Genomic DNA, 72,089 nt, shown 5'->3' with positions numbered 1-72,089 from the left:
ACTCTTGTGCACCTTCACCTGGTCTGTTCCTTGCTGGTGGAACGATCTGCCCGTTGCCACTAGGGCAGCAGAGTCACTAGCAATCTTCAAAAACCAAATCAAAACTCATCTTTTTCGTTTACACTTGACCCAACATTGATAGCACTTTCTTCTTCTCCTGCTCTTTCCTATCCTTTTCTTGTTTAAAATAAAAAAAAAATGCCTTGTGTTTGCGTTAGGAAAGACAAGTCCCCACTCAGAGCACTTATGCACTACTGCCCTTTTGCTGATATTAACTTGCTTCTATATGCCTACCTCATTTGTACGTCGCTTTGGATAAAAGCGTCTGCTAAATGACTAAATGTAAACGTAAATGATTCTTTTGAAGCAGAACATGTCAGGGCAGACGAGCAGACCCAATTGCAGAAGAAAAATTTATTTGAACAAATAAAGGTCTTTGTACAATAGTCCAACAAAAGGGGTGAAACAGCTGGCAGTTAACTCCAGCCACAATCCCAGCTGCAGAGGAGGCACAGGATCTAACAAACACAGTTCGATGGGACAAAGGGTGAACCAGACCCAACCGGTGGGGCAGGAAAAGGTGGCCGGCCAAAGCGGTCACTGAGAAGCCTCCCACTGTAGCCACGTCCAGCATCCGCCCACTAGAGGACCGAGACAGGCACTGGCACCCGAAGGTCGTCGGCGAGAAGAGAATCCTGAGCTGGGCAAAAAGTGAACTGGAGAGATGGGGGCAGAAGACGGGGGAAAACGAGAACTTAACAAAATAAGAAAAAAAAAGCAAAAGGCAAAAAAGCAATAACTAGACTGAGAACAGGACTGGACTGAGGACTGGACTGAGGACTGGACTGAGGACTGGACTGAGGACTGGACTGGACTGGACTGGACAAACAAAAAACTGATCAAACTAGTCAACTAAGGTTCAGCATCAAAATGAACTAACATCAAACGACGGACTAATAAAGGACAGAAAACACAAGGAGATTAAGTAGGGAGGATAATTGACAGAAATGGGGTGCAGGAGTGTGAAACAATTAGGGTTAACAAGAGGGGAGGAGTTAACAGCAAAGCACATGGCAAGCTGTCAAAACAAAGGCCATGTGCTTCAGGACAACAAAACACAAGACAAACACAACAGGCCACTGCCAACCCCTGACAGAACAATGGGTTTTATTTTTAAAATATTTAATTATAAACTCCAGTCAGTGACTTCCACTGTGTACACCCCATTTTTGGGTGAACTATTCCTGTAAACTCCATGCCTTGCATACGTGACACTTACCCAGCAGTTTCAGTCGTGGACTGGCAAGAAGGTCAGAGTCCAGATGCCTTCATCTGCTGCGGTGGAAAGATATATGTATATGTATGCAAATAAAGAATGAAATTGTGTGTACAATCATAGCAGACACAAAGCAAATAATACTAAACATATAAGATAAAACTAAATAAAACTTACATCAGCTCTGAGTATTAGTCCTATTCCTGCCGTTTATTTGCCATGTTGGCTTGAGTGAGAAGATGAAGGCAGTGGGCTAAAGAGCAAAGACTTTCTGAAACATAGGACAATAAAATCAACAAGAATGAATGTAGACTTTTTTTATGTAGACATTTGCAAATATGTTGCTGCAGGTCTTAAAACAAAAGTTGCAAGTTATAATTTTCTGCTCTCAAATGGATCAAGTATTATGTATACCATGTAGCCTTAACTTTAATTAACTTCTCAAAAAACCCTAAAACAATTTTTAAATATAGCCCAGTCCCTCAAAAATTCAAGAACCGTCACAAGTACATTTAATTTAATGTCGCAACATGTCAAGCCACCTATAACTTTAACGTTAGGCTATTGCTCTTTGCTGATTTGTTTGCCGTCCTATCAAGTAGACACAGAAGTAATAATAATAAAAAAAGTTGCTATTAGTAATGTGATTTGAACATATAAACAGAATAAAACAAATTTTGATCACTTACTTTGATAAACCAACGAGGATAAAAAGAGCGTCCAGTTCATTCTGCTCACTTTACACCTAATAAAATGATGGCGATCTGATGTTAAAACTGATGCTAAAAGTTTTCTTCCTGTGTGTGAGGACACTCAATGGCGTTGTACGTGTGACTAGACCAAAAAATACTGCATCATCTTGTGAAACTGAACAATAGTTTGCATCACGTGACATGCTTCGCAATTTACAGTATTCAACTGTATAAATGAAGAACGGTAAATTGCTGTGCAAAATTTCGCCGTATTTTTACAGGTTTTTTTGTTACAGTGTACTCTCAAGTGACTCTCATTTGTGTGATAGCTAAACATTTTCTAAATAAACTATAAATAAGAAAATATTTTTTATCCTCACATTCTTTCTTGTAATTCATTAACCTCAGTCATTTACCTGACCTTGCTTTCTGAAGAAACTCAATCATGTACAAACATGTTGCTTACATATTATAGCCCAGTTTGTTCTGATTACAGTGTCCTTATATTTCATCCAGTCTTATAAACAACTGTACACTTCAATCGTTACAAGACAGTACACATGGTTACTTGCTGGGGGACAGAGGATACCCTTGTCTGCCCTATTTAATGACACCCTGAACCTGAACCTGAGCCTGGACCACAGACACGCTTTAACCTGGCTCACAGCCGAACACGGGCCAAGGTGGAGATGACTATAGGATCCTCAAATCTCGGTTTCAGTGTCTGCGTGGGCTCCGGGTTAGTCCAGAGAGGGCATGCGACATTATAGTGGCTTGTGTTGTGCTTCACAATATTGCCACTATAAGAGGAGAGAGCCACCCTCCTTGTATTGAGGACGATGGCCCAGAGGAACATCTACAGACTCTACAGGCCAACAGAGATGGAAGACTTTTGAGAGACAGGATCTGTCAAAATAACTTTTATTAGTTTTTTTGCACTGGTCTGCCAGGCAGTTTATTTCTTTTTTCCTGAAAAAAAGTAAAATTCAATAAAATGTTTTTGTTTTTTTTATGTTGCTTTATACATACACACAGATATATACATATATACATACACCCAATACTTTTATCATGCAACAGATTGTTCTGACAGAATATTCAGACAAGTTCTCACCTTAAGGCGATGCTCCAGTAATTCAATTTCAAGTGCTGCTTTTTTAACGAGGAGCCTTTTCTCTTCCATTTGAAGCTGTATAAGGTCCATGTCACTTTTCCTTATTTGTTTTTGAAGATGGACCTTATATAGCTCCTTTGCTGGCAACTTGGAAAAAAAATAAATTAGATTGTTTGTTCAGACAATATAATTAAAATATGGAAATATGGAAAAACGGACGAAGGTAGAGGGTGGACCAACCCTGCAGCGTTGCAGATGTCCGATACAGTAACACCTGCCAAATTGGCCTTTGAGGAATGTACATGTCCAGTGCGCACACAGAACACAGCTCAGCTTCTTCTGGTTGGGTCTCAAAACGGAGGAGGATGAAATGCCTGTAGCACAATGGCGCATGGTGCAGAAGTAGTAAGGAGGTTTGCTGTGTAACCTGCTCGAGGATACAAGAAATCTTTTGCCGGATCGAGTGCAAAGTCTAGATAAGATAGGGCCACTGAAAGATGAGAATCAGAAATCTCCTCTATGGGCTCAAAAGGGTTCTGCCCAGAGCGTCTAGCACCACTACCAGATCCCACGTGGTGACAGGAGATTGTACTGGTGGTCTCAACCTCAGCGCACCACGGAGGAAGCGTATTACTAGGGGTGTCGCCCACAGTCACATAGTCATGCCATCGAATGATTGGGGCAAAAAAGTGTACAGACAGAGCCTCGGCCAGGTCTGTACCATAGCATTCAGTCCCAGATGGCGACTGGTCCACAGACAGTGGCCAGTCATGACTGCTCCCAACCATCGAGGGATGTATCCATAACTAGCATCACGTGGCAACAAGGATCCCCAAACACTGGGTCCTGATTCAGAAACCAAGGTTTTTTTCCATATATCTAAGGATCGCACACATCGTCAGGAGATCTTGATGATGCAAAGACGATTTCCCGTTTGATCCCTGTCATTAACTAAGGATATATAACAAAGTATTGAGATGAAATTTTGTTAACAGAGGACAGAAAGTAGGGCACAGAGAGAAAATGGGGTGTGGAAAACAACAAGACAGTTCTAGTACCTGACATATATATTCAAACACAGAAACCGGTCAGCTTTCAATTAGCTACTGGACAAGTCCTAAAAATAATTCACTGTTTTGTGTCATTCTGTAACAGAAGATTAGACCAATACCATAGGACAAGGTAAGCAGACCGGATTCCATCCAGGAGCTGGGCGGACGTTTTACAGAGAGTTACTTTCCTGCCATCACCTCCAGTCACCTCTCCTTCACCTGCCGTCACTGCCAGTCCCATGACCCATCCAGTGTCCTTCCTGGTCTGATGGATGAGTGCAATGGCTTCATTCTTCAGTGCACACTGGCTTTGAAAATGCAACCACATGTCTTTTCACTGAACGTGCTGAGATAGCTTATGTCCTCTCTTTTCTTACCGCCCCCACACTGCAGTTTGCAGAGTTTATCTAGGAGCAAATGGGTACCATGGTTCAACTATCCAGCTTTTTCTCGTCTATTTTAGAGAGGTTTTTGGCAGATCAGTGGGTGAATCGTTGGTTGGTGAGCAACTATATAATTTGCGGCCGGGCAATTTGTCTATAACTTAATATGCTTGTAAAAGCTCCTTTTGTCTTCCAGGACTTCATGCATGAGGTGCTCCGGGACTTCCTGCACATATTTGTCATTGTCTATATCGATGACATTCTAATTTACTTCTGGTGCCTGGCAGAACACCGCCTGCAGAAGTCCTAAATCATTATGTGAACACCAGCTGTAATTCAAGGCAGACAAGTGTACCTTCCATTGACCTACCTTTCAGTTTCTCGAGTATAACATCGATCACTGTGGTGGAAAGCAATTTTTTTAGCACTGAAATATTAGCCATTATAAAAGAGACTATAAACTCGCACTTATATTAAAGGTCCAATAATTTGTTTTAGATCTGACTTCTTTGATTGCACATTTCGTTATTAACATAAATAAAAAAAAAAATATGGCGGGGCGCTCTAAAGGAGCTCTAAAGATCTGCAGCCATCACGTTACAAAAGTTTGAAGGCTGTGTTGTAAACGTTATTGACTCAACAGGAGATTGCTGTTATTTTTCAACATGCAAAAATTTTGGATCTCAGAAAAAACTTCGGATTCAGTGTGCAAAGATATTTACTGTAAAGTGAGCTGAAATTTCTTTAGTAGAATAATGCCTGATGCCTGATGCCTGACTTTTACTTTTTTACTTTCTGCTTTGTTTTTCTTCCTTTCTTTAGGTCATTTTGGTAGTAAACCAATGGTTTTCTAAGGTTATCTAGCTGTGCTCCAAAACTATAACAAAATCTGCATCTAGAAAATGTAAGCAATTAAAACTTTCAAATCAAACTTTCTGTCCAATCAAATGCTCTCTAGAATCTAAAGTCTCAAAAGGTTCATCGGGCATATTCATACATGCAGATGTGAGCTCAATGACCTCATGACCAATCACTGTTAGATAAAGTAAATAAAACAAAAATTGCACCCTAAAGAACTGTACATTTAAAAAAATATTGCCGTCTTTGGGGGTTGGATACTTTTGTTTGCTGCTATGGGTGGTGATTTCTGTGTGATGTTGTCATGTCAGGTGTCGTCCTCTCAGTCCAGCAGTTCAATGATCTGAGGAACCTAATTGGTTATAAATGACAAGCCAATAAAACAGTAAAACTGAAAAATAAAACACTGAAACTTGCATGGAACAACAAGTAGTTACAGAAATAAGCGTATTAAAACTTGTGCAAACCAGTCGTCTGACATACAATCTAGCCATGGCCAAATAGAAATGTCTTGCTCAAATGTTTGGCTTGACATACATAGAATTGGTGACTGAGTGATCTTTATCGGTTGCTGCATACAGCGGACACACAAAATGGCTGAAAGTACGGGCATATAAACGCCAGAAAATGTAACGCATAACACTCTATCACGTGTGACGTCTTTCCCAGTAACCCAGATTGATAAATATTACAAACTTTAAGTGCATCTTTGTCCCTTCATACACAAAGCCGAATCCTCCTTCAACCAGCTTGTGACTTGTTTTATAATGCCTGCGAACATGGCTTATTGAAAGATAAGATATTGTGGTTAATATAAAAGTATCTACCAGGATATGTGTAGGCCGTTGTCTGTGGGATAACTACCACACACCATTACAAAGAAGAGTATCCCTTGTGACCACATGGCCATTAGATTTCCATTACTTCTGATGGACAGTACGCTCTTGTGCCTGCAGTAAAGACGGTTGACACATTTTGCTTGATTTTACATATAGGATGTTTCTGTGAGATAATTAATAAAATATCACAAAACACTGAAAAGTTAACGAACTCCCTGCACTCAGAGTCAATCAGTTTGACCTCCAGGGTGTTCTGGTCCACCAGCAGGGTCTCCGGTTTGATATCTTCAATTCTGCAGATCATCTGGAGCATCATGAAGCTATTCAAGTCCGTGCAGGGCATGTGCAGCTCCATGACCATGATTCAGTGGTCTGTGTCGTCCTCCCAGTCCAGCAGTTTAATCATCTGAGGGATATGGGACCCTTGTTGGTTATGAATGACAGGCCAGTCTCCATGAGGAGGCTTTGGGATGACCACGACACAGCTGCTGCTCCAACTAAGCAAAATATAATTTGTTCCACCCAAGCAAAAGAATGAAAATGTACTGCTTCCTTTCAGCCATCCAACAAAATAAAAAAATGATAAGGACTTGCCTTTAACTGAAGGACTTTTATTTTGGCGTGGCGTTGTGACGTCATTTGTTTGCGCCGCACTGCGTCTGTAGAAAGACGAAGGTTTGAGTTTTAAGCGTGTAAACCGTTTAAATCAAGACGTATTGAACGTGACATGAATATTTAAATTGACATTTTAACGGACGTTGTTTTGTGTGAGAAAAGCGCGCCCACGCGTGAATAACAGAAAGTGTTCGTCTTATTTCTCCCTCTGTATCGTGAATCGGTTCAGCTCCAAACCTAATAAAACTCACCTGTCTCCAAGTAACCGCTTGTTAACGTGACCCTGTGCTTCATAGTAAACACGAGCTTGTTCACTAGCTAGTAGTGATGAGAGAAGAGATGCTTAAAGCGGTTCACCTTCTTCTCAAATCAAGAAAAGTACGTCCTGACGTTTTCACTACAGTGTAATGAATATAATTTATATAGTAAATACACAAATAACGAACTTTCTGTATTTATGTTTCTTTCCGCTATTTTTTCCTATCGAGCGTCCGAGCAAAGAGGAGAAGCTTGTGGTAAAGCAGCCGAGATCAGAATAATTCACTATTAAAGAGATGTCTTTTATTAAAGAGGAGAGGGAAGACGTGAGGATCGAAGAAGCATTCGAGTCAAGCATGAAGATGTTGAGACCCAAACAGGTTGGTTTTCATTCAAGCTGAACTCAATCATTTCCCAGGTAAAAAAAAAAAAAAAAAAAAAGTGTTCTATTTTATATAACTTGTTTTTTTTTTTTAAGATAACTTATGCGATATTATATTTAACTGTTATTTTGAGACGGTGTGAATATGAACTAATGCACATTTAACACGCATCTCTGCATTCGAAAAAATGTATTAAGCGCAAAAGAGAGCATTTCAATTTCATTATGGAAGTGTTTAGAAAATGGACATTTTGGAAGTTTTCTGTAGTGGAAGGAAGTAGAGATTTAATTAGTTTGATCTGCAGTCCAGTCCTCATTAGAAGCGCTATCTTGACACCTAATACCATATGCAATAAAATGAATGAAATAAAGAAGTAATATAATTACACTGAATATTACATACATTTATGAAAATATCCATAAAAACAAGCGGCTTAAAATATTTAACTCTTTAAACCTGTTGTAAACCTGTTTTTTGGTGCATCCTTAGCGTGCACATTATGATAATTGTTCTCTATAAAAACATTCCTTGTAACATGATCTGCAGTTTAGCTTAAAAAAGTTATTGTTCACCTATAGAACTCCTCACTATCATTAAAACACAGAATACCACATAAAAAATGATCAAACGCATTCACTATGTGTCTGAAGTTAATGGAATTTCAATACTTATCTCCATTAATGAGTGGAACATTTATTGTAAATGAATCAAATCGAAATGAAGAATGAAAATGGTTTACACTACTTCTCACTTCAAAAGAGTTTGAACGCATGATCTAGAACGTCTGTGCAGTGCCTACGTATTTATGCCAAGTTGCTTATGCTTATTACGCTGGGGTAAACTTGTATTTGTCTTTATTCACACTAGACCAGATGGTGCTGAAAGAGGAGAGTCAAGAACTCAATGGAAAACAGCACAAAGATCAGCATGAAGAATTTTGTGACTTAAAAACTGAAGAAGAACCTATTTGTTGCTCACAGAGCGAAAAGGCTCTGTCCAAAAAAGAGCTCGAAAGAAAGCAACCGGAAGTATTTTCATCTGCTTTCACTGCGGAAAGAGATTTGATCAACAAGAAAACCTTAAAATCCACATGAGAATTCACACCGGAGAGAAGCCCTACACCTGCCAACACTGCGGAAAAAGGTTTTATCAGCAAGGAAACCTTAAAGTCCACATAAGAACTCACACCGGAGAGAAGCCCTACGCCTGCCAACAGTGTGGGAAAAGTTTCAACAAGAAAGGAAACCTAACAGTCCACATGAGAATCCACACCGGAGAGAACCCTTTCACCTGCCAGCAGTGTGGAGTTAGTTTCAATCAGAAAGGAAGCCTCAAAATCCACACGAGAATTCACACGGGAGAGAGTCCTTTCACATGCCAAGAGTGTGGAAAATGCTTTATTGGAAAAGGAAACCTCAGAAGCCATGTAAGAGTTCACAACGGAGAGAAGCCTTACCCCTGCCCACAGTGTGGAAGGAGATTTACACACAAACCAACCCTGAATGTCCACATGAGAACTCACACTGGAGAGAAGCCGTTTGTGTGTGCTCAGTGTGGAAAGAGTTTCCGATATCATTTAAGCCTCAACAACCACGTGAAGACTCACTCCAGAGACAGCTGTTTGAGATGTCTGCAGTGTGGAGAGAGTTTCACAGACAGGAAGCAACTTAAGGACCATGTAATAACCCACACTGGAGAGAAACCTCACATATGCCTTCACTGTAGCAGAACCTTCAAAAACAAGGCGGCTCTTGAAAGCCACGTAAGAGTTCACACCGGGGAGAAGCCTTTCATCTGCCCTCAGTGTGGAAAGGGTTTCACGCTTAAAGGGAACCTTAACATTCACATTAGGATTCACACCGGAGAGAAGCGTTTCGCGTGTCTTCGGTGTGAGAAGAGTTTCATGTATAAAAGAGACCTGAGGCGTCATGTTCAAGCTCATTCTGCAGAGGACTTATAGTGTTTTTCAGTGCGGTAAAAGGTTTAGAAAAAGAAGCAATTTCTAAACTGTTTAAGTATTCACTTTGGAAGAAAATTCTGAATCAGAAAGAGATTGCGAGGGAATTTGCATGTGCGAACAAATAATATTTATTTGCTCAGTGCAATAAAAAACATTTAAAGTCCTGCAAAGGAGTGTATGCGTGTTTTTTCTATTAAACTCATTTCTGAACATAAAAATGGTCATTTTATTTTTTATCTGGAAAAAGACGTCCTTCGTGCCTTTTTAAAATTGCTTGACTGCAGCTCTATACTAGGGTGGAGCTAGGGAGGGCCACTGTCCTGCAGAGTTTAGCTCCAACACGCCTGCCAGGAGGTGTCCAGTATGCCTGGTAAGACCTTGATTTAGCTGGTTAAGGTATGTTTAATTGGAGTTGGTGCTAAATTATAGCAATATCAGCAATATATTATGGTTTGCTTTTATTAAATTATGCCCAGTTTGGGAATTTCCTAAAGAAGATTTTTGAGCAAGGACGGGAGGATTTATGCCTGATGTTGTTATAGTTGCATAGCCTCTACTGCCATGACTCCTGGAAAATGCTTTTATTCTGCATCACCCCACCTCTTGCTTGATCCGCTACGCTGTTATCAATGAGAGGAACGTCTGTACTTTTTTTTTATCAATGACATGAGCCAATTAGGTAATGTGGTCATAAACGCCCCCCGTTTTGGCCTCGCCCACCAATCTGGTAGCTGTTTATAACATACATGCTTCCCAAATTTTAATCCCATATCTGGATTACTTGGCATGTACTCTTTAAAGGCACGGTGTCCTCCAAAAGGTACACAGCATTCATCAATTGGGACAGCTGGGCTATATAAGAGGCAGATATTTGACCCGTTTGTCCCAGATATTTCTTATTGCAGTCATGCATGTCCAGTGGATAAGTCTGGTATCTTTGCTGTCAAACACAATGACCTTTTTGAAGGTGCTGAGGTTGCCCAGAGACCAAATCTGTATGCTGGAAGAGGGAAAATATACGTTAACCATAAAAAGTGGTTCGTACGGTCGGTGAGCTCAATCTCGCGGCAGTCATCTCAGAAAGTTGCCGGTATCTGCTTGATCTCCTTAAATTTAGGAAGATGTGAGCATAAATCTCTTTGTTCTGACACTTTGCCATGAAGGAAATATGTTGATTCATCAGTGTGTAGTGTTGCTACAGCTAACTCAACAATATCTTTAAGGAGCATCCAAATGCTCCATGCATTGTCTTCTTTATGGAAAAATGAGAAGTGGGAGGAATCTGATTAAAGCCCTGTTTTCGTGGCCATTTCCACTTATGGTATACCCTCCATACCAGCTGGTGGTGGAAATACACCATTTTGTTGGTTGTCAACCGCCAATAAATTCGACAAAGAAGAGGGAGGGAGAAGCGAGAAACGACTTCACCTGAGCTTTTATTACCCTCTTCCTGCATTTGCATGTGAATGGAAGAAATGCAAAATGAGATGCCATTTCAGACTGCTGTGAACCAAAGCTTACCAGTTGTATCATACTTATTGGTGAGTCCGTGTTCTTCATATATCCTGAGATGATTCCACAAATGTGCAATCATCTAGAAGTTAGAATAAGGTTGATGTTTGAATTTTTACATAAATATTGTGTTACACTGATTGAAAATGTAACATTATTTCAACCAAATTTCCGCATTTTATTTATAAAAAACTTATCTAAACTCTGAAAGTAGAGACTCTCTATGGACAAATCACGTCTATAATTTTATTTTTATTTTTTTATGCCGATGTCCATGCGCATGCATCTTAAAAAGCATTTTACTGGTATAATGTTGATAACATGTTTAAATGCCACAATATTTATTTAATCTCTAAAAATGAAACAGAAATATCTCGGTACGTGTAACCTGGATAAAAAAGCAAATATTTTGAGGGTGTATCCAAAATGCAACTGGTGTAATCTCTGGTAGCCTTGGGATGGGTGTGCCCACATAGAAACAAGAAAACAATAGGAGAAGGATTAGCATAGCTGCTGTTTATATTATTTCAGACAGAAGATGATTTATTTCTTTGCATGGAACTGCCTTTAGTACACTTTCATGACCTCATTACAGGCCAAGCACCAGATCCCTTGATAAATGTTTTATTTGCTTTTAGCATTCGCTTGAACAGTCTTTATAGAGTCTTTATAGACTACATATTCCATAGTATCATGTAAGCGAGAGGAACACAGGCCATAATACCTGTAATTTGAACAAATTTTTGGGGTCTGTAAAATTTGTACATATTATAAAGAAGTCTCTTCTGTTGATGTTAACACCTCTCCACATTGATTCTGTCACACTCTGCTGTTGCTTAGGAATGAGGAAACACTGAATAAACTTCAAAGGTCTTTAACGTAATCGGATTTCTATATATAAACTATGCATAATATAAAATGATAATATATATAGTTTATAGTGCACTGTGACATTCAGACGTGAATCACAATGATTTGTGTGTACATGATAAACGTCTCCAGGTTATGAATATAACCACGGTTCCTTGAGGGAATGAGACTTTGTGTCTTTGGAAATGTCTATGCGTGACCACTCTCTGAATCTGCTGTTGAGTGAAAGGGCATGACATCATAGGCAGGCGATGTCAGAAACCATGAAGCAAAAAGCCAGCGTCAGCCTCTTGTCATGTAACTTGTTATGAACTGTGCTGACAGGGATGCTGGGAGAATGTCAGCGTTTAGTTCCCTATTCATAACCTGGAGACGTTCCTTTCGGGAACTTGAGCTGCGCTCATACAAGCATTGGTCAACGAGATGCCCACACCACCAGAATTCCAAATGCCTGGAGACTGGAACCAGAGGACCAAGGAACCTGGGGTAAAACCAATGTCTAGGCCAGACAAAGGTAGAAGGGATTGACCAGTCCGCAGCATTGCAGAGGTCCGAAACTAGGACACCTGCAGGGAAGGCCTTAGATGCCGCCATACTCCTTGTGGAGTAAGCTCACACCTAAATAAGTGGTCCTCTGTGATGTACAAAGCACACTTTTCTTGGCGTTTAGTCATCTCAGTTGTGTCATGTGAGCGAGGATGACATCTCGATGTCTTGCCACTGAGCTAAAATCAACTATTCATCGATGTAGTTTAGTACGCGGGATGCCTTGAAGCCACAACAGAGGTGTGCTGGTGCAAGTGCGAAGAACCCAATATTGGTACGCCTCATCCCCAAAAGCAAAACTTTGTCATATGGAAGGATGGAGACGTGGAAGTAAGCGTCCTTTAAATCTATTATGACAAACCAGTCCTTGGACCTGATTTGTGAAATTGCTTTAGCGTGAGCATCTTGAACTGGATTCGTACACTAAAATCGTATGTGATAGCTCGCCGCCAGAAAGCCCCAAGCCAACCGCTGATGGAATTCCCTCAGGGTGACAAGCTTCTCAGCCCCACAGAGATATTTCTTGGTGTATGGGGCTGAGTGCTGTAGCCGATGGCACTGGCGAGAGACATGTAATATACTTATATCTTATATCAATTTGCAGTTTTCTTATTTCAGCTTCCAATTTCTGTATTTGTGAAGCATCCTGTGCACCCAGACAAATTAAGAGATTAAAATAATGAAAACATAATGATTACTTATTTAAATAAACAAATAATACACATTTCACAACTCAGCCCTGTGTACATTAAGGCAACAGCATTATGTCAACTATGCTTATATAATGACAACATTGCTGTTGTGACCAGAAATTGCTTTTACAAAACTAATGGTTCTTCTGCATTTAAAAACCTGGAAGTGCGAAAAAGCTGTTGCTGTTTTTGTATTTTAATCAATTGTAGCCATGGATGTTATGTATATTGCCTGTGTTCCCCTGTCATGTGTTTAGGACTCTTGTTTTGTAATGTTTTCTTATCCTATTTTTTCTGTGTTCACATTCTTTTGCTTCCTGTTACATCCTTTAGTACTCATACTGTAAAAGAAGAGCCACTGTAGTGAAAGTAGTCTTATAGGATCTTGATGTGCTCATCAGTCGAGAGTTCATTCTGCTGAAGGAACAGGAACTGGTTAAGCTGGTCCATAACTTGTCTGGATCTCATTTTTCTGCTGGATCTGTGAATGGAGAAGTCTTTTGTTACAAATTACTCAGAAGCTTAGACGGAGGATCCAATGCAGTGTTTATTGAGAGAAATCTACAAAAGCAGTCAAAAACACATGGCGGTCAGAGTCCAGGAAGTAGGTAATCAGAATTGCAAGCTATCCATAATGCAGAGATAACAAACAAGATTACAACAATAAAACTCAATCATTAACTCACATAGTACAAACAAAACAAGCAAATGACTGAAGTGATCAAACAATGGCTCCAGGCAGTGGTTTATGGGAAATGTAGTTTATTATGATGGAGCTAAAAAGTTGGAAAGAGTGTCCCTAATGTTATGTAGGCTAATTGATATTAAAAAAATTGGTTTGGGCATTACAGGTAATGTGTTACATTCTCAGTGTTTGCAATTGTAGGATTGAAAAGCACAGGAGAATGAGTCACTATGGGAAAAGAGAGGAAGGGTTGTTGATCACAACCAAAACCAGGGAGCAGCAGAGGCCAGCTGTGTGTCTGTGAAGATTGACAGATCCACAGAAAACACCCTTAACTTTAGGGATGGAACGGTGGCCCTTAACTCCAGGTAATAACCAGTTTTCTTAATATCAAGGCAGAATCATGTCCTGCATCCGGCTGTGACAGTGACTCAAGTCTTTTAAATCCTTTCACCTTTTCACAATGCTTAAATTTGCCCAGTGACTGTTCAAAAAAAAAAAAAAATTGTTACTGATGACAATACATTGCAGTGGTACATTTCTATATGTGTATAGGGGGTGCTCGAAATGTCAGCCACCGAAATTATCGTGGCGAAAAGAGAAAAATAGCTGAAAATATGAGCCAAAAAATGCTTTATAATACATGGCTAGCCCGCCTTTCATTCTGCAATTTGACGTGCATCTGCTTGTATGGTACCCATGAATGCCTAATATAACACATTTGATTTGAACATTTTTTTATTTATTTTTTTAGCTGTTTGAATATTTAAAGTTACCCTTTAGACAGCTGTTGATAAGTAACTCTGCAACAAACATGTCAACTAGCCTTCATTAGAGTATTACTAGAGTATTCCTTAAAAAAACATGAACAATCTTTTCTTATTTCTAGATTTAACAGACATTTCATTTTACTGTTGTACAATAACCAGTATGATTTGATTATATAAAATACTACAAATACTTTGAATTACTTTTTTATAAGGCAGAATAGTTCCTATACTGCAATAAATGTTATTTCAGTTAGCACTGCATTGTACTTTTAATTATTATTTATTACCTAGATGACTTTAACAAAAGCACAAACCATATTGTCCCTAGCTTTGAGTATGAATGAAATACACTGCTCTGTGATATTCAACTCGCCTTATTTTGGGTCTGAATACAACATCATGTCATGCACAGATTAGGATTATTTAAATTTAACGTCTCTTTGAATTTAAATCTATAGTTATTCACACAAGCTTTTGAAAACTTCTATACTAACATGCAGATAAAAAAAAAAAAAAAATAAGTCTGTAGTTTTTGTGAAGTTTAGGCTTACAATCAGTGTTTGGTGCTTGTACATCAGTGTCATTCATTTATCATTTCCTTTGATTTTAGGCATTAGGTTAGGTTTAGGTGTAGAGATATGCTCAAGACTAAATTTTTGGATTAAAATTTTGTTCCAGGATCAACAAAATATGTTAACCCAGGACCTAATCGAACTCAGCAAAATTATATCAAATAGTTTACGGTGAAATATTTTATCAAAATACTGTGTCTCGGCTGGTGGTCACATGGGTTCACTAGAAGATTGTACTGCTCATACTAATTCATTATTTGTGTTCTTCTTGTTTCAACTGTGTGGATAGGGATGATCAAACTATCCTGCAGCAGGATACTGACCAAAAAGCAGATTATGAACTACAGAGAGCCAAAGATCAACACAAAATTAGCGTGAAGAACAAGTATGACAGCGTTTATGAGAGGAACAGGATCTATGCACAACTCTGTATCATACATGGAGAAAATGAAGGGGTGAATGAAGAACATGAAGTGTTGTGCATGGAGAAAAAAGCAAGATTAGAAGATACTTCAATCAACTGCAACAACATCTTTAAAGACCCACCTGGACCAGGATGTAAGAAAGGCAAAATAAAGGTAGTTCTTACCAAAGGCATGGCTGGAATTGGAAAAACAGTCTCTGTGCAGAAGTTCATACTGGACTGGGCCGAGGGGAAAGCCAATCAGGATGTAGATTTCATGTTTGTGCTTCCATTTCGAGAGATGAACTTGATTCAGCATCATCAGTACAGTCTTCATAGACTTGTGCTGGAGTTTCATCCTGAGCTTCAGGATCTGGACTCAAAGTTCTATGAGCAGTGTAAAGTTGTGTTCATCTTTGATGGTCTGGATGAAAGCAGAACTAAGCTTACATTTTCAGACAGTGAGAAAATTTCTGATGTTACTGAGACTTCATCAGTGGGCATGTTAATTTCAAATGTCATGAAAGGAGATCTGCTTCCCTCTGCTTACATCTGGATCACCTCAAGACCAGCAGCAGCCAATCAGATTCCCTCCAAAAATATTGACCGTGTGACTGAGATTCAGGGATTTAATGAGCATCAGAAGGAGGAATATTTCAGGAAGAGGGTCAGTGATGAATATCAAGCAAGCAGAATAATTTCACACATTACAAGAATAAGAAGCCTCCAAATCATGTGCCACATCCCTGTCTTCTGCTGGATCTCATCCACTGTGCTGCAGAAGCTCCTGAAAGATGATCTGAATGCAGAAATCCCGCAAACTCTGACTGAAATATACATTCACTTCTTACTCTCTCAGATAAATGTGGGAAATCAAAAACATGAAGAGAGAGATCCAGAGAAACTCCAACAGCAGTACAACAAAGAAGTGATCGTTAAACTTGCTGAACTGGCTTTTAAACAACTGATGAAGGGCAATGTCATGTTCTCTGAGGAGGATCTAATTGAGAGCGGTATAGGCATCACTGATGGCTCAGTGTATTCTGGGATTTGCACTGAGATCTTTAAAGAGGAATCTGTGATTCATCAAAGGAAAGTCTACAGCTTCATCCATCTGAGCTTTCAGGAGTTTCTAGCTGCTTTGTATGTATCTCACTGTCATGTGATGAACAACATGGAGCCGTTACAGTTGTTTCTGGATGATAAAAATGAGAAGGACAGACCAAAGAGTAACAGGCGCAGATCTAAGAAAATTCCTTTGTTTCAGCTACTAAAATTAGCAGCTGATAAGACTAATCAGACTGAAAATGGCAACCTGGATCTTTTTCTGCGGTTCTTGCTGGGCATCTCACTAGACTCCAACCAGGAACTCTTAAAGGATCTACTGTCACAGACAGAGGACAACTCAAAGAACATCAAAGGATTCAAGCGGTACATTCAGAACACAATCAAGACAAATGACAATCTTTCAGTCAACAAATGCATCAATCTGTTCCTCTGTTTGCTGGAAATGAATGATCAGACTCTGTATCAAGAAATTCAGGAGTTTGTGAAATCAGACAAAAAGTCAGATATGTATCTCTCTTCTGCTCACTGTTCAGTGATAGCCTTTGTGCTTCAGATATCAGAGGAGGTGCTGGATGAGTTTAACCCTATGGAATACAAAACAACAGAGGAGGGGAGATGGAGATTGATCCCAGCTGTGATAAACAGCACAAAAGCTCTGTGAGTATTAATTTGTATCATTACAGGCAGAAACATATTAACTAACTTTTGAATCTGGATTTTTCTTTTCAATAAACTCCTAATTTGCTGCATACCCATAGCCAGTAAGGTAGTTAAGATCAAGTATATGGTGGATTAGGGTTGTAGAATGTGGTCATGCAGAATATGGCATTCATACTTGCTTTACAAGTACTAATGAACAACCAGTATGCTAGCAATATGCATGCTAGTTAATAGTGAGAATTGGCCCCTAAACTAAAATATTACCTATATCAGTTTATTTTTCATACTCAAACTAATGCATTAAGAAATTCATAATTATCATGATCATCAGCTGGACTGCCCATGAACTCCTTTAGAGTAGTACCTAGTTCTGTGTTTCATAGTTTTTGTTTTTATTGTTTTGCCACCTACCCTGACCCTCGCTTGTTTACTGGATATACCCTTTGCTGGTGTTTGACCCTGCCGGTTTTGACTCTGTAATAAAGCCTGCATTTGGTTTCCTCAACTCCGTTGTCATGATCACCACGTTACAATAACCCTGCAGTTGAAAGCATGCTGAACAGCAGACAGTAGAAACACAGCTGTGAGATAAGGTGTTTAAAATCAATTACATTTCAACTAATCGCCATATATAGATTGTACCTCAAGTTCCTTTTTCAGAATTTATAAAATTTAACATTGTTATGCAGTGAATATAGGAAACATCACTTTTAAACATTCATTTCTTCTCATTGTCCTTTTGTATTATAGACTTGGTAGAATGCGTATTTCTATTCAGCAGTGTGACAGTTTGTCTTTAGCTCTACGCTCATCAAACTCTTGCCTGAAACAGCTGGACTTGAGTAACAATAACCTACAGGACTCATCAGTGAAGCTGCTTGCTGCTGGACTGAAGAGTTCACACTGTCAGCTAAACATACTGAGGTTTGACTTCCACATTAACCACTTTTATTCTTGAAACCCATTACATTACCATTTTGGCATGACATAATGTCTCAGTTGGTAGCACTGTTGCCTCACAGCCAGAAATCACTGAATGAAAGAGAAACACAACAACTACAGCTGCCTTCAGGCACAGATTAAATCAATTGAAATAAAGACATTATATCATTCAGCAAGATCCGATTAAACAACTCCTAAATCAGCATTACCAGCTTCACACATTACTAACCAGACTGGTGTTATTTTTGTCAGATGTCTACAGAAATGCTTAATGAGAATTAATAGAGATTTAAATGTTGTTGATATTGTTTTTTATTGTTGGGCACTACCATGATGGAGATGAGTGTTAGCTTTAGTTTGACTCTTAAACCTTGACTTGTTCTTTGGTTGCTGTAAATGTGTTTTAAGACACATTTGTTATGGCAAAAAAAATTGTGATATTGTTAATTCTCTTTTACTAGTGATATGTCCATCATTATCTACCATATTCACAGATTTTACCTTCTTGTTGACTTTTTTTACAACGTGATGTTGTAATAATGAACTGTCTGTTATACATGATGTTAAACATCGCTGACAATTGGGGAAAAAAAACCCACAAGAATTAAAATATGAATATCAACAACGATGACAATCAACCACTACTAAAACTCAACACAATAAAGCTTTGCTCCAGAAACTGAGTTTGATTTCAGAATCCCTGCACTAAACTATCTCTTTTTTTTTATTTTTTTTTTAAGCCAGGATGATTAACAAACTTTTCTTATGTGATCCCATTCTCATCTTACCAAAATTATCATGCACACAGAAAATATTAACCATCCCTCTCCTCCATAAAGCACTGTCATTCTCTATTCTCTGTCATTCTTTAGACTTGCTAGATGTCATCTGTCCCATCAGTGCTGTGAAAGTTTGTCTTCAGCTCTTCTGTCATCAAACTCTCTAACAGAGTTGGACCTGAGTAATAATGCCCTGCAGGATTTAGGAGTGAATCTGCTTTCCGCTGGACTGAAGAATTCAAACTGTAAACTGAATATACTAAGGTTTGACTTTCACAATCACATATTTACTAATGTTGTTAAACCTCAGCCTTAATGATTATAATGGGAGAAATGTAGTAAGGTTGTCCCAGAATAGAAATTGTTTAGTTGTTTACTTTAGCCACTTTAACCTAAACTTAAACCTACCCATACCAGCATTTTTTTTCCCAAACCTGTCCCTAACCTTACCTGTATCCCACCTCAATAGCACCAAGAATGTTTTGCTGTACAAAATATGTACATTGTACTTATTTGTTGTATACATTTTGTATGACAGTATGCATAATTGGAACAGAGCTGATCTATGTGGTGGTAATGGGTATGTTTAGAGTGGACATGGGATTCAGGGGGTGAAAAGGGATAGGTTTAGGGATATGTAAAGTGGGATGAGATAGATCTGGAGTTGGAGTTGGTGCACCACTCTAATACCAGTGTACTTAAATGGTAACTCCTCAGGAACTGTCCACTTATTTGTTTATATTTATATTTAATGCCTAACTTACTGGCCACTGCTGTGTAACGTCAGAGATATTGCATGGCAAATCCAGAGGAATCGTGAAAATACTTTGTTGCTGTCTAACACTGCAACTCAATTAAAACAATCATAACATAAGTCATCTATTTTGATGTTGCTTTGTTTTTCTTTTCAGACTGGTCTTCTGCACTCTCACTGATCAGTGCTGTGAAAGTTTGTCTTCAGCTTTACAATCATCAGACTCTCAGCTCAGAGAGTTGGACCTGAGCAACAATGACTTACAGGATTCAGGAGTTAAGCTGCTCTCTATTGGCCTGAAGAATCTAAACTGTCAACTGAACATACTGAGGTATTTGAGAACATAGAAAAGATATATAATACAGAAAAATAATTACTGTAATCAAACGAAAAAATTTCACTTTAGTTCTGCAGTGCCTCAGAAGATCTGTTGCTGTATATGGTCCAGTTTTTCATTATAATTACATTTTTTGGGGCTAATATTGACACTTTCCTAATGGTCAACAATACTGATACCAGTGTTTTTGGCACTGATCACTATTGCACAAGTAATAAAAATTCACTTTTAATGTTTCTCAAATACTACCAGCAACAAGGAAGTGTCTTTCTGATGTCAGTGTAATACAAGAAAAAGAAAATAATTGTTTTGCAAAAACTGAAATGAAATGGTCAATATGAAAATCAAACTTGACTTTAAAAGTTGTTAAAGAATTTACAATAATAAAATAATACATTTTTAAAAATGTGTTTATGGTGACTAATTTTGTACATTTGAGCTGCTTGAGCCGCAAACAATTTCACACAGTTACGTCTGATTTGGTGAACTGGTTATGTCACTGTGTATGAAAAAGACTGATTCATTCATGAACCAAATATCGCTTTGTATTATATGTCTATGGATTACAGGTAATATTGTTGTAAGTGTCTAGTTTCCTGCACAGGTTTTTTTCACTTCATAAGACCTCAGTATATATAATAATTGTGTGTTCTTTGATATGGGTAGTTGACGTATCTGTGTGTTCTATGGTGTGACAGTAAAAAATATATATATACCTCTCTCATGTCTTTGCAATTCAACTTATTTGTATGTCCCATGGTGTACATAGCAACAAAATTTGAAACACAGTCCAGTTTTTTGTCAACCCAATCATTTATTTATTTTGTTTAATTGGGTAGCTATTTTTTTAACTGATTGGCCGTTCTTTAATAGTCTACTATTACTTACCAAGGCGAGTAAATTTTGTTTGAAAATTATGTCTGATTGCCAAACTAATGTGATGTGGACTGTTGCTGTGTGTTTTAGGTTATCTGGCTGTATGTTGACAGAGAAAGGCTGTGATTATGTGTCTTCAGCTCTGAGTTCAAACCCCTCACACCTGAGAGAGCTGGATCTGAGCTACAATCACCCAGGAGATTCAGGAGTCAATCTGCTCTCTGAAAAACTGGAGGATGCAAAATACAGACTGGATAAACTCAAGTATGTTGACCAGGAAGAGTCTCAGTATGAAAGCTATTTATTGGCTATTTGCCTCTCTTTTTTGCATCACGCTCAGTGTGGAAAGATTTTCAACTGCTGTGTATATGTATACGCAGATTTAACTTGCATTGTGAGGTCTAAATGTTCCCACCAGGACAGGAAAACTTTAAAACTAGCTACAGTGTGGAAAGTAGACAATAGTCTCACCAAGGAAAATTAGTAAACATACTAAATAATGCATTAATTAAAATGTATGGAAAGCACAATTTACCGAAACAAATCTGTGTATGTTTTGTAGTATGGATCATGGAGGGGAGTTCAGGATTAAAGCAGGACTACACAAATGTATTTCTACACACACACACATACACACACACACGAATACACAAACCCACATTTTGTAAAATGTCTTGTTATAAATGTAGTCTCTTCTCGTGTTCAGATTTCTGTGATCTCACACTGGATCCAATCACAGCCAACAAAGACCTCATTCTGTCTGAAGATAACAAAAGGTGACATATGTGGAAGAGACACAGGCATATCCTGAACATCCAGAGAGATTTGAAAGGCTTCCTCAAGTTCTGAGTAGAGAGAGTCTGTCTGGACGCTGTTACTGGGAGGTTGAATGGAGTGGACACACAGATATCGCTGTGGCATATAAAGGCATCGGCAGGAGAGGAAAGCGTGCCGACTGCTGGTTTGGATTCAATAATAACTCCTGGTGTCTGGCCTGCATGTATGACACGTTCTGTGCCTGGTACAATTATCATGCCACTGACACGCATGTCTCTTTAAGCTCTTCTAATAGAATAGGAGTATATGTGGATGTGTCAGCCGGCATTCTGTCCTTCTACGATGTTTCTAAAGCACACAAACTCATACACATACACACATTCAACAACACATTCACAGAACCTCTCTATGCTGGATTCGGGCTTATAGCTTATGCATTTAACTCCACATTATCTCTGTGTCAGTCTGATAACCCTGCGGGTAATAATACAGATGACTGACATTTTGTAAGTAACATGCCGAGGTCAACGACCTATACTTATTTGTTCTTGTTTCTGGTACCAGCACAGTAAACAATGGCATAATAGGATAGTTCTGTGAAAACGGCATGTCCCACAAATTATTGAGCTTGTGACGCATGTAAAGAAATGATGGCTATGTTCTGATGGCTGGTTCTGCAGCCAAACATTTTGGATAGTGATTAAAGTCTATTAGTCATTGTGGGGCTGATGGGTCAATTTGAGTATCTCGAGTACATATTCACAATGTTTAAATAGTGCTGCTCAACTATCATTTTATTGCATTTTTTGTTGTAATTCAGTCATTTTCTTGTTCTGAAGTACTCTGGGGTTGGGTTTATTGTAATCTGTGTGGAGTCAGAATGCAATAAAGATGCAGATTTTTCTTAAACTTTTATACTTGGGCTGTTTGTTTGAATTTGAATTTATTCAATAGATAGAAACCCCTTTGAGATGTAACATCAAATTTTTAACAGGGTCCATAAAACATAAACTAAAAGATTACAACAAAAACAAAGCGTAACCTATATACAACAGTACACTCAATTGCCCATGCTTGAAATAAAGCAAACAATTTAAATAAAGTATATGTAAAAAACAAAACAAAAAAAACTATAAAATAACTATTATTACGAATTACGCTTTCTCAACATGAACGTAATGGATCCGAAACCAACCTGATCAAATTAAATAAACTATACCTAATGTGTTGCAGGAGATTATACAAGGTAAGATATTTTCTTCATTCATAATTGATGCATACTTAAACATAAACTATTTTTATGATTTGATTCTTTGATGTAATTGATATTGATTCACTGTAACTGCACTTTTGGTGAATGAACTAAGTTAACGTTAGATATTTTCCGCCCTTGCTAACATGTAACGTTACTATCGTTTGAGTATGTATCATTTTTCAAATATGATGAATAGTTGTACAAACACACACTAGAAACTGACACGTAAACGTTTGTAGGATCATGTCATGTTAAACTCGTGTCCAGGAAGTCTTTTCATGTAACGTCATGTAATTTTTGTCGTTTGTAATTTTACAGAAACATCGTAGTGACATCATTTCACATAGAGGTCAATCATAAAGGTCAATCAGTTACTAACAGTATGTGTGTGTATATATATATATATATATATATATATATATATATATATATATATATATTTTTTTTTTTTTTTTTTTTTTTTTTTTGTAATATAACTAAACTCGTTTAATTTCCTTCATGTACAGTGTTCATCTTGTCTCTCTGATGACATTTAGTTATATGAGTATACAAAAGGTTGCAAAGTTGTGATTTCATTATAAAAACTCAAATTATATGTCATCTTGTCACGGGTGTGATAAGCAGGAGAGCACACGACTAATATAAATGAAAATAAAGCATTTTAATCCACATTTAGAAATGAAAATTACAGACAGACAGGCAGGCAGGCAGGCAGGACAATATCACACGTAAATACGGACGAGATCGGACCAACTGAACTGAAAACACAGGACTTAAGTACACAGGGTAAATTAACAAGACGCAGCTGAAGACAATGATATAATTAACATGGAGGGAAGGCAGGGCACAGGGAGCACATGGCACGAGACAAAAACCATAACAAAGTCCAGAGACGTGACACATCTTTACTATTTCAGAGACCTCATCATTGTGACTTTCCACATTGTCTCAGTTTGGGGCACTCACTTACAGTAAGTGTTGTTTTATTTAACTAAATATAGTGTGTTCATACACACAAAAGTTTACTTGTTCACTTACTTGGTAAAAGTGTTAATGTTCTTGCATTCTTTTTTTACTTTTAGGTATGTGAGTCTTGGAAATGTGGCAATGTAAAGTGTGTGGTACAGAAGTATCCAGGTAGTTATTGAAACTAATTCTAAGCTCAAACATGGACATTCTGGAGCTAGGTTCAGGCATCCTTGTGTATACAGTAATTGTCCTTGCTCTTTTAAATCCTAAGTCATATATACCGTGCCCACGGCGATCAGTCATCTTCAAAACAACATCAGTTAGCCACATTTTCATGTCAGCTGTGCACATGCGTTGAGTCAAATGAAAGAGATTACTTCAGTCATCTAAATGAACATTTGCATAAACATGAAATTGTGCCCTTTGTATTTTTAAAAGTACATTTAAAAGTAACATTTATAACACATTTCATACACACAGAAATAGGAAGCACAATCCACATGTTCTAACTGACTTTAAATTGAATGTTATCACAATCACTGCAGACTGTCAGGAGTCGGCCAGTTCTCCCATTGATTTTCCCACATGTTCAACTGAATCTGTGTTAGAGTCATGCAGTGATGCTGGCAATGATGAAGATATTTCTAGGGCAAGTGTTCTTAATATTGCCCTTGTTTTATTTAACATTTTGCATGTCCCAGCCACCGCAGTTGATTAATTACTTCACACTTTTACAAGGAACATGTAAATGTTGTAGAGCCAATTGAGTTTATCCTTGATCAAAAGAGTCAAAAGACCAGTTTATACCAATTTTGCCTTCTCTTCAGCTGTTGTTTAGTTGCAGTGATATTTTACAGTGTGTTACTGGTGAACATGAGAGACAGAAAACTGATTCAGGGGTAGAGAAAGAACAGCTATATAAGTCTATCAGAGATTGTCTTTACTGCAAGGAAAACCCATTTTTTTTGAGGATTGTACATTGACGATTTTGAGCTCAGCAACCCTTTAGGCACCTCACGTAAAAGGCATAAACTTTGTGGGGTCTATTGGATTATGAATAATTTGGATGCAGCTCCACACTTTCATCTATCTAGCAGTTTTATGCAAGACCAAACATGTAAAATCATTTGGATATGATACAATTTTGGAGCCCCTTTTACAGGAATTGGCTAATTTAGAGAGTCATGGTGTCTACATTCCAGAGCTTGGACGATTTGTGAAAGGCACAGTCCAGTCTGTCATTACAGATAATTTAGGGGCCCACAGTTTAGCAAGTTTCATAGAAAGCTTCTCTGGTGAGTACTTCTGCAGGTTTTGCATAGGAAAGAGATTGGAGATCCAGGCTGAATCTGTTCAGACTGGGGACTTTGCCCTTTCATGATGAATTCATGGTTCACATGTTGCATCTGCAAAAGAAAACTCTGCTGCATTTTGTGGATTAAAAAGAGGTTGTGTGTTAACAGAGAATTTTCATTTCATGTTACTAGAGGCTATCCATCTGACATTGCACGTGACTTGTTTGAGGGCATTGTCCCATTTGAGGTTGCACTAAGCTTGAAAGACTTTGTTTCCAAGAAGTATCTGTCTCTTGATACTCTAAACAACTTGGCTTATACTTCTTGATTTGAAAGAAATAGTTGAACTTGCAGTCGCCCCTAACCATAATGAAGAATCAATAGCCTTCTTAAACTGCAAAATTGTTGAGCACAGACACAGATTTGTTGAACCTTTTCCAGCACAACTGTTACCTAAACATCATGTGGAGCATTATCCGCAAATGATTCAGTTGTTTGGACCTCTAGAAGGGCAGTGGACTATAAGGTTTGAGGCGAAACATAGTTTCTTTAAGAAAGTTGCTCGCCACACAAATTGTTTTAAAAATATAACACTCACACTGGCTGCTAAACACCAGCAAATGATTGCTTACCAAATCCATTCCAGGAGCTTCACACTAGAAGTTACAAGTGTCTCCACACTTCCAGTGGATGTTTTAAATGAGGAAGTGGTTGCAGGTTTAAGACAGAAATATCCAAGAATTAATGAAGTTCATCTGGCAAAAAATGTGACAAACAATGGGATAAATTATAGAACTGGTATGCTGATTTCATTTGGGTCTGTGGGTGGGCTCCCAGAGTTTGCTGAAATTCTTCAAATCTGTATTGTCAAAAGCAGTCTGCATTTTGTTGTGATGGTACTGTGCGCATGGTATCAAGAACATTTTAGAGCTTTTCAGTTGACTGTCTCTCCTGACAGAGAGGTTGCCCTGGTTGATCTAGGTCAGCTAACTGATGCTTATCCACTGTATGATTATATGGTAGGAGGCAGATGAATGGTGACCCTGAAGAGGCACATCCTCATTTAAGGTAATGTATTTATAAACATTTAAAATAAGTTACAGAGCAAAATTGTATTACTGATGTATGTCATTTTCTGCTTCCTTCCCTGTTTTAGAAAAGAAAAGAAAGATATCGAGTCCGTTCATTCTGAGGATTGTTTTTGGTGGGAATGACGATGCAAGAAAGCTTACGCTTAAGACAGGAATCCCAAAGTCTGTGGATGACCTTGTCCTTGAAATAACGACTGTTTTTGGGGTGAAGCAAAAGTTCAGGCTCCAGTACAAAGATAATGACTTTGGAAATTAATACATAAACCATGTGTCAACCAGTCAAATTGAAGATAGGGAGACCCTGAAAGTGATTTTTCTATCAACTGATGACTGTCCCTCTTGGACGCAGGAGACTGAACCTGATGCACCTTCCTGCTCCAGCATTTATGTTTCTTCACCCAGATCAACTTGTAGCTCTGACACTCCTAATACAAGAGATCCAGGAAGTCAGCTTGTCTGAGGACTCATTTTCCAGCAGCACTGAGACTGTCATAGTTACATCTTCGGAGTCGAGAACCAGTTCTTGGTCTTTTTGTTTTTGTAGTTCCTCGTTTTTCATGTTCTGCTAAAATTCAGCTTCAGAGAGCTAACACAGAGTTCAACAAAAGTGGAATGCTGCTTATTCCACCACCCAAATTAAGATCTGACATTCTTGAAGGCATGGCTGAGGAGATCTTTAAGTATGCAGCATACCCCACTGATAGTCAGCTTGATCAGGCAGCTGAAGCCTTGATAAATGGCCACCCTTGCTTGAGCGAAAAAGGAACTCGCACTGGACACGGAGGATGGAAACACTACCTGAAGATAAAGATGGCTAATTATCGCTCATAACTCAGCAAGATTGGACACCCTGAAATCACTGTGAATTCTCTTAGAAACAAGCGTAAAGGTCAGGGTAAAGCAGCGTCAAAAAGCCAAAGAAAGCTGAGGTGAATTTCCTTCCTTGCCTTCCAAAAGGAGCAAGTTGGAGAAGGAAAGAATTGTTCTCTTAACTGAAGTCAAAAAGAAAAACAATGAGGCAGTAGTAAAGGAAAAGATGCACTTGACCTTCTCCTACAGATGCCAAGAGTTGGTTGAGGACATGACAATGGTTTCTTATTTACAACGCAGGTGACCTGCGCTGTTCACAGTAAATGAAGTAAGTGGTATTGATATTTACACAAGAAAAAAAATAACATTTCAATGAATTCCTCAACACTACGTCTATATTTCATCTTCTGCATTTCCTTTCATTCTCTCAGATAAACGCAGAATTCATGCAGAATTCTTGGCGCAGCTGGACAAATACACTACTAATCTACAGAAAGTTTTCAGTAGCAAAGGAGGTGCTTCAGGACAGAAGATATCATGCATCATGGCAGTTGCAGACAAGGTGTGGTTAATTGCATTTGATGTCTTTAGAAGTAATAACAATCAGTTTTTATTATTGTGCCATTTCTTGTATTGTAAATTTTTTTTCAAATTTTCAGTGTGGTGACATACACATCAAGTGCGATTGTGTCGTACAGAGTCGGTGCTCAATGAGGACATGACAACTGTCATCAAAGAATTCCAGGTTTGTATGCATATTCCCTTTTTTAAGGACTTAAAGTACATTAAAAGCCTGCATGCCACCACCATTTCATTAAAACTGAAAATGTGTTAATGTTTTATATGTGTTAATATATATTTTTAAACTTTATTTGACCTTAGGACTGCAACCCTGAAGAAGCAGACAGAGGAGACAACTCTGGGGCTTTTTGTGATTCTCAAGTAAGGTGCTGGTTCTGAGGATGATCCAGGTGATGTTGGAGTTGTGATAGAGGGTATAAAGCTGCTACGACAATTAAAGAGCATTTCTTTTGGTTTAGTAATCCTCTTCGGCCTGATCTACACTTTCAACTTAACCTACCCTCAAAGTCTCAAGTTTCAGTGAATAGGACATTCACTGTTTGCCTACATCTTTCAAACAACTGGAGGGACATTGAAAAATTTTGAGACATGAATAGCTTAAAAGACATATTTCTACAAACTGACGACACTAATTGCACAAAACAAGAGACTTTCCTGCTCTTAAACTTTTGATAAAGGAGATGTTACCCATATTTCTGTTAAGTCCAGGAAGTTAACTTATGTGATTACTCATTTTTTCAGTAGCGTTGTGACTGTCCTGGTTAGCTTTCCAGCTCTTGGCCTTTGTTACAGTAGTTTCTAATTTTTCATGTTCCACTTCTATTTTTTGGTCAGATTGTGTTACTTTTGGCTGACAGAGCAATTACAATAAATGTTTGAAAATGCAATTAGTTTTGACTATTTATTTAATACAATTAAGAACTATATAAAGCAAGTAACAATAGCTTATTAAAAATAAATAAAGTTTATGTATTAAACAAGCATAAATCACAGTTCAACAGTTCTATCAAATTTATTTTTATTCATTTACATTAACTGAACATGAAGGGGTAAAGCTTAAACAATTGTTATTTTTTACATTAAATTCATGTGATTTAATTGGATGGAAAATTGACATAAATTTTAACATTTGGGGTTAAATATTTTTTTGAGTGTATGCGTCTGCAGGATATTTTCAAATAAGATTTAAGATTATAGCCCTATAACCTGCGTGATGTTCACTGAAATATTTGACTTCTAACCCTCACAAAGACTGTTGTTGACTGAATCTCACGCGAATATAAAATTTGCCTCGCGTATAAAATATAAGTTCTTTTCATTTATTTGCGCGGGTTATCGTTTTAAAAGAAATCAAAACAGCTCACCAAGTAATTTTCTCCTTCCTTCTGTCGAAGGTGTCCACTCCAGTCCAGCGGATGGCGGTAAAACACATACATTTGTTTACCGAACGCCATTACACCTCAGAGAAAGAAGTTCAGTTTCATTGCGCTCCGTTGTTTGTCGAGATGCTGCCTTCATACAAACGGTTAGGAACGGTTTCTGTAAATACAATGAATAAACACAGCTTTTAAAGCAGGTAAAGTAAATACCTGAAATAGTCTCATCCTCACATAAGTGACAGAATTTTGAGGTAAATAGGATTATCTGGAGGATCTGCTGCTGTTGAGATGATGTTCGTTAAAGAGGAGACCGAGGAGGACACCAGTGAACCAGAAGCATGGAGAATAAAACAAGAGGAACCAGAAACCTGGGGAATAAAACAAGAGGAGCAAGAAGGTTTGTGTTTATTAATGCATTAATCTTTAATGACTCTTTGTGGTACACAGAGTGATTGATCTAAATTACATTTGATCACATTAAACACTTATCACAGTAGTTACTTCTTCATTGATTATATATTATTCAGACAGTAATCCTTAATTCTTTCTTTATAAATGCATTCAAATAATGTTTTAATTATTATTAACAATTAGACGTAATAATGATATTTTGCTTCTTTTATCTTAAAACTGCATGCAAATGTTACAGAGCAGTTGACAAGCAACACTTTCAGTCCAGCTTTGGTCCAGAGAACCCTGGCTAAAAGCAGATACATCGTTTAGGTGAAGATGCTTTATTTTATTTTAAAATGATTTCGAAATAATTTTAACTAATTATTTGATGTCATATCATTTAAAAACACTCTTTAAATTAATGTGACAAACTAATTCGGTCAAAAGTAATCAAAAAGCAAGGATACTGCGATTTATGATGTTTAGATTCTATTTGTTAATAAATATTAGAATCTTAAACTACAAGGGTCTAAGAGGATCTCGTGTCCAAATAGTTGAATATTACCCATTTTCAGTGTCGGATACCAAATTGGTCCCTTTGCAAGCAGCGGATACTTATTTTATTTGATGTACAATGTCTGTAGTCCTGAAGAAGAAACAAAATGTTAAAATTACAAGTGTGTCTTGGATATGTCAAAATAATTGTGTAGAAAATAGACATTTGAGTGTCATAAATGATCTTTTTCTAAATTTGTGTGCCTGTAACGCAATGAATATTATAGTTATCCTAATATAATTAAAGTTTCTAGTTCATTTTTTTAACGCCCGTCCAGCTCCATTTCTGCGTATTTTTAATGGTCAAAAATGAAAAGCGGTGTTGGTTTTTATCTAGTCATGACTGTTGTCAATGCAAATATGCTAATAATAACAGTAACCAAGGGACTGTGATTGTGAAACGTCAAATTATGAAGACTAGGATTAACGGTTAACTCTGTATAATATGAACACTATGAAATGTAAAATAAAATTACCCATGCTTCAGAAATACCCAATGTTCATTTCAAGCACGAGAGAAATGTTCAGGTACTATATTTCAGAATTTGACATTTAAAGATAAGAATATGACCCTAAATTTGTGCGGAGGACCAACTCTGACAGGGCAAGCCATTACGCTAATGCATTAGCTTGAAGTTTGGGCAGTTTAATCACGAACTTCTCCCACAGCATCTCGTTCTGTTTCCTCCACTATTGTAGATTAATTTTGTCAATAGAAAAGCATTATTCAATGCTCTAATTTGACGTGGCCGGCTGAAGTTGGGCGTTAAGTGTGGGCAGACCCAACTAATCGATAATGACAATCATTGTCGATTATTTTCATTTCATTTTCATCGATTTTATCGATTAGTTGTTGCAGCCCTGATATTTAGGTTTCGTATACAGACTACAGTTTTGGAGTACAGTATTTTGTGTATTATGTATTTAGTTTTTAGGCTTATAGTGTTTTTTTACAAAGTGACAAAGTGACATCGCCCACTATTGGCCTGACAGCATTAAGTGTTTTTAGTTGTTTTTGTGGATTGTGAACAGGGGCCATTTTGACAATTTGTTTATATGTGCTATGTTCCAATTGTTTTTCATCTTTTTAATAATTTCTTTTAGGCCTGATAAAAGTCAAAGAAGAAAGTCCAGATCTAAATGAAGTGGAGAAGAAGCATCAGGAACAGAAAGACCTTGACATCAACGGAGAAAAATCAGCGAGTGGCAGAATTCGAATAACGGGAGTCAAAGGCCCTTTCAGCTGCTCTCAGTGCGGAAACACTTACAAACAGAAAGGAAGACTTATGAAACACATGAGAATCCATAGCGTGGAAAAGGCTTTTAGCTGTTTTCAGTGCGGAAACACTTTCAAGCGTAATGAAAACCTTAAGAATCACTTGCTAATTCATGCTGGAATAAAGCCTTTTGCCTGCTCTCAGTGTGAGAAGACTTTCACACAAAAAGGACAACTTAAGAATCATTTAGTAACGCACTCTTCAGAAAAGCCTTTCGTCTGCTCTCAGTGCGGAAACAGTTTCACGCGTAAAACGCACCTTAAGAATCACATGTTAATTCATACCGGCATAAAGTCTTTCAGCTGCTCTCGGTGTGGAAAGAGTTTTACGCAGAAAGGACACCTTAATGACCACTTGATAACTCACTCTTCAGAAAAACCATTCATCTGCTCTCAGTGTGGAAAGAGCTTCACGCGTAAAACCCACCTTGAGAATCACTTGTTGATTCATAATGCAATAAAGTCTTTCAGCTGCTCTCAGTGTGGAAAGAGTTTCATACAGAAAGGACAACTTAAGAATCATTTGGTAACTCACACTTCGGAAAAGCCCTTCAGCTGCTCTCAGTGCGGAAAGAGCTTCACGCGTAAAACGCACCTTAAGAACCACATGTTAAATCATGCTGGAATAAAGCCTTTCAGCTGCTCTCGGTGTGGAAAGAGTTTTACGCAGAAAGGACACCTTAACGACCACTTGGTAACTCACTCTTCAGAAAAGCCCTTCGCCTGCTCTCAGTGCGGAAAGTCTTTCACACGTAAAAGATACCTTAACACTCACGTGTTAATGCACGCTGGAATAAAGCCTTTTACCTGCTCTCAGTGTGGAAAGAGTTTCATATGTAAAGGAATCCTGAGGAATCACATGCTAATTCATGCTGGAATAAAGCCTTTCAGCTGCTCTCACTGTGGGAAGAGTTTCACGCAGAAAGGACACCTTAAGAATCATTTGGTAACTCACTCTTCAGAAAAGCCTTTTACCTGCTCTCAGTGTGGAAAGGGTTTTATATGTAAAGGAATCCTGAAGAAGCACATGTTAAGTCATGCTGAGAAAAAGTAAGGTAGCCAATCAATCCTTCCTTATAATATGGTATCGTTACATATTTAAGGAATAAAAGTCACCATGTGCCCCCTATTTAATACATATGGCATATGACCACCTAGATCATACAAATGAACTCTTAATTCATTATGTTTGGATTTGTGAACCTAGCCCATTGAGGAAAGTTTTAAGACCAAGCGCAATCCTCTGCTAACTGCTAACTTTTTCATTATGTGAGTCTTAACATGCAAAATGATCCAAAATCTGCAAAATGTACTTGTATGCTTGAGTATATACAAATGCCCGCCAAGAAGATGGAAACTTAACATTGCATGCAACATGCAAATTTTCTGTTTGCATACAACAATGTACCACACAAATAAACGTAGTGTATACATTTAAATGTGTATTCTCTTTCTGTGTACTACAATATTGACTTTTCCTAGTACTCTTTTATCTACCATTGCAATTAACTAGTGAACACGTCCTCCCTTTTTCCACCAAGGCAGTTTTAAGTGCCAAATCTCAAATCTTTCGACACCCAAAGCACTAGCTCTGGACCAGGAAAAGTGGTTTGTAAGTAGCATCAAAACTGGGCTTAGAAGTAAGAACTGCTTATGTGAAAGGCTGGGGGCAAGGTTACAAGGTTACTGTGGCCAACAAGATGGTTTTTTGGATGCAGATGCAGATTTTGTCCCATAAAAGGTTTTGTGCAGTTTTGTCCCATAAAAGACATGCTAAAAATTAATCAAAGACAGTATTAGGTAGCCATTATTTCTTTATGCTCATGGTACCTACTGTTAGTCAATAGTCCTATCTTCTTGAAAATAGTTGACACATTATTAAAGTCCGCATGAAATCAAGATTAACTATATTTGTTTTGTTAGCTTACATTACACATTTGTAACACCCTTGTCACTTTTCTTAATCGTGTTCAATGATGACGGTAATCTCTTGTGTGGGCTTCTGGGATAGAAAGTGTCCATTTATAAACACTTCAGAATCTGGGCAGAAGCAGAAAGGGTGTCTTTCGCCTACTTGCATTTGAATACTGAGGTTTCTCCTCACATGCTGTTTTCTCCTGCTATATAGTAGGTAAGTAGGCATGTTAGAACTTAAGAATTAAGTATATGTATTAGTAAATTTGTGTACTTTTTGTCCTGTGTTTTATGAATACTCAAGATTCCAACGTACTTACTATATAGTAGAGAAGTATGCCATTTCGCACACAGCCAGCGTGTCTGTAGTGTATCTAGGAAACTCGATTGGCTTCTGCAGGCTGATTGCAGCTGTCTCCGCGTTAAGGTCACGGTCCCAGGAGAAGACAACATATTATCTTCATTAAACCCAGCACTCTCTATGTAATGCACTCTCTGTGCGTGGAGATGAGCCCGACTATCTCTAGTCGGTACCTCTCAACCCCCCACAGCAACTCAGGCTCCTCCCCAGAGAGTGAAATTCCATGTCCCTAAAACCAGATTCTGTGTCTGGGTTGCTGAGGTCACCGCCTTCTGCCGCCACCCGAACCACAAAGCACCGGCCCCTTACGGTCCCTCTTGCAGGTGGTGGCTCACATTTCTCTGGCTTGTCACCTGTTTGCCTTGGGAGACACCAGGGGCATATAGCCCTGGACAACATAGCTCCTAGGGTCATTCAGGCACTCAAACGCCTCCACCATGTTAAGGTGGCAATCCCAGGAGGATCCCGTGCTTGCATTTTCACACAACTGGGCCCAATGCTGCATAGATCCCAAGCTTCAGCATCTAAAGACACAACTGGGTCATTTTGGAAAAGATTGCTGCATTCCCACAAGCGAGTGACTTGTGCACTGGCGCCACACTCTTATTTTGTCTGATTTTGTTTAAAGTAAAATATTTTAAGCAGTCATTATTCAGTCACTTATTATTTATTGCTTTCGGGATTTTATTTCAAAAAGGTTGTCACTGCTAAAAAATACTAGTTGTTTGCACTATTCAGATGAATAATTGACTGCACTGATCAAGTTAAGTAGTCATCCTTCAGTATTTAAATTTTTTTCAGAGGAGCTTATTGAAGCAGGTCTCTGGAGTGAGCAGAAAACAGCTGCTTCCCTGAAGAGATGAGCTGATGTTTGAAAGCAACGTGAATCTGTAAGTTTATAAAGAGTATTATCTGTAGATATCTTTCTGAAAAAAGTGCTAACCTAAAATCTGGACCGATGTTAAACTCTAAAAACTAACTTTTTACAAAAATTTGCTTATGCTCTTTTCACAGATTCATGCGAAGATGCAGTGGAAGTGGAACTTTTGTGAATTTTATATGTGACAAACAGGATTACCTATTAAAACATTATAGGCTAAAACATGGAAGCTACTGCAGAACTGCTCCTTACCTACACCAAGATTGTTTGTGTACAATAATGCACTTTAGGTCCAATTGTGTAAGATTCACTCATAAGCCCATAATGCTCAACTGTGTGAAACTGGCCAAATAAATGTTCATGGAGTTCAACAGGACTGTTGGAAAGAACCTCAAGCAGGAATTTTATGAAAGCATTGATCAACAAAGTCTTCATCTAATTGAGATCTTTCAATCTAACCAAGGTCAGTCCATTGTATCCATTGTACACTTGATGCAATGGTTTTTTTTCTTCTATAAGTAATGAAAACATGTCACAGTAAGTTATACTGTAATGGTTGTCCAGTACAATCAAAATTGTAATTTACTGATCATGCTTTCTTGTAGATCATTTCTTAGTATTCTATTGTTTTTATTTTACTACCCAACAGATTCAAAACTTTTACATGTCAGTTAAAATATAAGTTACTATTTTAAGCTTGAGTCATTTCTTTTCCTACACTAATTCTCTAGGTAACCTCAACAAAGGATTATAAAGGTCATTAGCGTAACATAAAATAAATTCACATGAATAAAAAGAAAGAATGGGTTTGGGGGTAAATAATGAAGAGTTGATAAAGCAGTCATAATCAATTTGTACATTACTTTGTGTCAGACTATTTGTTTAGCATAATTGATAGTTATTTAGTGAGTAATTTATTGAATGTGTTCTGTTGTTAGGTGTCACCGATCACCCAGAGGTAAGGGCTCCCTCTGCTGGCTTGGTGACATTAGGACTCTGCTGATGATCATTTGTTCCACCACCTTGACCTTGACCTTGAATCCTCCTTGTTGAGCACGAAGGTGCTATCTTCTCTGCATCTCAATCCAGCCCCATTTAAGATCGTCACCGAAGGAGACGTTGAGATGGAAAGCATTAACAACTTGTCAAAAGCTATGTGCATTCTCTTTGATCCTACGTATGTGATGCATCTCAACTACCCCAAATCGATGAACAACAAATTCCAATTCATCCAACAAGTGCGTCTTATGTTGGGCCAAGCTGACTTAAAGCCCAAGTTACAAACATTAAAAAAATCGTCTTGTAATTTAATTTTGACAGGAATGGCTGTTTATTGTTCTTGAGTTGCACAATTAATCTCTGAAGAGATTCTTTAGTTCAAAATGTCCTGTCATCGATGTAAGTGATGTACAGTTTACCAGTCTTCTGTGGTAAAAGTGTTTAAAATTTACAGTGGTCATCTTTAAGTTTTAGAGACTTGACTCAAGTTTTAATGCTTCAACATGTTCATGTTATTGTAAGCAATGTCAAAAGCCTATCAAAAAATGTTGCTTTTCTTTACTATGACAAGTTCATACATTGATGAAATTGTGCTGCCTGTTTTCAAATGCTGTTATTGTTTGTTTCTTAAATGAACTAGTTTAATTTCTTAATTATAAGGCATTACGTAGATATAAAATGTATTAATACCTAAAGTCACCTAAAAGCACAAAACCTTTGATTTTTAAAATTCACACTTCTTGTTATGAAAATGTTTATATGTTTCCTGGTGACACCCCTCTAATCAGCTGAGCTCTATAAAGAGCAAAGTACGATTACACAATAAAGTGATTCTGAGAAAATCTACAGAGCAAACTGAACACAGTTTTTTTTTCTGGTAAGAAAAGTTTACTATTGGTAAATTTAAATTGACTTTATAAAAATATCTATTTAGCATTTTGTTGTTGAAAATGTTTTATAACTAAATGGTATTAATGAATGGGTTTCTTTATGATAAAAATCTGTAATGGCTGGTGGGAAACTTTTGTAACTGTCTTTTGAAAGAGCATCCGCTAAATGCCTTGGATATAAATGTAGATTAATTTAAACATCCACTGGCTTTATATAATATATTCACTGTTTTCAAGGTCTAATACAGTAATTCTGGTGGATAACAATAATTCTACCAATGATGGTAACATAAATAGTGCTGGGTAGAATACTTACAAAATGTAGTCTGTAACTGATTACATATTACATGATGAAAACTGTATTTAGTAATGGAATGTATGATACTTGTTTTAGGTAATGAATTCACAATGCTTTTAAAATGACTTGTTTTAAATATATTTAAACATTATATTAATATACAACTGAATATTTTCCTTTTATATAATATAAGCATCTTGAAATATATTACATATTACATTCAATGGTTTTCACAAATCAGGTGTATGTAAACTTTTGAATGTGGTAATTTTTATAGTTTATGGAAACTTTTGACCACAACTGTAGATATAAAGTCTTTTTTTTAAGTCATATAATTTACATGTTTTGATGTGCTATGATTTTCGTACGGGCCAATTTCAGATTCTGAAACGAGAATGTCCCAAACAGTCTTACCCGTGAACTCTTCAACACTCATCATCCAGATTCAACCACCGACACAAACAGCACCAGCCGGGACTGTGACCAATGCTCCTGTGCCTATTTATGTCCAACAGGTAACAGGAGTTTCTCCTCTTAATGGACTTCGAGCATTTCTGAAAGGCCAACCGAAAGCCCTTGGGGTAAGCCATTTTTTCTTAAAACTAAATGGACTTTTATGTGTGTATGTCAGTGTGAAGTAGGGAAATTTTGTAAATAAATTGTTTAAAAAAAAAGTGTACATGTTTTATTGCATAACGTGAATCATTTCCTTTATGAAAATGCTATATAAGTTACAGTTTAAAAGTTATGACGTACCAGTCTCATAGATTGTTTTACGAGTTGAAAAGTCAGCACATTCGCAAATCAGTGAATTTTTACAGTTAGAGTTCTACGCTTGTAATACTGTTATGAGTCACAAGTCATTTTTCTTGTTCCTCACAGACTGTCCAGATAATGATTGCTCTGTTGACTTTCCTGCTTGGGATCGTGTCTACAATTCATGCAGAATCCATATCTGTCTTTAGTGGTATACCATACTGGGGATCAATCATCGTAAGAAACAATTACACCATCAAGCCTCTTTTGTGAGCTATATTTTCCAACAGAAGCATCCATTTACAACTTTCTCTCTCCTGTCAGTACATTATTGCAGGTTCACTCTGCATTGCTGCCGAAAACAAACTTAATTCGCCCTCCAGTGTGTGTTTGGTATGTACACAACATTTATTAATTTTGGGAATTTAAACTGCCCAACACTGGCAGGTGACTTAATCAATCAATCAATCAATCATTTTTATTTATATAGCGCTTTTAACAACACAGGTTGCATCAAAGCACTGTACAGTATAATGACAGGGATGTATAATGACGTGAGGTCCAATCTGTTATTAAATGCAGAGACATAATCAATCTGACGTGCACTGTTATGTCCACCAACTAAGCAAGCCAGAGGAACAAAACCCCATCCATACAGATTGGAGAAAAAGACAGGACTAGAAACCAGACTCGCTAGATGCTCCCAGCACTTAACTTCTAGTTCAATTTAAACGCAGCTGTGTCAGGTAGTGTTGACTTAGTGTGTGTGTATGTGTGTGTGTCCATCAGGATCTGGTGTCTGTCGCAGCCTCTAGGTGTTCTTTATCTGATGAACATAATAAAAAGTGCTGATCCACCATCTAGTCTGGATACAAACTGTGAAAACAGACTGAGAAAGAGTCAGATTAATACTGGCAGAGATGCCATTCTTCTCACTTCCGATGTCACAGTACATAGGAGATTGTTCCAGAGTTTAGGTGCTAAGAATGCAGCCTAAAATGATTTGCCATGAATAATTGAAAGTGTGTTGGTGTGTTATTCTAGGGCTAAGTTAAATGGATGAGTTTTAATCTAGATTTAAACTGGCAGAGTGTGTCTGCTTCCCGAACAGGTTAGGGATTGTTCCAGAGTTTAGATAAGATTGGAAAAGGATCTGCTCCCGCAGTTGATTTTGAGGAGCTAGGTACCATTCAGAGTTTTGAGAAATTAATACGTGAGGACTATAATCTATAAGATCGCTCAAGTATTGAGGAGCTAAACCATTGTTGACAGAACCGGGCTAATATGATCATACTTCCTAGTTCTAGTAAGGACTCTGGCAGCTGCGTTTTGGACCAACTGAAGTTTGTTTATTAAGCGTGCAGAACAACCACCCAATAAAGCATTACAATAATCTAACCTTGAGGTCATAAACGCATGAATTAATATTTCTGCATTAGAGGTTGAAAGCATAGGTCGTAATTTAGATATATTTTTAAGATGGAAAAACACAGTTTTACAGATGCTAGAAACATGATTTTCGAAGGAAAGATTGCTGTCAAACAGCACACCTAGGTTCCTAACTGATGATGAAGAATTAACAGAGCAGCCATCAAGTGATAGACTGTGTTCTAGATTATTATATGTGGGGTTTTTAGGTCCAATTATTAGCACCTCTGTTTTGTCAGAATAAAGCATTAAGAAGTTACTCATCATCCAGCTTTTTATATCGACTATGCATTCTGTTAGATTCTCAATTTGGTGTGTATCTCCAGGCTGCGCTGAAATATAGAGCTGAGTATCATCAGCATAGCAGTGAAAGCTAACACCATGACTCCTGATAATATCTCCCAGAGGTAACATGTACAGGTTGAAAAGTAACGGTCCTAGCACTGAGCCTTGAGGAACTCCATATTTCACTCTTAATATGTTTAGCATTTTCGTGGAATGGTGATTGATGCTTGTGGTTTATTCTTTATTTTCTCCTTTAATTTGTGTAATGTAGTGTATTTTTCACATATACTTTCCAAGTTAACATGATGCATTAAAATTCTCCATATTTTTTATTCTGCTTGCAGGTGAAAGGTTCACTTGGAATGAACATTTTAAGTGCTTTAACTGCAGGTTCTGCCATTATTATCATTTCAATAGATTTTGTTGTAGGACCATTATACAGTTACTGCTACAATTTTGACTGTTATGAGTTTGAAGAAAAGTATAAGGTATGTCATCAACTTTCACATTGATTTAGCAAATACAATAGGATCACTGTGGGGACAAAATGTAATTCTTAATCTACACTCATATGTTGTCTTTTTTCCCCCAGTATTTCAGAAATGCTTTATAGATATTTTTTTATGATTAATGGTCATTTTTAATGCACGAAGGCACTATACATTGAGCACCCAGTGAACTAGTGTACGTAAGAAATGTACATTTTATTTTTATTTATGTTAATGTTGTATTTTTTCTCAGACTCTCTTCTGGGGAATTGGTAGTGTATTGCTTATATTTGCTTTGCTTGAGTTGATCATCTCCATCTACCTGTCAGCATTTGCCTGTAAAACAACCTGCTGCGGTTCTCCACTGGTGAGTTATGTGTCAGCAATTTGTCTATATACACATACATATACATTGTGGTTTTGAACAGATGAAAGTAAAGAATTAAAGAAGAAAGAAAAAAATACATATGGGTCATTGCTACTATTTGGTGGATTTTATTTCCCCATAAAACGATATAATATGATAAAACAATAAAAAGCTCATGATACAATGTTAGAAAAAACCTGGGTACCTGGGTGCACTTTTTAGCACTTTTAAGTATATATCATTGCAGTTTCCAAAAGAAATGAACACTAGAGGCTATAAAACTCACCTTTTATTACAAAACACACATGTTCTGATTAATAAAATTAAATTTTCGCACAGTTACAGTACATGAAGAATATCATGTTATGATTTAGCAATATTAATATTCTGGGAGATTAAAAAACTGATGCTTTTGAATGTTAGAATCACACATATCCAGCTTCCTATCTGTGACTTTTCATAGATGGTAAGTTTGCTCTGTAGCTCAAAGTACAGAGATGTATCTGTGAGGCGAGGAGCTCTGGTTTGAATACTGTGTAACTATGGTTCGACAAAACAGTTAAAATATGCATAAAGGTAAGTTGAAATCAACAAATGTGTAGTTATATCGGTTTTGCACACTGAAACTGGAGGAAAAGAGAAGAGGTAGGTAGCAATAGGCTTAAACTCAATAGAGCTTCAGCAGTAGCCGTGGTGGTCTAGTGAGTATTATGGAACTTCTCCAGCAGAGTAGGATCAAGGATGTCATCGTGAGGAACCCAAGATAATTCTTCAGGACCTTACCCCTCCTAGTAAACCAGATATTCTAGGCTACCACTACAGCATTCGGGACTCCAGGATTTCCTTGACCTAGTAGACGGTGCCTTCCTCCAGGATCAGCTGGTACCTGATCAGACGGTTCCCCGGAACAGGGGAATAATGGAGACTAGAAACCATAGCCACCAGAAGCAGTCCAATAGCAACAAGAGGGTTGCATTGGCCCCTGGGTGAATGAGGGGATACGCTGTGTCCATGGTACATATTGATGATCTGAGGGATAGCCCGGCAGTGCAACAAGAGCTGGCTCAGAGACAACTGAAGGATCAGTCTAAAAAAGAGTACCCAACACGCTTGGCATGGGTTTAGCTTCTTGGTGGAGGTTCTTATGATCCCTGGAATGGTTGCTCCAACCAGTGTCTCCACTCTTGCAGGGCAAACATGATGGCTAGCAGCTATGTTTGTTAAGTTTCAGACAGTTTGACAAAAAAAATTACGCTAATGGGACAATGTAAGTTATAAATGACGATCATATGGACAATTTATTTTCCTGATTATCTAACATATGCTTGACTTTATATTTTACATATATTTAGTATATTTTAAGCTGCAAATTTACTCCTATAAAAGTGGGTTGCAAAGTGTACTTATTTTTTTAGAATTGTAATTCCATAAATCACGACCTGTAGGAAGTGTCTTAAAAAAAACTAAAAGTTATTACTGTTGGACTGAATACTGCCAGTGTTCTTGTATTCATGGTATTTTACAGTAATAAGCCATAAAACGCTGTTAATTTTTCCACAGGTGTCGTATGTTCCACAAGTTCCACCTGCTCAGCCCTGTGATGTTAGGCCCAATCATTACAATGATCCTAAGAACTCAGTGGTAAGAGAGGTTTGAAACACCAGTTTCAATTGAGTTTGAGTAAAATGGTGCACAAAACCATAAAATTATAAAACACATCAATTAACTAAAGATTAGGAAGCTGATCATACAGCTTTTATCTTGCAGATATCTGTGATCAGCAACCCTTCCATGAATCACCATCCTGCAGAAATACCTCCACAGTACAATGAAATAGGATCCTGCACTTATCCGTGATGGTTTCATGGGACACGTTGGCTTCCAGATGATTTCCTTCCCCTTACTGCTATCATCGGAAAACGGAAGCAAAGTAGATATCACTTGATCAGATAATAATTACACATAGCTTATCATTTTGGTTCTATCTGACATTTTTAGCAAAATAGATTTATTCACATATTCTTATTCTGTGACAGCTTATTTGCGTTATATGATTATATGTATATTTTAGAAAGCAAAAAGGTTGTATCTACAAAGTCAATCTTAAGCTTCATATTATAAGGTTTGTAGAAGAAAACAAGTAGTTTTCTTAATTTTGTACGTTGTTTTGAAGTAATTATAATGTGTAAAAAAAGTATACTAAATAAAAATGTCAAGTTAAGGGCCTAATTAGTGTTTCTTTCAGTAAACTTTGGGTAGATTCTTGCGCATTGAATTTAAAAGCAGAATAAAATAGCAGCTGTTGTTGGCTTGCGAATGTAAGCTTTAAAGTTGATTGGATTTCCATGCTCTGTATTGCCAGCATCATGTACCTGGATATGTCTCGATTAATGGTGATATTTGACTGTCTTTGTTCTTGTACCGTCGTCTGCTGCCTCTGACCCTGCACTTGAACTGGTGGACTCTGATTAAGATTGTAAGTTAGTGCAGAGACATCGAAATTATTATGTTATTGTACCATAACAGGGTACTGAGCATATCTTGCAGATAAATAATTGTACATGAAGGCTGGAAACAACTCATATTGAGGTGCATAATTATTCGGTATGTTTCTTTTACACGTCAAATGAGCAAAATGCTCAATGGGCCAGGATGGTAATAAAAGAAGAAAATACATTTTAACTCAATCAATCAATCAATGTGAAGAGTTAGGTGTGAAACCATCATGGAACCATTTTGTTTCCAGTGCCACCATTTTCTACCTAATGTGACTTTCGCCGACTTTGCTGGGGTAAAGAAAAAAGGTGCCTCACAAGTCCTTAAATAATGTGCAGTTCATTCATTTCATGAATAATGATTTATGATTTATTACACATAATGTTTTCTTTGTACTTTGTTCTCTGTTTCTAATGTTCTTTTCTTTGTGAAAACTAATGTTTTATAATCTGATTTATTAAGCATGTTTGTATATTCTTCATAGTAGCCGGCAGGTAAATAGACAGACCCCAACTGTATGTGAATTCTGTTGAAATCAAAATCTGAAGTCATCATTAACTAAGCATTAGCTTCTCATTGTTTCATCATGCATGTGGGCCTCAACTAAAGTGGTTACCAGACCTAAACATTGACCAATTAAAGCGCAGCTTGTAAATTCTGTTGACCTCCAAAACTGAATTCATCTTCAGTTATATAGGTATAGGGTTTATTATGCCCCCAAAAAATGTATGCAATATTGACTTTTTTGTACGTTTTTAAAAATTTTCAATTAAAACTTTTAAACCGATGCTACAAGTATTACAACAAATATTGTGCAATTTTTGTAACATTTAAATTTTTAGTTTAGCACAATATTTTGGCGTTGCAGCATTTTATTGCCATTTTTACTAGCAACTGCAACTGGATTGTATTGCAAAAAAAGTTTGCCGTTATCCCACCAGCCACTATCAAGATGTTTGCTTACTCTATGACCACACTCAACAAAAAAATGCATATATTAATAATAGAGGCACTAAAGATGTGAACTAAAAATCTTTGTTATATCTTTATGTTAATATACCTTACTAGCCCTTCGTTTTGGAGCTATTACCGAGGTGTCTAACCAAAGACATGTCCTGGTCTATTATTACTGAGCAGAAAATGGACGCTGTGCATCTCACAGCTATCATGACAAACATTTATGTAACACTTATTTTCTCTGTGTTCGTCCCAAGCGACTACCTACCTGAAAAGCCACAGAGAAAGTTACCAGCAATGGCCATCATTAACACGCACCTCCATTGACTGGGCCGGGGGAGCACTGGCTAGCGGCCCACCATGTTTTTTCGCTAGCTTCGGCAACACCCTGATTGCAATCATTTTCCAACATCCATCAAAAAGATTTTAATATCCAATGACACCATTGTTTTATATATTTCACCAGAAGGGTCCTTTGGCATTAGACATTTTGTCAAATACGTATCTGCTGTTTTTCATGCTTCTCGATGGCATGTGCTTCAGAACTTCGGCTACGACATTGTCCATACCCTAATCATTTTCGAGGGTAGTGTTTAAGGTACATACAGGTTCAGGGCTTGGTAATGAGAGTTTTAAGACTCCACTTTCACGGTTACCTTGTTTAACAACTGTCAAAAGCACATGGAAGACCTTTGGTTATTAAGCCCTCAAACAGGAAGTGCTTCAATGGAGCTTTCAGGCAAGGACTCCTCTGGCTTTTCCAGGTTGATTCAAATAAGTCCTGTGTCACATGGAAGCATCGTGGAAGACCTTTTTCATTACATTTTTCAGTTTCTGTTAGTGTAAGCCTCTTCAAACAGGAAGTGAAAAGAGAAGAAGTGTGTGCAGAGGGATTTGGACTAATTTTGTACAATTCACTTTCTTCGCATAGTGACATAAGTACAAGGATCACTCATGTTTTGATGTTGACAGAGGTATCCTCCCATTTACCCTGCTGGAGTCACAATCATCATAAAAGAAAGCGTTTTCGCTTTCAATTTCCTCCAACTGAAAGCAGCTTGCTGCTTTAAGTCAAACACAACCTGTTTGATGTTCAAAAAGCAATGCAAAACCAATACATACAGTCAGGGCCAAAAATATCGGCACCCTTGGTAAATATGATCAAAGAAGGCTGAAAACGAATCTGCATTGTTAATCATTTTTGATTTTTTAAATGTTCTCTAATAGACATTGGAAGGAATGGTCTCTGAACTCTTGTCTCTGAACCTTATCAGGGGTTATAGGAGAAGATTTAGAGCTGTTAAACTGGCAAATTGAGGTTTAAAAAAGTACTGATTAAAAGGGTGTTGTTGACCCTTTTAATCAGTACTTTTTGAAATCTCAATTTGAAACCTCAATTTGGTCAAAGGACAGAAGCTGTGTTGTTTTTAAGGTTTGTGTTGTTGGTTTATTGTCAGGTTGGAATTATATATATATATATATATATATATATATATATATATATATATATATATATATGCAGACAATATGCAAATGTAGTCAATTTGTGCTATAATTATATATTTCTTATTTTATTATCTTTTTTGTCATTATTAGGTTACTTGTCTAAGATATGATAAGGCATATTTTATGGCATAACCGCTGATGCTGTTTCCCAGAATCAGGTGACCCAGGTGGAGCTCAGGTGGTTAGGAGTAGTGATAAAGCTGGCCACTTCTACAAAGAACATAAAGCCTGACACTTTAATATACTGGCAATATAAAAGCCTGAAAACGTCATGCTGTTTTGGTCACCTTTGACTTCCATAGTAGGAAAACAATACTATGGCATTCAACAGTGACCCGGGTTTATGGCCTGGTTTATTTTTTTCAAAATATCTTTGTGTTTCTTCAGAACAAAGACATTCATACAGGTTCGGAACTACTTCAGGGTAGTAAAATGATGTGAATGATGACAAAATGTTCATTTTTGGGTGAATTATTCTTTTCAACAAAGAAAGAAAATCAGGATATTTTTTTTATTAGTGCCTTAAATACACATACACATTGTTACAAATAACAATCATTGGGAAACTGGAAAGCAGCTCACTGCCGGATCACATTACTGGCTCCCTTTTTATTATATTTATTTATATTTCATTGTACTGTGGAGGTATGTCTGCAGGACGGTGATTCGTGGAAGGGTTGCTGATCACAGATATCTGCAAGGAAAAAAAATCTATATAATCAGCACATCTTGCGTACTGATGGCTAATTCATTGATATTAAACAATTATTGCGTCACTTACTCAGTGCTTCACACATTACTAGACAATCAGCGCAAACTTTCTTCATTCTTCATTTTTATTATTTTTTTTTTTTTAAGTATCTTTTGACCTCAAAGCTCAACTAAACTTCTCTTACCTCCGGGCTCTTAAGATCATTGAAATGACAGGGCCTAAAATCGCAAGGCATTCGAGGTAGAACTTCTGGAACATTCAACTCCTTTGGAAAGAAAGCAGATATAGCGATTTATGTTTTCTTGTTGTACAGTGCCATAAACGCAGTAACAGCAAAAGCCATTCCGATATTGCAGGTTTTGCTTATAGTAAAGATGCTAATACTAAATGCTTTTGAGAGATACATTTACATACACTCCAATCTTTGCAACTGTCACTTTAGCAAGTCGTGTGATTTGAGACTTAAGTGCAGTAGCACCACTGTTTTATACATAAAAAATGCGTATTATAGGGGTTAGTAGGGAACTGGAAATCTGTCAAGTGCTGTAATGAGGTACATGAGGTAATGCATGTGGCATAAAAGATAATAAAGTTAAACATTTTATGCAACATATACTGTAGAGTGCACTAAATATGCTAAGTTTGTGACGATAACTTTTAGAGTGGTTGGATTTTGTCCAAACTGTGTATGATAATTACTTCAATATCATCTCGAGCGAAGTGCATCGCCACACCCCGTTATATTTCTTAATGTGGCCATAAAATCCATTAAACTGTAGCGTTGACCCAAATAGCCAGTTGACCCGATGCATTACTCACCTGTGGAGAACAGCAGCAGGTTACTTTACAGGCAAATGATGACAAATAGATGGAGATGATAAACTCAAGCAAGGCAAATATCAGCAAAACACTACCGATTCCCGAGAAGAAGGCCTGAAGGAAAATACAAAATCAGATCAAAATAAATGGGGCCAAGCACTTCCAGCGGCTAAATGAAGAGCTAATCTAAATGCAACCTTTACAATATGATTTATTGGTTTATCACATTTGACTAATGGGTGGGACTGTTATAAAATCAATGTGGTATGTCCTGTGTGAGTTCACAATGGCTGACAAAGTTTGATGTCAATACAAAGAACCGCAGAGATAAAGCCTTAAGTGTCATTTTGGCATCATGCCTCACATCTCAAGCGTGGTATGGAAAAACTAACAAAATACTTAACTTTTGTCAGCATGATCTGACGATGATTCACCTTAGGTTTCACTGAAAACTGTGTATGAGGACTGTCTGAATCAAAATGGCGGACGGGAAGGTCAATTCTGGGACAATAGGTATTGATGTTCTCTGCATTATCTAGGGAATCCAGGAAAACTCTCGACCACAAGGAGGAGCTGCCACAAAACGTTTTGAGTTCCGTCAGGGCATGGTGCCAAAGAAGCATACCAAGTTAGGGATAAAAGTAAAGATTCTGTGCATCACTGAGCAACACCCATAGCAACATAAATAATCAATAATACAGCATAAAACCGTTCTGCCTATTATGTATTATGATAAGCTATTCTCTGTTTTTAATTTAAGCTTGTGTTTGTTGCATATTAAAACTGTTCTTATGAATATTCATGAGATGATACAACATATTATAAAAAGTTATTTATAATGCATCATGCATTCACTATAATGCCTTAAGAATACCCTATAATGTATTATAAATACAGACTTCATTGAAAGACTTACCATATACCTTTCCTCCAAATCATAACAGTCATATCTGCAGTGACTTATGTGCATTGGTCCTAGAGCCAAATCAATTGAAATTATAATAACGGCAGTGACTGCACTTAAAGCACTGAAAATGTTCATTCCAAGTAAACCTTTCACCTATAGACAGAAAACAAAAACATAGCACAGATTAATAAATTAGGAAGAGCTGTAACGCGTTTTATACATGAAAGAGTTGTTATTATTATCATCATCATCATGTCGGTGTCGGTCAGTTGTGTTGTGTACATACCAAACGCAAACCGGAGGGCGAATTAAGTTTGTTTTCGGCAGCAATGCTGAGTGAACCTGCAATGATGTACTGACAGGAAAGATGGAGGCCAAAATTAAGGCTTCAGTTTAAAAATGTACCTTGAATTATAAAAGACAGATCGCTTAATTGTAATTGTTTCTCACGATGATTGATCCCCAGTATGGTACACCACTAAAGACAGATATGGATTCTGCATGAATTGTAGACACGATCCCAAGCAGGAAAGTCAATATACCAATCATTATCTGGACGGTCTGTGAGGAACAAGAAAAACATTCTTTGTGACCTTTATGTAACTGGTACACTGAAAATCGGAATCTGTAAAATAACCCTCATCTCATGATGGACTTCATCATATTACATTTCTTCATTATCTTACACAAATTGTTTTACAATGAGTACAATGAAAGTACACTTTATGACACAAACCATAAACCTTTCTTAAGGCATTACAATGAAAGCATAAGAACAGTCTTATACAGTGTTATAATATTTCTTTATTTGTGGTTATAGCTTTTATGATCATGTATAACACACAACACAACTCATCCACTTAAGCTACAATGGATTATATTTCCCATAGTTATAATGCCTTAATAATAGACTTATAATGTATTGTAATAACAGGCTTCAGAGAAAGTGTTACCAAAATGGCTTACCCCAAGGGCTTTCGGTTGGCCTTTCAGAAATGCCTGAAGTCCACGAAGAGGAGAAACTCCTGTTACTTGTTCATAAATAGGCACAGGAGCATTGGTCACAGTCCCGGCTGGTGCTGTTTGTGTCGGTGGTTGAATCTGGATGATGAGTGTTGAGGAGTTCACGGGTAAGACTGTGTGGGACATTCTCCTTTCAGAATCTGAAATTGGCCCGTACGAAAATCATCATAGCACATCAAAACATGTAAAAATGTAAATGTGTAGTTCAAAACATAACATTCGCTGAATTTTTATATTTCAATTATTCTACATGCACATTACCTAGACATTTAGCAGACTTTTTTTAAACAAGAACTTCACCAGCCATTATAGAATTTTACAAAATAAATCAGTGAATCAATTGTGTTAAGTTTAAAAAAAAACAACTCCTACAAGAAAAATATATCATGCATAGATACGTATTTCTAGAAAGTTAGCCAAATTTAGTTAGTATGTAATTTTTATTAATTTTCTTTTTACCAGAAACTCTCTTCTGCCTGCTCTTTAGTGTCACTTTAGTCTGTAGTCGTACTTTGTCGCTCCTCCTTATCACCTGAGCTTTGTAATATGCAAACCTGCCCACTGCTATCAGGAAATAAAAAATATCTTCCCTTACATAAGTTTTCCTGAATGTGTTTACAGTGTGTTACATTTTAACAGATAACCTAGCTGCTGGTTTAGAAATGGGTATGTACATTTGAAAAAAGAGAAAGTTATACAAATAATCAAGAACATTACGTTACAGAAGAACAGACCGAAACAAAAGATGAACTGGGCTGAGCAATTTCTTTTTACCCTCCAGCAGGATGATCATCCATTGGAGCAGTACGTGCAAAGATTAAATTGACTGTAATGTTTGAGATGCTTTTGTTATGACAACTTGACATAAACCATCATAATCTGTCAGTGCCTATGTCACACTAAGTGCAAATAGCAATGTATTCCATTTACACCAATTGTAAATAGCAGCATTATTTAAGTGCAAGTAGCATTTAAGTGGCAATTATCTTCACTTTAGTATTGAAGTACATTATAAAACAGAATGCAATTTATTGAGTGTAAATGTTCATTTTAAATCAATCTTTTAAGTAGATGCCATGGTTGACACCATATTGGAACAATAAAGCCTTCCCTACGCCTACCCTAACCCTACCCAACACTTTATTTTTAACTTTTTGATAATTTCCTTAATCATTATTAAACATAAATGCTTTTATGATGTTATTTAAAATGTAAAAAGTTGTAAGGGTCCATCCACCGGGCGGTAATCCAGTCACTGGTTGAAGGTTCGATGCGTGTAGAGTCCTTGTGCAAAATCACTTATATTTATTAATCTTTTATTTTTCCAATTTTAATTCTGACCTTTCACATAATTTTATCTGACTTCAATCTTTCATGATTTTAGTTATATTACATTTAAATGTAACTGCGGATCCCTCTAATTTGGATCATTAACTGTAATATTTCCTAGTTTCCATTCATCGATCGCTTAGAGACCTGTTTGGCCAGAACAAACTCACAACACATCTGGGCTAGTCCAGGTCTTAGTCAGCGGCGATGGTGACAGGCAGACCTGTGGCGAGCACCAGATGATGAGCTGAGGGTGAGCGCAGGGGCTGGATAGGGTGGGAGGGTGGTCAGACTTTGTAGGCAGGCACTGGAGAGCGCCCTTGGGAACAGTCTCTGGAGGGCACCCTTGAGGCAGGGATTGAGTACGGTTTATTTACACATAAACGGTGTAATTAGCCACTGCCAACAAGAACTGAAAAAAAAAATTCTGTAATAAAATAATAACAAATTTAATTTGTACCACTGAATAAAAGTGGTTCGATCCAGATCCAACTCCTCACACCTTGCATAAATCCACCCAACTCCACCCCTTTGGTTGTGGATCAACCACACCCCTGGATCTCGTGGGCTGCAGCAAGACATACTTGTGTAACAAATACACTAACAAGTTGTTTTCTTGGTAATGTCAAGTTGTCAGGTCAATGACACTGACAGATTATATGATTAGACAGATTAGATGTATAAAAGGCAACTCAAACAATGTCATCTTTGCAAAAATAAATGACACCTAACGACAGTTGTCATAAACATGCATAAAACATCCTCGATGATGTTCATGACGTATGCCTGGTCATGATTATAAAGGTGTCATGTCAGTCTTATGTACACCCCTTTAAGGAAAGTGTTACCATACCTTGATCACTATGCAGGTGCCAAGTATCGCAATGAAACAATGCAGTGTGTTAAGCAAAGCAATCGGCGCTGACATCGAGTACCTCAAGATGAACAACACGTGAACACATACAAGTCAACAAGAGTCCATATCTCTTCAGCTCTCTCCTTCCCGCTTTAACACAGAACAGCCTGAAGCAGTCCATGCAACCATATGTGGCAAAGGAGCAAAAGATGGATGATCTGCCACTGCAAGGAAAGAAACTATCCCTTAGTTTCTTTCCTTACCAGTGGCAGATCATCCATCTTTTGTGATTTTCATTTAAGGTGATGCCTCAACCTTCATGCTGCACCTTTTCATGGAACAATTGTATGAGGAGATGAGATACATGATGACTTTTAGGAAGAATGGCCAGATGTTTGACATGAGAGTGAAACTCAGCCTCTGTCAGTCTTCCTTCCACGCGCAAAATATCACGATCATCAATACTTTACTTGTTCAGCTTTGAATGAAATTTCTTCCCTTGATTTGGAGATTTAATTTCATTGCCAAATTCTTCCTTTTGGACTGTACGAATTATGATTTGCTCATCTTTTCTTTTTTCATGTATTGTGGCTTCATTTTTGATCTTTCTACACTTTTACGCTTTCACTGCCCTCTTCCAATCTGAAAACCTTTCAAACCTGTACCCTTTTGAGTTCTGGGTCTCGCTTGTCAATCTCTCGTATCTTTGCCAGAGGAAACTTGGAGCAGTAAACAAGTTAGATTCTGTGAGTTCCTTTACAGTAAGTCCACGAGAGGCATGGTCAGCTGGGTTTTGATCTGATGCAACATCTCCACTGACTAGGCTTAGTGCTTGTCCAGATCTGCCGAATTCAGTTGACTACAAATACGTGGAACCGTAACTTGCATTATTGTTTTGGATCTCACTCCCTGCATCTGATTCTAATCACCAAATAGATGGTGGGGACTTTAAGTCACTCTAAAAAATCCTTTAAATCCTCTAAATTTTTTATTTTTTTTTTACATTTCGGAGTTCATTATTGCATTTAGCTGTTTTACGAGATAATCAGCAGCAAAATGAAGGTTTGCAAGTGTAAACTGACATTAGTGATAGCCTCAATAAAGCATTTTTGGTGAAGACCTAAGACTTAAGACATATACAACATTTAGAAATGCACTTAACTATGGATCAAAATTTGGATCATTAATTAACTATAATATTTCCTAGTTTCGACTTATCGTTCGTTAGGAGTCTGGGTCGCTTAGAGACCTTGTTTGGCCAGAACAGACTCACGACACATCTGGGCTAGTCCAGGTCTTAGTCAGAGGCTACCCCGTAGATCGCTTACCTTAATGCAGCCATCTCCTCGATAGACTCAAAAAGAGTAATTTTTTATGCGTTCCCTAAGTAAAGGAATGGTGACAAATGCGTTCACAACGGTGACAAACGGCATATTCAGATAAACAGATCATCTAATTTATTCACGTCTCAACGTGTCAGGGTTACCATTGTTAACTTGAAGTGCATCATTGTAAATATCACCATTGTTAACATCTCATGCTGATTCATGAGATCCTGACGAAGACAAAAGGACGCGACCTGCACCGGCGTCCACGAGGGAAACGAGCCGGCGTCAGGAACAGGTTGAGGGCACGCTCACACCGCTCTCCCCTACCTAGTGTCCTGTTAGCCAACGTCCAGTCTCTGGAAAACAAGCTCGATGACCTCAGGGCAGGGATCAAGTTCCAGAGAGACATTCGGGACTGCAACCTCCTCTACTTCACCGAGACATGGCTGAACCCAGCGGTACCGGACCACGCCATACAACCGGACGAGTTTTTCTCTGTTTACCGCATGGACAGAACAATGGAGTCGGGGAAGACACGGGGCAACAGTGCAAACCTCAAGCGCGCACTGCCGAACTTTCACCAGCACATCACCTGCCCCACCAGGGGCGAAAGGACACTGGATCACTGCTACACACCCTTCAGAGACAGCTACAAGGCAAAATCATGCCCACCGTTTGGTAAATCGGACCATGCCGCCATTTTCCTCGTACCTGTTTACAAACAGAGGCTGAAACAGGAAGCCCCGGTACAGAGGGAGGTGTCACGCTGGTCTGACCATTCGGTGGCCGCTCTTGCAGGACGCTTTGGATGACGCAGACTGGGCCATGTTCAGGTGTAGCTCCGAGGACGTCAACGTGTTCACGGAAGCGGTGGTGGGATTCATCGGGAAACTAGCGGATGACACGGTAGAGAAAACCGTCATCAGGACGTTTCCCAACCAGAAGCCGTGGGTAGACAAAACTATCCGCGACTCTCTGAGATCCCGCTCCGCAGCCTATAACACGGGGATAGTCACCGGGGATATGTCTGAATACAAGGCTGCGTCGTACAGCGTGCACAGAGCGGTAAAGGAGGCAAAGAGGTGCTACGGGAGGAAACTAGAGTCACAGTGTCAACACAGTGACTCTAGGAGCCTTTGGCAGGGACTGAGAAACATCACAGACTATAAAACGCCAACCTCCAGAGTGGAGAGCGCGGATGCTTCTCTGGCAGACGAGCTAAATAACTTCTATGCTTGTTTCGAGGCTGCAGCTAATCACGCTAGCGCCGCTGGATTTTAGGAAAGGGAACTATGTGAAAATGCTGTTCGTGGACTATAGTTCAGCGTTCAACACCATAGTTCCCTCCACGCTCACCTCCAAGTTGGAGGTCCTGGGACTCAGCCCATCCCTGCGTCACTGGATCACAAACTTCCTGACCGACAGACCACAAGCCGTACGGATGGGAAAACACACCTCATCCTCCCTCACTCTCAGCACTGGAGCCCCTCAGGGTTGTGTTCTGAGCCCCCAGCTGTACTCGCTGTACACACATGACTGTGTGGCCACTACAAACTCCACCACCATCGTTAAATTTGCTGACGACACTGTCGTGGTGGGCCTGATCTCCAACAACGATGAGATGGCCTACCTTCAGGAGATCAACAACCTGGAGAGATGGTGTTAGGAGAACACCAGCAAAACATCAGCAAAACAAAGGAGTTAATAGTGGACTTCAGCACGAAGCAGGTGCGCTCTTACCATCCCATCATGATCGACGGGACCCCAGTGGAGAGAGTGGACAGTTTTCGGTACCTGGGTGTTCACATCACGCAGGACCTGTCTTGGTCCTGTCACATCAACACCCTGGTGAAGAAGGCCCGGCAGCATCTATACCATCTGAGGCGCTTAAGGGACTTCAGACTCCCATCTCAGGCTCTCAGGAACTTTTACACCTGCACCATCGAGAGTGTCCTGACGGGAAACATCACCTCCTGGTTCAGGAACAGCACCATGCAGGACAGGCGAGCCCTTCAGAGGGTGGTGTGGTCAGCTGAACGCACCATCCGCACTGAGCTCCCTGTGCTGCAGCACATCTACAACAAGCGGTGCTGTACCAGGGCCAGGAAGATTGTGGAAGACCTCAGCCATCCCAACAATGGACTCTTTTCTCTGCTGCGTTCAGGAAAGCGCTTTCGTTCCCTGAAGGCAAACACAGAGAGAATGAGGAGGAGCTTCTTCCCGCTGGCCATTCGGAGTCTGAACCAGAGAACACCCAGTACCTAATCACCGGGGATTCCCATGTTTACCCCTCTTCCCCAGATACTCGCCACTTACATTTGGACAATTGCACTAGTCACTTTGCACTGGACATTTGCACAGCCACTTTACACTTTATATCTTATATTTATATTTATATTCTATACTTTTTTATTTTATTTTTTTATATTCTACTTTGCACAGTTCTTTTTATACATATTTTTTATATTTTATATTTATATATACATTCAAATTTTGTTTTCTATTTTGATGCTGGACGGTCAAAAGAACATTTCACTGCATGTCGTACCATGTATGTATGTGTATGTGACAAATAAAATTTGAATTTGAATTTGAATTTGAATTTTGAATTTGATATGGACAACTAGTCTTGCAGGCTTCTATTTCTAAAAATAAGAAATCCAGTCTCCTGTGAAAAAACCTGTACGTGATCCTTTATTTCCTCCACCACTTTTCACAGGTGTCTGGTTGTGAATGTAGTTTGTAGACCAGACAAAGTTGTGTAGTTATGGGTAATGTGTGACCTCCTTTTCCCAATCTCTTGTGTAGAACAGCAACAACTGTTCAGTGCGTGCTTGGCATTACATGAAACCTGCTTCAACGTTACTTATAAAAATTTTTACTGTGGTTTATATAAACAACCAGTTTATTTTTTCATCCCATCTCGGCCTTCATAAAAACTGAGGACAAATATGTCTCGATCCCAGTTGTGTAACACAGAGACATAGGTCTCATGGCTTTTCTGTTTCTGTTGTTTTCATCAATGAGGAAGGCGCTACTCAGACACTTTGTGCTACAAAATGATACAGAATAGTCAACAATTATGCAAATCAGAATGTATTGTTTTTCCCTTTTAATCCCTAAGTATTCAAGTTGGGAGTGTGTCAGTCAGAAAATATGTTGGGTGCAGTCTCTGTTTAGACAGAAATGTATAAATATGCCCCTCCAGTAGCATGGCTGTGAAACGCTGATTTAGATGTTTTCTCTTTCTATATGGCAGATCACTATAAAGAGGAGACCTCTGCTGTATGTCATCGACATTATACTTCCAGTATTTTTTTTTCCTTCTGTTGGATCTGATGTCCTTCTTCATTTAAGCAAGTGGAGCAGACAAGCTGAGCTTTAAAGTGACTTTATTGCTGTCTATTTCTGTGTTGTTCTTGATTCTTAATGACACCCTGCCCTCTGCAGCAGATAAAAAAGTCTGTCATCAACTGCTGCAATTTTACTGTTAAAATTACACATTTTACTACACACAGTGCACACTGCAAAGATAAAACAAAATATGTAATGGATTATATCAGTGGTTCTCAATTACAGACCAAAGGTACCACTGCTCCTCACATTTTGAATGCTCCTTATTTACCACATCATCAGCTCATTAGAATTGAGAACCACTTGAGTTTTTCCTAAATCTCAGTCCACAAAGCAAACGCATACTTTTAAGTACTGTCAAGGGAATGCCAAAGCAATATAATCTTAACTGTAAAGCCATGCTGGCCAATCAGAAGTCTGAAAAAGTTTCCATTAGGCAGAGGTAACAAAACGTGCTCAGACATCACAAGACAAAAACTTGTGTCTTCACGATAACACTGCAACCAGAGTTTTTAAAAATGTTCAGTTTTAGTGAGCTGATAAATAGCTCTGGTTTTGGTAACCATGCTAGTGTGGACAGGGCCTGTGTATTATATTGAAAGTCAGAATTCTGCCTTTTTTCCCTCTTATTTGCGACACTTCCTTTCTGGCAAAGCACCAGAGGAAACCACGAGATGTGACTCTTACAGGATACAGGGGTTACTTACTTTTTTATCATAAACAGAGCTTTGTATGCCATATTTATTCTTTGGCATGATAATCAATTCGCATATGAGTGTTTTGTGACTAGCGCGTGTTAAAGTATGTAATGAGGAGGTGGAAGCCAAAGTAGAATCCATTCGCGGAAGTTTATTATAGATTAAGACAATGGACATCAATGTTGAAACAAAGCCAGGGTCAATACCAGGTAGATAGTCCAAACAGCAAACAGGTTAGAGGGTGATCCGGTTCTCAGAGTCAATGGGCAGGCAGTGAGTCGTTAACAGGTCAACAGTTAATCAGGCAAACAAAGCAGACAAATGGAATCAATGGAACATGAGTCAGGTAAACAGGCAATGGTCATACATATGGATATCAGAACAGAGTAGTAGAAACTCTCAGTAAAGCAGTCAGACTGGCAATACTTCACATCTGAATGCGTGGAGGGCTTCTGGTTATAAAGCCCTAGACAGGAAGTAGGCAGAGAAGAAGCAGAGGAGGCTGAGCATTGCTAGTACTCGGGTGAGGGCTCCCTCTGCTGGTCAGGCGTTACAAAGTAATCAAAGCATCAAGAGCTTGCTTTGTTATCCACAACAGATATTATCCTTTAAAATACATGTTTTTGGTTTTCTGGCTTACATACTTAGTCTTAATATTATCAGCCTTGTTCTAAGTCTAATACTCTAAATTAGGTTTATATAATAAAGATTGTATTTGTTTTAGTTGAAAGTATTAGCTGGCTCAGATTAGCTTCGGTATCAGCCTCACAGGAAACACTCAAATAACACTTAGCACTAACCCCTCACAAGATGTTGAAAGGAACTGTGCAGATATGATATAGTTCATTGTAAATGAAGTAGATTTAATATGGTGTAAAGTTATAATCACATATACATAAATATTATAATGTATAGTAATAGTTTTTTTAATTAGTTTTAAAAACTTGTTATAACACAATATGTTTTTTTTATAATGCATTATGCGTTCTTTATAATGTCCATAAGAATACCCTTAAAATGTATTATAAATACAGGCTTTATAGAAAGTGTTACTGAACCTTTTCGAAACGTCAGAATCTCTTCATTCACGGTGTAGAGCACTTTTCTTCTGAATGTCTCTTAACGTGCAGATCAAGGGAGTGGTGCCTTGATGTGCTGCCAAACCCCAGTGAAGTACCACTGTGGTCCAGTAAAAAATTTATGATAAATCATTGTCTGATTATGGACATCATAGTGTACTGACTTCACTATAGAAGTAAGTAGAGCCAGGTAGCTAATGAGTAGGATAAAAGACAACTTTTGTGAGTGTAAGGGTCCCCCTTTTCCTGCAGAACGGAATCCAGAGGCCCTGGTCGAAGGTCAATGCGTGTTCGGTCTTTTCTTTGCGTCTCGTTAAAAATCACTAATATTTATTAATCTTTTGTGTTTCCAATTATAGTACTGACCTTATACATAATTTTATCTGACTCCAATCTTTCGTGATTTTAGTTAAATTTATTAAAATGTAACTGCTGATCCCTCTAGTTGTGATTAGAACAGACTCACGACACATCTGGGCTAGTCCAGGTCTTAGTCAGAGGCTACCCCGTAGATCGCTTACCTTAATGCAGCCATCTCCTCGATAGACTCAAAAAGAGTAATTTTTTATGCGTTCCCTAAGTAAAGGAATGGTGACAAATGCGTTCACTACGGTGACAAACGGCATATTCAGATAAACAGATCATCTAATTTATTCACGTCTCAACGTGTCAGGGTCACCATTGTTAACTTGAAGTGCATCATTGTAAATATCACCATTGTTAACATCTCATGCTGATTCTTGATGTCTGTGAAAATTAGAATAAAATATTTAATAAAAAAAATCTAAAGGAGCTGTTAAAATTAAGTGGTTAAGATATAAGTTTTCAAATTAAGCATATGGACAACTAGTCTTGCAGGCTTCTATTTCTAAACATAAGAAATCCAGTCTCATGTGAAAAACCTGTATGTGATCCTTTATTTCCTCCACCACTTTTCACAGGTGTCTGGTTGTGAATGTAGTTTGTAGACCAGACAAAGTTGTGTAGTTATGGGTAATGTGTGACCTCCTTTTCCCAATCTCTTGTGTAGAACAGCAACAACTGTTCAGTGCGTGCTTGGCATTACATGAAACCTGCTTCAACGTTACTTATAAAAAATTGTACTGTGGTTTATATAAATAACCATTTTTTTTTCATCCCATCTCGGCCTTCATAAAAACTCAGGACAAATCTGTCTCGATCCCAGTTGTGTAACACAGAAACATAGGTCTCATGGCTTTTCTGTTTGGGGGGAGTTGGGTTTTTTTTGTCAATGAGGAAGGCGCTACTCAGTCACTTTGTGCTACTGTGTCTGTTCCCCGAATTAGAATATGCAGAGAACGTCCAAACCAAATCAAAAGCAATAATTTAATTAATGTCCAACAAATTAAAACTACCTATAATTCAAATATGCAAATGATAAAACTTGGCTCGCTAAATATTAGATCACTTTCCACAAAAGCACTTTATATATATGATTTGATCAAAGATCAGAAGCTAGATTTGCTTTGTTTGACAGAAACCTGGCTAAAACCAGATGAATATATTACTCTAAATGAATCTACCCCCCAAAATTATTTCTATAAAAATGAGCCACGTTTAAAAGGTAAAGGGGGAGGTGTTCTACAATTTATAACAATATTCTTAGTACTTCTCAGAGGGCAGGCTTTAAGTATAACTCATTTGAAGTTTTGGTGCTGCATATAACATTATCTACAGAATCATGTGCTAGTGTTAAATCTTCTGTCATGTTTGTACTGGCTACTGTATACAGGCCACCAGGGCACAGCACAGATTTCATTAAAGAATTTGCTGATTTTCTAACTGAGTTAGTACTGGCCTCAGATAAAGTCTTAATTGTTGGTGATTTTAATGTCCATGTTGATAATGAAAAAGACTCATTAGGATCAGCTTTCTTAGACATTCTGAACTCCGTTGGGGTTAGACAACATGTCTCTAGACCTACTCATTGTAGAAATCATACTCTAGATCTAATACTGTCACATGGAATGGATGTTAAAATGGTTGAAGTACTGCAGCAAAGTGATGACATTTCAGATCACTATCTAGTCTTGTGTGAACTCTGTATAATTAAACCTGTAAACTGTGCACCTTATTACAAGTATGGTAGAACCATCACTTCCACCACAAAAGAAAGCTTTCTAAGTAATCTTCCTGACTTATCTCAATTCCTTAGCACATCCAATACGACGCAAAAACTTGATGATATAACAGAAACTATGCACTCTCTTTTTTCTAGCACTTTAGATACAGTTGCTCCTTTGCACTTAAAAAAGATAAAAGAAAATCTGACTCCATGGTATAATGACAACACACGCACCCTAAAGAGAGCAGCCCGGAAAATGGAGCGCAGGTGGAGAAAAACTAAATTAGAAGTATTCCGTATTGCCTGGCGGGAGAGTATCCTGTCATACAGAAAAGCATTAAAAATTGCAAGATCTGATTATTTTTCATCCCTTTTAGAAGAAAACAAACACAACCCCCGGTATTTATTCAGTACAGTGACTAAATTAACAAAAAAAAAAACGTCAACAGGTGCTAATATTCCCCAAGAGTATAGCTGCAATGAGTTAATGAATTTCTTTACTTCTAAGATTGATACCATCAGAGATAAAATTTTAACTATGCAGCCGTCAACTACAGTTTCACATCAGATAGTGAGCTTTAGATCCGATGAGGAAAAATTACACTCTTTCTCTATTATAGGAGAAGAAGACTTGTACAAACTTGTTAAATCAACTAAACCAGCAACAAGTATGTTAGACCCTATTCCATCTAAACTATTAAAAGATTTGCTTCCAGAAGTCATATATCCTATTTTAAACATTATTAATTCATCATTGTCATTAGGATATGTTCCCAAATCCTTCAAACTGGCTGTAGTTAAACCTCTCATTAAGAAACCACATCTTGATCCCAAAGACTTAGTAAATTACAGACCAATCTCTAATCTCCCTTTTCTGTCAAAGATACTAGAAAAGGTAGTATCCTCACAACTGTATTCCTTTTTAGAAAACAATGGTGTCTGTTGGAGGATTTCCAATCAGGTTTTAGACTGTACCATAGTACTGAGACTGCTCTCATTAGAGTTACTAATGACCTGCTTCTATCATCTGATCGTGGTTTTATCTCGTTATTAGTGCTATTAGATCTTAGCGCAGCATTCGATACTATCGATCACAACATTCTCTTGGATAGACTAGAAAACTATGTTGGCATTAGAGGAAGCGCCTTAGCATGGTTTAAATCATATCTATCTGACCGCTATCAGTGGCATATATTGTGGCATTAAATGAGGAGGTATCATATCAATCACAAGTGAAATATGGAGTTCCTCAAGGCTCAGTGCTAGGACCGTTACTTTTCAACCTGTACATGTTACCTCTGGGAGATATTATCAGGAGTCATGGTGTTAGCTTTCACTGCTATGCTGATGATACTCAGCTCTATATTTCAGCGCAGCCTGGTGATACACACCAAATTGAGAATCTAACAGAATGCATAGTCGATATAAAAAACTGGATGATGAGTAACTTCTTAATGCTAAATTCTGAAAAAAAACAGAGGTGCTAATAATTGGACCTAAAAACCCCACATATAATAATCTAGAACACAGCCTATCACTTGATGGCTGCTCTGTTAATTCTTCATCATCAGTTAGGAACCTAGGTGTGCTGTTTGACAGCAATCTTTCCTTCGAAAATCATGTTTCTAGCATCTGTAAAACTGCGTTTTTCCATCTTAAAAATATATCTAAATTACCACCTATGCTTTCAACCTCTAATGCAGAAATATTAATTCATGCGTTTATGACCTCGAGGTTAGATTATTGTAATGCTTTATTGGGTGGTTGTTCTGCACGCTTAATAAACAAACTTCAGCTAGTCCAAAACACAGCAGCCAGAGTCCTTAACTAGAACTAGGAAGTATGATCATATTAGCTCGGTTCTGTCAACACTGCACTGGCTCCTATCAAACATCGAATAGATTTTAAAATCTTATTAATTACCTATAAAGCCCTGAATGGTTTAGCTCCTCAATACTTGAGCGAGCTCTTATCACATTATAGTCCTGCTCGCCCGCTGCATGCTCTCAAAACTCTGGCCATTTGATAATACCTAGAATATCAAAATCAACTGCTAGCACCTAAACTCTGGAACAATCTCCTAACTCTGTTCGGCAGATCCTTTTCCAATCTAGCACCTAAACTCTGGAACAATAGAACAGGCTGGGAAGTTCAGATCACTATGAACAATCTCCCTAACTCTGTTCGGGAAGCAGACACACTCTGCCAGTTTAAATCTAGATTAAAGACACATCTTTTAACTTAGCCTACAGATAACACACTTTTTTTATTATTCAAATCCGTTAAAGGATTTTTAGGCTGCATTAAGATTTGCTGATTTTTCCTAAAATACGATGTACTTGTGACATCTAAAAGAATGGCATCTACGCTAATATTAGTCTGTTCTCTTTCTCAATCTGTTTTCACAGCCTTGTATCCAGACTAGATGGTGGAGCAGTTAAGTGCTTATGTTCATCAGAGACCAGAAAACCTAGATGCGCCCGTGGACAGATCACCAGATCTGATGAATTACACACACACACACACACACACACACACACACACACACACTAAGTCATTTACACTACCTCATGCGCCATTAAATTGAACTGGAAGTTAAGTGCTGGGCGTCCGGTCAGAGGAGAACTGACCCCAACTGAGTCTGGTTTCTCATAAGTATGGCAGTAATCCTACTTATATTTGGTGGTTTCATTGATCTTGTATGGCAATTAAAAAGCAAATGTTGTGCAAATGTCCCCTGAGGACGTCACTTTTGACCACTATTGTGTATATTGAAGGCTCACCAAAGTGATAAATAGAGCAAAATATGTGCCATTGTTCATTACATCTCACGTTTTATCATCAACTTGATGCAGCATGTTAGTAAGATGTGACTCCGTGGAGGCCAGCTGTCACACCATGCACCGAGCCCTCCATCCTGTCTCTTCTGGAAGATAAAGCACCTTGTAGAGTGCGTATTGAGGTGCAGCCACTTCCTTACCAATTGCACAGTTTTATTATCCATTTTACAATATTTCCCTCTAGCTGTTAAGGGTTATGTTTTGCATTTGAATTGTATATTTACACAAAATTTGTAAGCCATTATAATATTAAAGGCTTTATAATCCCTTGTTGTGTGTGTTTCCAGGTTTCTTTTGTCATGTGCATAAACTCTCTAATGTAAATATATAATAAACATATGATATCGGATATCAATATCTGCTCAAGAGAAAAATGCAGTTTGACTAAAATCTAGCCAACTCAGGATGATGATCTTATCACACAAAAGTAGTTTGTTTCACATCTGCTTTTCAACAGCACAAATATCATTACAGATGAAAAAATAACAAAGGCATCAAGTGCCCAACTAAACCAAACACTAATCTCCATGATGGTGGCAATAACCAATAGACATCACCATTTGATCCTCTATAATGCTCAATAACAGCAGGTTATAGTGTCAGTCAGTCATCTATCTATCTACACCACTCTCTACAGTGGATAAAATCCCATTGATTGGTGAGTCTAAACCTGACATGCTCATTATGGCTTGACTTGTTTACAGTTGAAATCCTTGGTGTTAAATTAACACTGTAATGTAGAGACATATATAGACACCCAGCAAAGTGTTAAAAGTTACACTATAGTTAATGAGGCAATTAAGAGATTGATGATTGTCCATTATTGAAGACAACTTGATGTCAACAAGCAAAATCACCAAAGAAGAAAATCTCCATTACAGTGGTCAGTGTTTACTTTAGTTGGGCTCTTTACTTTATAACTTTATGAAGTGTTTGGCTGCTGTGATGCAATTAAAACAACTAGACAATTTAAAGAATTATGAGACAAATGCACTTATTTTTATTTTTTGAATTGTCAATAATGCACACAGACATCAAGGCCAGTTATGAAAATAAATGAATATTGGAATCCTTGAGCCTGTACGCCTGGTATTAAGAAGACTGATATTTGAGTTTAGTAAGCTTTGCAATGTCGCCTTGTGAAAGTGAACCGAACCATGAAAAAAACGCAACATTGTAACAAATTACGTCCCTGTTTCGGGAAAAAAAACAAATGACCTACAGGTCTGAAAGCACCCTAACAGTGAGAGATTCAAACCTGACAGCAGTGTGAGTGTTCACAAGTGTTACAGTAGGTGTGTTCTTGATCTCACCAAAATATTGGTTTGATTTAGGTAGCAGAACGTCTTGGGTAAATACCATTCAAAGTGAGAATCATATGCCCTAGTCATTCCCAAGAGCAGAGAACTACTGAGGTTTGCTAAGACTGCAGTAGAAAATTAAGGTGAAAGAGCAGTCTGATATTCGTCTTCTATACAATAAAGAATTCACACTGAAACTGATGTCTTTCATACATATATGCATCAAAACAGTATTTGAGGTTAAGCATATGTGTATATAGCCACTCTGATCCAGCACATGACGTTGTTTTTGTTGGTTTGAAGCTCGACACTCAGTGAGGACCTGCTTTAGAAGGTCAGGTGTCCATCAGTGAGTGGAAATATGAAACATAGCGCTGGAAAAAGCTACATTTGCGAGTTTCTAGAGAGTCGAAGCCAAGCAGAGTTTAATTCCAGGCCTGCTCAAACACACAAACTATGTAGCCTGAAGGCCTGGATCAGGCGTGTTTAATTAGAATTGAATCTAAACTCCAATGTTGGGTCCGAGTACAGCATCTGAGCATCTGAGTACAGCAGACTTTTTTTTTCTTCTTCTTCTTCTGGCAGTTGTACTTGTGTATCTTTTTTCTACACTGGTGGTGATTGTTAACAGCAGGTGTTCGTCCCTAACGCACAATCCTCCTTCAATTATTCACTTAATTATCTCATTAACTCTTTGTGGACTTGAGATTTGACTCAAGACTGCAAGTTTGCATCTTAAAAGGAATGTCATTTTGTTCCTCCTTTTTTCCCCATTTTTTTTTTTTTTTTTTTTTATTTTATTTTCAGATTTTAATAATATATTTCATAACAATAACAAAACTATATAACTACAGATTTCTTTCAGTAAAGACATTTGAATTCACAATCATCGTTTGTACTTTTTAAAAAAAAAACATTTTCAGAAATATGTAAAAAAAAAAGGTAAAACTACTATTACTGTCTTTTACAGTGAGCATAATGTCTGAATAGTAATTGTTTACTAATAGTAAATACAGTATTTATGTGTGCCACCTTGTGTAAGACATCACGACTGATACCAAATCCTCGCAAGAACCGACAGAAATGTAATAACTGTGATTATATAAAGAACCAGGAAAGTCACATCTATGATTCTTGCCACTCTGATCCAGCACAGAGATCTCTGCATCCCATGCTGGTCTCCAACTGAGTCTGGAGGGCTCTGCTGGTCTCCTACATCTGTGACAGAAAATAGTTGCTCTGGATAAACTGTATATTTAATATTTGATACAATAGTGAAAATGTTCTTGACACATACTCGTATCTCGCTCAACAGCTGTTGTTTCCACTGCTCTTTTTTCTCCACCTTTAGCCTTTAGAAGATTCACCAGGATGGTCTCCAGAATGCTGATGCCAATGATACTGAAAATCGCACTGCAGTAAATGCCTGTGAAAACAGTGAACTATGACTCTCAGATAATATAGAGTCTTGGCACAGAGTCCTGCTGTACAAAGTGGTGTATAAAGTACCTGAAAGCCATAATCAAATAAGCACAGATATCTTAACAAATAACGACTTTGGTAGATGTTTAAGTAAAAGTCTTAAGGCATGAAAAGTATTTTTTAAGTCTTAAATGTAGTTAAGTATTGAAAGTACGAAGCACTTCTTCCAGTACTTGCAATTTTGCTGAGCGTGACTGTTCCTGGATCAACGTCTTATTAACCAATCAGATTTGAAGAACCATTTCTTTCATAGGTTTTGTGAAGTTTAGGCTTGCAATCAGTGTTTGGTGCTTGTACATCAGTGTCATTCATCTGTCATTTCCTCCATTTTACACACGGGTAAGGTTAGGTTTAGATGTAGAGATATGGTCAAAATTACATTTTTGGATTAAAATGATGTTCCAGGGTCAACAAAATATGTCAAACTTGGCAATATCAGGATGTGTTCCAGTACATAGTGTAGTTTATTCCAATACAAGAAAATATTTCTGGAATCAGCATCTAAGCGTGGTAACAATGGTAATAAAGAGTTAGGTAGTTACTTTTATTATGTTATTACTATTAAGTCTCTTTCCGGCTCTTATTGGTTAAAGCTTATGGGGCTATCCCATAAGACTCAAACCTAAAGACTCAAGAGATTAACTAATTTATTCACTATCCGGCTCGTACTGCATTGGTTAAAGATTATGAGGTTTGTCGTATAAGAGGTGAGATGAGCTAATCAATAACCCAGGTAAACAATGAATACATTTTTCCTGTTTCTCATATCATTATAGATTCGTATTGTTTGTAGCGTGATCAACGTTTGCACGAGCAATAGACACATAACATTCTAATTATGTTTTGCTAAAATGAACAAATTGTTCACTTGGGTGAACGAGACTTAAAGATCCGAGTCGGTAAAATGATTCGAACTTCTCTGGCACCCCGTTACACTTTCATACCGTGGTCGTGCCAGGTAAGGATGTCATAAGCTGTTATAGGTGACCTCTAAAGCAGTGGCTTTCAACTCCAGTCCTCGAGGCCCACAGCTCTGCGCATTTTGTATATCTCTCTTATTTAACACGCCTGATTCAGATAATCAGCCCGTTAGGAGAGAGATCCATGAACTGAACTGAGTGTGTAAAAAAAGAGAGACACACAAAATATGCAGAGCGGTGGACCTTGACGACTGGAGTTGAGAACCACTGCTCTAAAGGATGCCGTGGAAGGTAAATCGGTAGCAAAACTTGAGAGCTTGTTGATCTTGATTTTCACAAGTGGTCAATGATCAACCATGTTTTGAAGCTGAAGAGCCCTATTTTAACCATCTAAACTTATGAACCATGGTAAACTTACCAATCAGAGGGATTTTATCTGCCGTAGAGGGCAGGGTGTCATTAAGAATCAGCAGCAGAACAGAAACAGACAGCAGTAAAGTCACTTTAAAGCTCAGCTTGTCTGCTCCACTTGCGTCTATGAAGAAGGACATCACATCCAGCACGAGGAAGACGAATACTGGTAGGATAATGTTCATGACATACAGCAGAGGTCTTCTCTTGATGGTGATCTGCCATATATAAAACAAAAACATCTAAACAACACGGCAGTGCATGGGCTGATGCAAAAGAGAAACATCAATGCTTTACGTGAACCATTTAATGAAAGCTACTGCGATGATGCAACCATAACAAAATAACAAAGCTTAACTCTAGCAGCTTTTGTGAGCGAGTCAAGGTCCACATTATGCATAAATATGTCCCTCAGTATCACGTAAATACACAGACTTCAAGAAGCAGCACATGAATCTCAACAATGGTGGCAATCAAGAAAGTTCTTCACTGCAGCGTGAATAATTATCGTCACCACCGTTGAGGATCTTTTGATTTGCATTCATGTCTAAAGGCCCAAGCAAATGCGCTCTTTTATGTTCGAAACTAAAGCAATGTTTATATGTATGTTTTCAGTTTTGCAGTACTTTTTCAGCTGAAAGGCAGTCAATGAACCAAAAAAAGACCACTTCATGATTCTCTTTCAAATGAGTTATAACCAAAAAAACATTAAGCACATCTGCTACCACAAGCTTTTGAGTCAAAACACAAGTGTGTAAAAATTTGTAAATTCTTAAAGTAAATTCTTATAAGTTTGCCCCCTTAAAAATGGATCTCGAGGTCCAGATTTGAGGATCACTGATCTAAACCTTTGTTAATTCTCAATTAGAGCTTCTGTAGACACAAATTAAACTCAATTCAGTGAATCTTGTTTGTGGAGTTGTTTAATCAGATCTTGAGAGATTCATTTCTTCGTTGTTTTTCCAAGCAGCTATTAATAATCAATACATTATAAAATGAGAAGAAGCCTGGTTTTGGTAATATGGTAAAATGAGTATTTTTTTATTGCAAATCTATTGTTAACTCCATAATGATCCTTACTTTATACCTTTTAGTATTACCTTACACACGATGCCCTGTGCTCTGTACCTGATGTGCCAGCAGCTCCTGTGAACTCCACAGAAGACCGGACGTGTATTCATACACATTTATACTGACGAGTTCCCACTCGCCCTGGGCCTGAAACAAGTCCTTTGAGTCCTGGAGAAGACTTGTATTATCAGAGATTGGATTTATTTTAAGCTCCTCATCTAAAAAATATAAATGAATTATCCTCATTTTTTATAAATGCCATCGATTTATATTTAATATATTTCTCCTGAATGGTAGACGTACTTGTATACACTGCAGAGTGAAGTGTTATGTTGCAGATTTGTGTGTCGAAGGGAAATCGGTAGAGGTCCATCTTACAAGCAGTGGTCAGAGATAAAATGTCAACCGAGATGCACAGTCCCCAAAAGTTTATCTGCACATACGGAGACTCTTTTGTTCCAAAATCTGTCTTGATGCTAATCAAAGAACAAAGTGAAATACCGATTAGCATAACCGACGACTTCACGGATGAAAAAAATGTCAGCAGGGGTACTGAAAAAGGTTGGTTAGAGAACGTTTTCACCATTGACCACCATTTTTGTCCTACTATGGAAGACAGTGGTGACCCAAAACCTTTTTTTCATAATATCTTCCTTTGTGAATTCATAAAGTTTTGGAACTACTCAAGGGTGAGTATATGATGATAATATATAATGGAAAATAGACACAGTACTTTCAATTTAAATTGCTGTACATCATTTAGATAAAAAAACAGACTTACACGTGTTTGTTGCATCCGAGTCTAGTGTCGAGGACTTAGATAATTAAGAGATAATTAAGTAACTTTTAAATGATTGTGCATTAGTGATGAACACCTGCTGTTATTGAGAATTTTTGAGATGCATGTTTCATGGTGATGTTTTATTGGTTTAAAATTATGTCACCATCTTGGAGATCGATGTTTATCGTCATTGTGTGGTAGAACGTGATTTATTCACGTGATTTGTGTGGTGCCAATGCAGCATAGCGCAGCTTTGAAGTAAAGAGAGAGCAGTACACACACACACACACACTCATGAAAACCAGCAGTTTAACAGTTGGAGCACATGAATATTACGTACTAAATATTTGTTCAAATATTTGTCACACACAGACATCAAGAAGCATGTGAATCTCAACAATGGTGGCAATCAACAAAATGCGTCATGCTGCAGTGCATGTTGGGTAACACCGTAATAAAAACTACCATCATGCCGTGCAGTATAAAAAAATACGCGACTCAATGCTAGATAGCCATGCAGTGAGAAAACATCTGTGACCCGGCTATTTGGAAAATCGCGCAGTCTGAAATACAACACTGCTATTTATACACAAATTAATTATTTTGTCCTATTCTTTTACTCATCGTTTTTCACCCTCTAAATGAGAAAATCATTTCATACCTTTCTTTGATTAGAATGTCTGGCGTCCAGAGCATACTTTTTTTTACTGGGATTGTTTTGATTCCACAATAGTCTTCAAACCACCATGACAGGTCATTATACCAAACCTGCAAGGTTATTGATATCAGAGTGATTACAAAAGGATCGATCCACCTCACCTTGAAACAAAAACTACATTTTTTAGTTACTTAACAATCCTGGGGACGCACCCGTCAGAATATATTATACCATGTCTTCAGTAGGAAGACATAATACATTCTCTGAGGTGGATCCGGTGGACTGCAGTTGAGAAATGCACATTGTATTCTGTATATTCATGCTTGTTAGACATTCACGCTGGATGCCAGTATTTGTAACATACAGCTGAACCGCAGCGTGCACCATATACAGAATACACGATGCAGTGGATGCTGGGAACCATTGAGGAGTCAGGATGTGTTTACATTAACATGCGACCACTGTGATCCAATCAAGAAAACTGGATCATCAAACATGGCGTATTTACTCTTGGTGACACGTCAATGCCAAGTGTAAACACAGCCTTATGTGGTGGTTCCCAGCATGCATTGCAGAATGAATTTCACCATTGTTCACATTCATAAACTGGCCCTTGTTGCATCTATTGTTGCAACTATTTCTGTACTTGTGATGATCAACAACAGTGAAATTGCTAATGTGAAGTCTAATATTCTATAAAAACTCATAAACTAAGTGAAACTGTGAAAAATAGGTTCAGAAATGTACTTACAGTTATCATTTTGACCTGTGTTGTGAGACTCTGGGCTTTTTCATTCTGTAAAAAAATGTAACGGTGCTACTGCAAATGTTTGACGTTACAATCTGTACGAGGAGATGAATCATGCAGGACTCATACCACATCTATGATGGAGGTCACATACAGGCCCACAAAAACATTGGTAATAACGCTCCAGGACACAGGCCGGATGTCTGTCGTCAGAACATCAGTCTTGTTGAAGCCAAGATGTTCAAAAATTGTCTTGTAAGCTGAAGAATAATCTTCATAACTGCAGTTTTCAGCATCAGACATCCACCCTGTGAAGATAAAACCTTCTATTACATACCTGAATCTATTCCAGTGAGCAACTTTTACTGTAGGGAATTTTGCTGAACCGTCTCTTGCATGTACTGATACTCTCAAAAACTCCCAATAAAATCACTGGTGTTTACTCTATGAAATGAATGAAAATCCCCAGAAAAAGACACTCGGTCAACGAGTGAGTGAGGAAAATACCAGCATTTTAGCAATGACATATATTTCTATATAGACAATATTAATCGGCTATTTTTGTCTTTTGAAAGCTGCCTTCGAAATCCACTTGTTTCCTAAAATGTTTCCAAAGCAGATAAATATTACATTTGTCTGCCTTCTAACTAAAACAGCAGCATATATTGAATCAGAACTCTTAACAAGAAGTAATCGGCTCAAGAACGTTAACATACAGGATGCAAGTGTGGAACATAATGCTGTAACGTAGTTGGCTTAAACGCGAACAAGCTGTCACCTCGAGGAATGCTCTTGCTTGCATATGAAATCAATGGATCCGATACTAAATGAGGAAATTCGAAATGACAAAACTCAAGGTGTTTATCCATTCGTCAAAAAAAGAGCAGAAAAACGTAATTCGTAGAAGTTCCTGCAGTTTCCAAGTTACAATACCGATGCATTTTTAACACTTCAAGTGTTGTTCATGTTAGTTTGTAATGAACTAATTTAAATAACTGAGTTGTACAGTGTTCTGATTTAACAATATTTAAAAGACAAACTTACCAACTGAGGCAAGAACCACTAGCCAGTGAAGGAACATGGTGAAGAGTGCAAAATCCTCGCAGTGTCTGAGATGCTTTTATAGGATGACAGTTCTAACTTGAACAAATATAAGCCATTGTAGGTTATATTTATGCTCAGAGTTAGAAACATCCCCAGCCTCCTCCATTATATATATAGGTATTATAGCTTTACAAAGTTTGCTTTGGTAAGAATGGCACATAACACCTAGGGACATACTATACATTACACAAAAGCATTTATACCTTAAATATTATATTGACTAACAAATTGCGTGTAAATATAATATTAAAATAGCTTGAGGGAAATGTCGCCGTGAACAATGACATTTTGCGTTGAAAGTGAAATTTGATATTGTGCTGTGTTTATTACTATGCACGCCAAACGCGCGATGTCCAGAGGCGATATCCACCTACACGCATTTTTCATTTATTCATCCTACGAGATTGATTAAATAATCAATATATAAAAATATTGTCACACTTTGCGTGCACTGCTCCTGCTGAGGGATCTCCTCACATCATCGCCTGGTCTCCTGGGGGAGGTGGAGTCTTCTGTGCAGTGGACCTCAAAACCAGCAAAGGCGTTCGTTCTTCGACTCATTTAGCAGTGAGATGGTGCTGTCGTAGGTCTGTGGAGGGGCCTTGTAGCCCGTAATGGTCTGAATCCCCTGCCACCTGTCACTATAACAATGGCCGATCCTCCTGGAGCACTGGCTCTGGAGTACTCTCAAGGAATAGATTGGCCCTAGCTGTCCTCCTAGTGTAAAGTTTGTTTTATCCCCTCTGGACTTCACTTTTGACTACTATTGGGTATATCGAAGGCTCACCTCAGTGGCAAACGGAGCAAAATTTGCGCCATTGTTCACGGCAATGTTTGCCGCTGAACAATGGCGGATCTAAGGCTGGTATTAAGATGCATTTTGGTCGACATGGGGTACATATGAACCTAAAGGAGACAACTAAAAACAATACAGAGAACAGCTGGTTTTGAAAAGCACTACCTCTTGTGTTCAAAAGTGGACCAACACAAAATATCTCAAGATACACAAGGCAACCTTTTGAGCAACTTTGGGCCATGTCACCATCAATAACGGCTAACCAGTTGAGACGCCCACGACTGATCTAAAATGTCCATACAGAAATTGTTGGTCAAAAAAGTTGCCTGGCTAAATTGCTTAAGTAGTTGTCCTGTGCATCATCATCATCATCCTCTCTACCTGTGTAATGTTTACTGCCCCTGAATTCTGTGTAATGTTTACTTTCTCTTTTGAATTCTCTGTTATAGTCTAGTCCTCTTCTCGAATCCAGTTCTGAGGTTTCTCATTTTCCTAATAAGCCAAATTTCAGGCAGGGTTTTTTTGAATAGATAATTTGAAGAATTTGAACTTCAGATTCAAATCAAAGTCACACCAAGAACAAACCTAATTCCCATTGAATTTAAAAGCAACAGTATAACGCAGGTTACGGTAAAAATATATAATAAAACGTTTATAATCTCGTTTATTATTAAATGAAAACATTTTATAGAAAGCCTTGAACAAACCTTATCAATAAAAAGTATAACGTGAAAAAATAAATAACGTCTAGTTTATTATGAGAACACATTTTATCATTGCGTTCCTGCAGAAATAACTGCATGCCATTGCTAAAAACAAACTTTATTTTTTCCATATAGTTATTTTTACCATTAGCACTAATTAAACACCAATTAAACTCTTA

At 37.9% G+C, this 72,089-nt stretch overlaps 5 protein-coding genes and 1 pseudogene across 6 annotated transcripts; 4 read left to right on the top strand and 2 right to left on the bottom strand.

Annotated features, from left to right (window-relative positions):
* Positions 1-6,853: 6,853 nt before the first annotated feature.
* Positions 6,854-9,594, top strand: LOC122335221 (annotated as a pseudogene).
* A 5,557-nt stretch (positions 9,595-15,151) lies between these two features.
* LOC122334704 (NACHT, LRR and PYD domains-containing protein 3-like) lies at positions 15,152-22,586 on the top strand. The gene is given in 8 exon segments (XM_043232686.1): positions 15,152-17,205; positions 17,959-18,132; positions 19,023-19,193; positions 19,841-20,014; positions 20,987-21,160; positions 21,459-21,505; positions 21,603-21,668; positions 21,671-22,586. Coding segments are annotated over 8 exon segments (2,955 nt in total). The 5' UTR covers positions 15,152-15,559; the 3' UTR covers positions 22,174-22,586.
* A 6,744-nt stretch (positions 22,587-29,330) lies between these two features.
* Positions 29,331-32,570, top strand: LOC122335132 (gastrula zinc finger protein XlCGF57.1-like). Its single transcript, XM_043232901.1, has 2 exons — positions 29,331-29,451; positions 31,107-32,570. Exons 1-2 carry the CDS (start codon positions 29,343-29,345, stop codon positions 32,330-32,332), a joined length of 1,335 nt encoding a protein of 444 aa, XP_043088836.1. The 5' UTR covers positions 29,331-29,342; the 3' UTR covers positions 32,333-32,570.
* Positions 32,571-36,205: 3,635 nt separating this feature from the next.
* Positions 36,206-42,165, top strand: LOC122335327 (membrane-spanning 4-domains subfamily A member 4A-like). The gene is made up of 8 exons (XM_043233161.1): positions 36,206-36,309; positions 37,002-37,201; positions 37,503-37,613; positions 37,701-37,769; positions 39,434-39,577; positions 39,831-39,944; positions 41,505-41,585; positions 41,712-42,165. The coding sequence occupies exons 2-8, from the start codon at positions 37,016-37,018 to the stop codon at positions 41,799-41,801; spliced, it is 795 nt and encodes a 264-aa protein (XP_043089096.1). The 5' UTR covers positions 36,206-36,309; positions 37,002-37,015; the 3' UTR covers positions 41,802-42,165.
* A 3,235-nt stretch (positions 42,166-45,400) lies between these two features.
* On the bottom strand, positions 45,401-48,973 carry LOC122335371 (membrane-spanning 4-domains subfamily A member 4A-like). 2 transcript variants are annotated; one of them, XM_043233202.1, is made up of 8 exons: positions 48,824-48,973; positions 48,308-48,504; positions 47,792-47,902; positions 47,628-47,696; positions 47,351-47,494; positions 46,435-46,548; positions 45,800-45,880; positions 45,401-45,597 (listed from the first exon to the last, which is right to left on the bottom strand). In XM_043233202.1, exons 2-8 carry the CDS (start codon positions 48,488-48,490, stop codon positions 45,526-45,528), a joined length of 774 nt encoding a protein of 257 aa, XP_043089137.1. In that variant the 5' UTR covers positions 48,491-48,504; positions 48,824-48,973; the 3' UTR covers positions 45,401-45,525. The 2 variants fall into 2 exon arrangements, with proteins under 2 accessions (XP_043089137.1, XP_043089147.1); XM_043233212.1 differs by lacking the exon at positions 48,824-48,973 and adding an exon at positions 48,626-48,807.
* Positions 48,974-64,080: 15,107 nt separating this feature from the next.
* Positions 64,081-71,613, bottom strand: LOC122335232 (5-hydroxytryptamine receptor 3A-like). Its single transcript, XM_043233049.1, has 8 exons — positions 69,436-71,613; positions 69,310-69,354; positions 68,562-68,668; positions 67,423-67,595; positions 67,177-67,337; positions 66,056-66,266; positions 64,533-64,661; positions 64,081-64,453 (listed from the first exon to the last, which is right to left on the bottom strand). The coding sequence occupies exons 1-8, from the start codon at positions 69,607-69,609 to the stop codon at positions 64,281-64,283; spliced, it is 1,173 nt and encodes a 390-aa protein (XP_043088984.1). The 5' UTR covers positions 69,610-71,613; the 3' UTR covers positions 64,081-64,280.
* Positions 71,614-72,089: the final 476 nt, after the last annotated feature.

The sequence above is a fragment of the Puntigrus tetrazona genome, chromosome 3 (genome assembly GCF_018831695.1).
Source record: "Puntigrus tetrazona isolate hp1 chromosome 3, ASM1883169v1, whole genome shotgun sequence".
NCBI classification, from domain to species: Eukaryota; Metazoa; Chordata; class Actinopteri; order Cypriniformes; family Cyprinidae; genus Puntigrus; species Puntigrus tetrazona.
This window is presented reverse-complemented; position numbering and strand designations above follow the sequence as displayed.

Bases quoted from the DNA above. Each gene is read 5' to 3' on its own strand.
- LOC122335327 (XM_043233161.1), top strand. From the start codon at position 37,016: ATGTCCCAAACAGTCTTACCCGTGAACTCTTCAACACTCATCATCCAG. The intron at 37,770-39,433 runs GTATGTACACAA...TTCTGCTTGCAG, and splicing joins CGCCCTCCAGTGTGTGTTTG to GTGAAAGGTTCACTTGGAAT. The intron at 39,945-41,504 runs GTGAGTTATGTG...ATTTTTCCACAG, and splicing joins CCTGCTGCGGTTCTCCACTG to GTGTCGTATGTTCCACAAGT.
- LOC122335371 (XM_043233202.1), bottom strand. From the start codon at position 48,490: ATGTCCCACACAGTCTTACCCGTGAACTCCTCAACACTCATCATCCAG. The intron at 47,903-48,307 runs GTAAGCCATTTT...TGTTCCTCACAG, and splicing joins GCCAACCGAAAGCCCTTGGG to ACCGTCCAGATAATGATTGG. The intron at 45,881-46,434 runs GTGAGTAATGCA...TTCTTTCCAAAG, and splicing joins CCTGCTGCTGTTCTCCACAG to GAGTTGAATGTTCCAGAAGT.
- LOC122335132 (XM_043232901.1), top strand. From the start codon at position 29,343: ATGATGTTCGTTAAAGAGGAGACCGAGGAGGACACCAGTGAACCAGAA. The intron at 29,452-31,106 runs GTTTGTGTTTAT...AATTTCTTTTAG, and splicing joins AAAACAAGAGGAGCAAGAAG to GCCTGATAAAAGTCAAAGAA.
- LOC122335232 (XM_043233049.1), bottom strand. From the start codon at position 69,609: ATGTCTGATGCTGAAAACTGCAGTTATGAAGATTATTCTTCAGCTTAC. The intron at 67,338-67,422 runs GTACGTCTACCA...TATATTTTTTAG, and splicing joins TCACTCTGCAGTGTATACAA to ATGAGGAGCTTAAAATAAAT. The intron at 64,454-64,532 runs GTATGTGTCAAG...TTTCTGTCACAG, and splicing joins AGCTGTTGAGCGAGATACGA to ATGTAGGAGACCAGCAGAGC.